The sequence below is a fragment of the Eretmochelys imbricata genome, chromosome 8, assembly GCF_965152235.1.
Source record: "Eretmochelys imbricata isolate rEreImb1 chromosome 8, rEreImb1.hap1, whole genome shotgun sequence".
Taxonomy (NCBI): domain Eukaryota; kingdom Metazoa; phylum Chordata; order Testudines; family Cheloniidae; genus Eretmochelys; species Eretmochelys imbricata.
The window spans coordinates 37,895,011-37,964,059 of NC_135579.1; the positions used below are offsets into that span (position 1 = coordinate 37,895,011).

At 43.2% G+C, this 69,049-nt stretch overlaps 6 pseudogenes; 5 read left to right on the top strand and 1 right to left on the bottom strand.

The window, feature by feature from the left end:
• The first annotated feature begins 8,699 nt into the window (after positions 1 to 8,699).
• Positions 8,700 to 11,111, top strand: LOC144269234 (protocadherin alpha-8 pseudogene; annotated as a pseudogene).
• Positions 11,112 to 20,155: 9,044 nt separating this feature from the next.
• On the top strand, positions 20,156 to 22,711 carry LOC144269235 (protocadherin alpha-13 pseudogene; annotated as a pseudogene).
• Positions 22,712 to 29,100: 6,389 nt separating this feature from the next.
• Positions 29,101 to 31,527, top strand: LOC144269236 (protocadherin alpha-8 pseudogene; annotated as a pseudogene).
• A 10,781-nt stretch (positions 31,528 to 42,308) lies between these two features.
• On the top strand, positions 42,309 to 46,927 carry LOC144269238 (protocadherin alpha-8 pseudogene; annotated as a pseudogene).
• A 1,391-nt stretch (positions 46,928 to 48,318) lies between these two features.
• Positions 48,319 to 50,911, bottom strand: LOC144269074 (uncharacterized; annotated as a pseudogene).
• Positions 50,912 to 55,031: 4,120 nt separating this feature from the next.
• Positions 55,032 to 59,776, top strand: LOC144269242 (protocadherin alpha-8 pseudogene; annotated as a pseudogene).
• The last annotated feature ends 9,273 nt before the right edge of the window (positions 59,777 to 69,049 follow it).

Sequence of the window (69,049 nt, forward strand, 5' to 3'; positions counted from 1 at the left end):
CAGCTGGGACGATGGTCGGTCTGCTCAGTATCATAGACCGGGGCTCCGAAGACAACGGGAAGCTCAGCGGCCACATTCTGCAGAACGTACCGTTTCAGCTGCTGTCCCTGCGGAAAACACATTCTCCTTGGTGACCAGCGGCGTCTTGGGCAGAGCTGTGGCCGCCGCCTACGAGGTCACTATAGTCGCCCGGGATTGCCGCTCCCCTCCTCTGCCTCGCAGGGAATCCCTCCGAGTGAGAATTTCCTATGTAAATGACAAGGCCCCCTGCTTCGAATCGGCCTCTTCCACTGTCTGTGTGCCAGCGAATCACTCTGAGTCTGGCCGCCTCCGTTTTCTCGGTGGCCGGCGTGTGGACCCTGGTGGCTGAAAATGGCCGATTGTCCTATGCCATCTTGAGCGGCGAGGCGCTGGGGGACCGCTGGTTTCCATCAGCTCCCGGGGCGGGGATATTTACGCGCTGGGCACCTGGGCCTGCGGGCGAACGAAGAACTTCAGTGTCCATGTCCCGGCTTCGGACCCTGGGGTCCCCTCCCTGAGCGGCACAGCCTCTGTGCACATCTTCATTCTCGACGAGGATAACAACGTTTGTTGCCTGCTGCCAGCTGGGGAGCGGCGGGTGTTGCGGGAAAGTGCCCCGCGCTGCGAGCTGCGGGCACTTGCCTCACAGGCTGCGGGTTTCTGACGGCGATCTGGGCTGTCACACGTGGCTCTCCTTCCAGCGGGCCGCTGACTGCAGCCTGTTCCGGGTGGGGCTGCACATGGGGAATCAGAACGCTGCGGCTGGGGAGCGAGGCCGGTGACTGTGGTGAAAGATCAGGGAGACCCAGTGCTTTCTACAGCCATAACCGTCACCCTGAACTGATCGAGCAGCTCACCGAGGGTTTGTCTTATATGACAGTGTGACTGATAGTCACCCTGGGGTGCAGTTCCTTTATTTTCTTATTCAAATGTATAGTCCTGATTTCCAGCCACTGCCGGAGTACAGGGGACTAGCCCGGGATCCCTTTGCTCCTGCGAGGGCTCCGGGAAAAGGGATGAGAATGGCTCCTTCTGTGGCACTTCTAAGTGTCAGGCGGCTTATCTCGGGTGCTGTCCAAGAGTGACCTGATTTTGGTGAAACCCTTGAATCCCATCAGGATTTCTAACGGGTGGAAATTCTCATGCAAAAACCTTAGAGGGGATGGACCTAGCGAGATGGTAAAGCAACTTTTCCTTGGGGTGAGTCATTGCAGGCTCGTTACTTCTCTTCATATGTTCTTGGAGGATCATATCATAGTCTGAATGTTGGCTTTGTGCAGAGTTGTTTTCATTTATGCTTCCTGCTTTTCCTCTGGGTCCATTTTCTCTCGGGTATGTGGTTCATCTTAGTCTGAATATCTGATGACTATTATAGGGGAAAAAAGAAACGGTTATATATTTGGAACGAACAACTTTCACGAACAACTTTCTGCTGACTGATGCTTTCGCTGGTGCTACGCGGTATCTTTACCTTCCCATTGACTTTCAGTTGTGGCAGACAGCATAGTTCCATGTTGGCACTCAGTATATGTAAGAAGAAAAGGAGTACTTGTGGCACCTTAGAGACTAACCAATTTATTTGAGCATGAGCTTTCGTGAGCTACAGCTCACTTCATCAGATGTCTCTTGTCTGCATAGTAAACGCTGGAATTTTTATCTGTTTGAATAATCAAAGTGGTGCTTTCTGTGCCTTCTTGGTTGCAAAGATCTGAACTGCTTCCTGAAGGTCCACAGTCTTGGCCAGCTCATGCTCTATTGAGATGGTTGCAAGGCCGACCAGCCTCTCCTGTGTCATTGTGGAGAGTAGATGTGTTTTTATTAACTTCAGCTTGGAGAAGCTGCCTTCTCCACTGGCAACTGTTACAGGAAGTGTTAGAAGTATGCACAGAGCAACAAAAGCATTTGGAAAGAGGGTGGTCATCTTATTTGTGCGCATATATTCCAGAACAGCCCTTGGAGTTGATTCTGCTGAAATGTACCCTGAAAGGGCTTTCAGTTCATTACCTAAATCACTCGCATCAATATCATGCATGTCATCATGTGTCAGCACTGTCTCTAGTGCCCTGCATTGCTGCTGTAGGTCTTCTTCAGGTACAGTGAGGAGTTTTGGAATATCATACAACAGCCAGAATATACTGCTGTGTTCCTTGAGCTGCATGAAATGTTCAACTGACTGTATTGCACAATCTAGCACCTGGTTAAAGAATTCAACTTTGAATTGTTGTTTGAGGTCTCTTATGGGATTATCCCATGTCTCGTAATCAAAATGTCTTCTTTGGTGCCTCTTGTATTCTTGAATGGGTGGGGAAATAGCTTCAGTGTCAAGTTCCTCTGCCAACTTCTGTGCACTCTTCACAACATTTTGAAATCCCTCCTCTGACCAGTAAGACTGCAGGTATGACTTTGCTTTGTCCAGTTGTTCCATTGCTCCAGCTATGTCAAGGTCAACACCTTGGAGTCTCTTGCTTACAACATTTATTGCAAACGTTATGTCATGCCACAACACTAAACCATACAGAAATTTGAAGTTACGTATGTTTCTGGTGATTCCATTTCCCTCAGCCACTGTTCGCCCACGAACTTTTCCTGTCATAGCATTAGCCTCCATAATGGCAACTGTGGCATCATCTGTCTTCCCAATTTGGTGTTTGATAGGCTTTGTCGCCTCCACCCGACTTTCCCATCAGGTGGCACTCAGTGGTTTCAGTGTCAGAGAGGATGTTCCCAGATGTTGCTTCAAAATTTGCCATCAATGAGTTGATGAGGAGAAAAATAAATAGATGCTTTCAATTATATTAAAAAATTCAGCAGCCTCACTAGAAGCTTTGATGCTGCATCACTGGCCACCAAGTTAAATGAATGAGAGATGCATGGGACAAAAAAAGTTAGACGGTTTAGCTCTCGGATCTGTATCTGCACTCCTCTGTTCTTTCCTCGCATGTTGGCACCATTATCGTAGCCCTGACCTCCCATGTCAGCTATCGCAATTCCTGTCTCTTCCATCTTTGTAAGAAGCACATTTGTCATACCAGCTCCTGTAGTATCATCAATGTCAATAAATTCTACAAAATGCTCTGACAGTCACCATTGCAGAGACATTTTCACTAGGTTCTGTTCTTGTTACAAAACACACCATTAAAGTCATTTATTCTGTATGGCTGATGTCAGGTGTGCAGTCCAGAATAACACAGTGATATTTTGCTGACTTCAGATCTGCCACAATCTTCTGTTTGACTTTTGTTGCCAGTAACTGTATGATCTCATTTTGAATTGTTTTTCCAAGGGTAGTGGTGTGTGTACATTTCTTGGGTGGTGACTCTTCCTAGATGCTCCTGGAGTACAGCATCAAAGTCAGCCGTCAGCTCCACAATTTTAAGGAAGTTTCCACTGTTTGGCACAGTCAGCTGATCTGAAGTGCCACGCAGTGCTAGGTTTTGGGTAGCAAGCATTCTCACAATGGCAATGTACAGAACATCTGGCCAGTAAAGAGACTCTGATGCAATCTTCTCTTGATGCTGATCCACTACGGTGGCCTTTAACCTCAGTATCACCTCAAGCTCTTTCCACCTATGGAATGCTCTCTGGTGATTTGCTGCCTTCTCATGGCATGCCAGATTTCTAGCCAGATTTTTCCAGTCCTTTGTTCCTGGAGAACCCAATGTGGCTGGAACATTAGACTGGAGGAGTTTCCAACAAAAACAGTATGCAGCACTCTGGGTTTTTGAGTACATAAAGCCATGGCCTCTCTACTTTGTCACCATTGGGGATTTCACACCAGTAATGTGTTGGATGGAACCTTCTATTTTCATTGTCTTTGGGGAGCATGAAGTTTTTCGCTTGTTGTGGCCTATGCAGCACAAGAAAGTCCCTCAGGCTACTGCTCAAGTGGGTCCATAGTCCTGGATCATCTAGACTTAAGGAAGTAAACTCAGCAGCAGCTGTTTCTTGCGCCTCCACCACACTTTTCTCTGATCTACACTTTTCTTCAGGAATGTGCATGGTTACATCCATTTGAGATGGAGATATGGATGCAGCGGTAGCTGCCAGGTCACCTGCACTCTGACTAACTGGTATTTGTTCAGTCAGCTGTTTTGAGTAAAAAGCTTTGCTTTCTTCTTTTCGTTTGTAAGATATGTTAGTTTCTTAACAAAGATGGAATGAAGTTTAACCTTTTGTAGATAACTAGGTACTTTCAGTGGAGGCAAACATTTAATAAACTTATGATACTGCTTTTATACTATTTTTCTAATTCATCCGCATACGATGATGACTAATGTGTAAGGAGACAAACTCCCAATATTGACGACTAACAATTACATCCTAATTATTTATGTCTAGCTTTAAATATTTCATTCATCGGCCTATTTGCCAAAGTATATGAGATGCGTCATTAGCAATCGATACGGAGCCTAAGGGTATGTATTAAAAGAAAATGGACTCTGTAGTAAGAGGACATATTATAACTGGGTCAAGACCTATATTTGTCGTTGGTTTTTAAATTACAGAACCCGATACTATAACAGCCTACACGTGCAAAAGAATCAGTAGAAAATACGTGTTTGTAGCTTTTATGACATTCCCACATCTATCTTTCCTCTTCACATTTTATGAAGCATTTTCTTGATAGAGGTTTTGATGTTGCGATTCATTTAGAGCAATTTTTGGTTTAGACTCAAGATGTCGCTGTTGTCTACAGTTACGGACAAGGATCGCGGATGATTTTTCCCTTTCACAGTGCAGTCAGCAAAGCAAGTCACTAAAGACAACGGTCACCACACGAGTAAACAGGCAAAGGTAAAAGAAAGGTATTGTCAAAGGAGTGTATCTGTATATTTTAATTATTTCTTTATTTTGTTGCACAACATAGTGAACCATAGCGAGGCGGAGACAAGAAATGATCTTCTTGCCAAGCCTTTATGAAGCGGTTACTATGAAGAACAGAAGCAAACGAAGATGTCGGACTCAGGGCTGGTACTTAAAAGACCTATTTACTGCATGCTGGTTCTGTGCGTCTGTCTCTGAAGAGGCTCGTTACTCAGTGTCTGAAGCGCTAGCCTGGTGCTTTTATGGGGAATACGGCCGAGGATCTAGAACTGGATAATATCAGAAACCTGCCGGCTGGCAGGCTGCGGACTGTGTCAGGAAAAGAGAATTTGTGGCGCTGAAAATGCAGAATGGAGCCCTGATCGTCACTGTGAAAATGGACAGAGCAGAGCTGCGTGGGCAGACAGTAAGTTGTGCACTGAAATTTAAGATTGTGGTTGAAAATCTTGCAATGTAGTAGGTGGAACTAGAAATCCTGGATGATTTCCCCACGTGGCTGAATCTGTTTTAGTGGGCAGTGTACTTCCTATAGTAGGGCTCAAGATCCTCTTTGGTCACATATGAGATTTGGGCAAATGCACACTTTGCTTTGAAAGTAGAGACTCGTGGCGGACATAATAAAGCGCCAATTTTAATACTGGAAGAGTCATTGGACAGAGAAAAAGGATCGACTCAGAATCGAATAACAGCAGCTAAACACAAAGGGGCTCCCCAAAGATCTGGCACCCTCCATATGAGTATCACTGTGCTGGAGTCTAACAATAACGCCCCTGCATTTGATGGAAACATCTACACTATCTGCCTAGTGGAGAATGTGGACAAAGGCATCCTGGTTATTGGCTGAATGGCACCGATTTAAATGAAGGAGGAAATGGAAGGATAGAGGAAATTGTTGGCAGCAACACGACAATCAATGTTCCGAAAATGTTTTCTATCGATCCTGATAACGGGGAGTTAGGGGTGGAAGGTGAAGTGAATTGTGGAGAATATAATGTGGGAGTGCAGGCGCGGGAGGGAAGTCAGTTAGCGTTGCACAGTTCTTGTAAATGTTGTGAATGGCAATTACAATGTCCCAGCAGTGACGGTAAATTCCCTTTCTAATCCTATCGGGGAAGACACTGCAGCTGGGACGATGGTCGGTCTGCTCAGCGTCATAGACCAGGGCTTCGAAGACAACGGGAAGATCAGCGGCCACATTCTGCAGAACGTACCGTTTCAGCTGCTGTCCCTGCGGAAAATACACTCTCCTTGGTGACCAGCGGCGTCTTGGGCAGAGGGGCGGCCACCTACAACATCACTATAGTTGCCTGTGATTGCGGCTCCCCTCCCCCTATGCTCCAGAGGTAATCCTGGCAATTACAGACATGTAAGACTAACTTCAGTGCCATGAAAATTGGTTGAAACTATAGTAAAGAACAGAATTCACAGGCACATAGATGAACCCGGTTTGTTGGGGGAAGAATCAACATGGCTCTTGTGAAAGGAAAATCTTACCTTATCAATCTATTAGAATGCGTCTTTTGGTGCGGCGAGGAATCAACAAACGTGGGCACGGGTGATCCAGTGGAAATAGTATATTTGGACTGTCAGAAAGCCTTTGACAAGATCCCTCCCCAAAGGCTCTTAAGCAAAGTAAACAGACTGTGGAATAAGAGGCAAGGACCTCTCATGGATCAATAACAGGTTAAAAGACAGGAAACAAGGGGTCAGAATAAATGGTCAGTTCTCAGAATGGAGAGAGGTAAATAGTGGTGTCCCCCAGGGGTCTGCACTCGGACATGATGTTCAACTATTCACAAATAATCTGGAAAAGGAAATGAACAGTGAGGTGGCAAAATTTGCAGGTGATATAAAATTACTCAAGATATTTAAATGCAAAGTAGAATGCAAATAATTAGAAAAGGACCTCAGGAAACTGGGTGATGGAATTTCATCTGCCATTTTCTTGCCCAATATCGATAAGTGCAAGTAATGCATATTGGAAAACATAATTCCAACTATACATACAAGATGATGTGATCTAAAGTAGCTGTTACAACTCCAAGATCTCTTTCTTGAGTCATTGTGGATAGTTCTCTGAACACATCCACTCAATGTGCAGTGGCAGTCTAAAAAGTTAACAGAATCCTAGGAACCATTAGGAAAGGGATAGATAATAAGACCGAAACCATCATAGTGGCACTGTATACATCTATGGTACACCCACACCTTGAATGTTGCATTCAGTTCTAGTCACCCCATCTCAAGAAAGATTTAGTACAATTGGAAAAGATACAGCAAAGGGCAACAAAAATGATTAAGTATATGGAACAGCTTCCATATGAGGAGAGATTAAAAAGACTGGTCAGCTTGGAAAAGAGGAGACTGAGAGGGGGAATATAACAGAGGGCTATGAAATTGTGGATGACATGGAGAGAGTGAAAATAAGTGTTATTTACTCCTTCACAGAACACAAGAACCAGAGGTCACCTAATGAAATTACGAGGCAGCAGATTTAAAACAAACAAAAGGAAGTCCTTCTGAACAGGAGGCACCGTAAACCTGTGGAATTCGTTTCCAGGGGATGTTGTGAAGGCCAAAACTATAACAGGGTTCCTAAAAGAATTAGATAAGTTTATGGAGGACAGGTCCACCAATGACTATTAGCCAAGATGTTGTAAGGACCTAACCCCATGCTCTGGGTGTCCCAAGCTTCTGACTGCCGGAAGTAGGTGGGTCAATAATACATCTTAAATTTATTATTTGTTACCATAGCTTAATGTAGCATGATATGGCAGTATGTAGAACGATGTGTGTGTATCCGTGTAAGTTTTTATGAATGTTGTTTTACATGAATTTCACAGCAACTGGTCTTTATTTTATGTATATTATCACTTATAAGAAAATGAGGCTAGCTACAGTCAAGTGCTATGTACTGAACTGGCAGGACAACCTTCAGCATTAGGTACGTACTTTGAATTAGTTAAACGCCTCAGCTGTCTCGTCCGGTGTGGGAACAGGAACAAGTCTGATATAATATAGACAAACAGTGAAACAGTCAAGACATTCTATCACAGATCGGACCCAGAGTCTAGGTATATGCAGTTGTTATAATTACGAGATGGTGACAATAGAATGGAGATGAAACTATAAGTGAGCCTCAAACGTATGGCCTGATTGAAAGCAGCCAAAGGTGAACTTTAAAGAGTAAAATTTAGGTTGGGATTTTCATAAGAGAGTTAGCTCCCTAAGTCCCATTGCAAGGCAATGAAAGATAGGCACCAAACTCTCACCAAAATCCCAGCTTCCATCTTCAAGAGGCTCATTTGTCACATCAGCTTTTGCTCTCCCTGCCCAATGAAGTGGTAGGTGTTTTGGTTACAAACAGCAGTTTAACGATTTGATTAATGTTCAAAGGCTTACATTGATATTGTGTCGGGTAACTTCTACTACTAAATATAACTTGCCTTCCCGAGTAGAAGTTTTGTTGTTGTTAGTGACTAAGACAATGCATTTCACTTTAATCTTCAGAGCCTAAAATGTATCTTTCAATTATTCACCTTTTAATTCCAACCACAAAAAAAGGCATAAAAGGAAATAAATGGAAGAACGCAATACCACTGGCAATTGTGAAGCAATTTTCTGTATGAGGAAAATATGTAATGCGCACAATCAGCCACATGATGTCGCTCTCCACCTAAAAAGAAATGGTAAGGCAAAAAATCAAAACCTCTCCTCTTTTGCCTGTATACGCAGACAATCAGGGGTTCAGGAGAACGTCAAATACCGTGGCATAGGAATTAAACTACCAATTTCCAGAGGCTTACACATTTTTGTATGATTTGGGTGTATATTCGAAGAAATCGGCGTCCGCGATGGCTGTTCTCCGGCGAGACTCCCTGGTAACCGGGCAGCTGCTGCGGCTGGTTCTGCTACACACGGCCTGGGAGGTGGGCAGCGGCCAGGTCCGTTATTCCCTGCCGGAGGAATCCAAACACGGCACCTTTGTGGGCCGCCTGGCCCAGGACCTGGGGCTGGAGGTGTCGGAGCTGGTGCCTCGGATGTTCCGGATGATCTCCAAAGGCAGGGGAGACTATTTTGAGGTAAATTTGCAGAGCGGCGTTTTGTTTGTTAATTCGCCAGTAGACAGGGAAGAGGTGTGCGGCAAAAGCCCCCTGTGCGCCATTGACCTGGAGGTGATAGTGGACAAACCCCTGAGGATATTTCACGTAGAAGTGGAGATACAGGATATAAATGACAATGCTCCTGTGTTCCCAGTAACTGAATTAAATCTCTTTATATCAGAATCAACACTGTTGGGCTCGCGTTTCCCACTAGAGGGCGCGTTTGACACAGATATTGGTACAAACTCTCTGCTAACCTATAAACTGAGCTCTAATGAATATTTTACTTTAGATGTACAAGTGAGAAATGACCATAATAACTTAGCAGAGCTTGTGTTAAAGAAAGCTCTGGACAGAGAGGAAACCCCTGAGCATCGTTTATTGTTCACCGCCACTGACAGGGGCAAACCGGAGCTGACGGGCACGGTTCAGCTGGTGATCACTGTGCTGGATGCCAATGATAACGCGCCTGTATTTAATCAGTCTGTTTATGAGGTAACTGTGTTGGAAAATACAGCTAATGGGACATTAGTAATCAAACTTAACGCCACAGATTTGGATGAAGGAACTAACAAGAACATTTCATATGCGTTTGGTAATTTTGTGCCTCCCATTGTAAGAGCGGCGTTTAACCTAAATTCCCATACCGGTGAAATCAGGGTGAAAGGAGACCTCGATTACGAGCACGTTCAGTTATATGAAATTCGCTTTGAAGCTCAAGATAAAGGTCACCAGCCAATGACAGGACAGTGCAGTGTTTTACTTCATGTTTTAGACGTGAACGATAACGCCCCTGAGCTGGCTGTGACTTCCCTTTTCCTGCCGGTGCCGGAGGACGCTCCTCCGGGGACAGTGGTGGCTCTTATTAGCGTCTCCGACCGGGACTCGGGAGACAACGGCAAAGTCACCTGCTCCATCCCCCCGGACCTGCCCTTTCAGCTCGTCTCCACCTTTAAGAATTATCACTCGCTGGTGCTGGCGGAGGCCGTGGATCGGGAGCGAGTGTCTGAATATAAGATCCTGGTGACAGCCAGAGACGAAGGGGCCCCGTCTCTCTCGGCCAGCAGCAGCATTTTGGTGCCGATCGCGGATGTGAACGATAACGCCCCTGCTTTCCCTCAGCCCGTGTACACGGTGTTTGTGAAGGAAAACAACCGTCCCGGGGCCCATCTCTTGAGCGTGTCGGCGTCGGACCCGGACCTGCGGGAAAACGCCTTTGTGAGCTACTCGGTGGTGGAGCGCAGTGTGGGAGAGCAGCAGCCCGTGTCCAGCTACATCTCGGTGCACTCGGAGAGCGGGCACATCTATGGGCTGCAGCCCTTTGACTACGAGGAGCTGCAAGTGCTGCAGTTCCAGGTGAGCGCGAGGGACGCCGGGTTCCCCTCCTTGTGCGGGAACGTGACCGTGCAGCTCTTCGTCCTGGATGAAAATGACAACGCGCCGGCAGTGTCCCCGCCTGGCTCCGGCCGCGGCTCGCCAGGGCCCGAGCTGGTTCCGCTGTCGGCCGGCGCAGGGCACGTGGTGGGCAAGGTCCGAGCGGTGGATGCGGATTCCGGCTACAACGCGTGGCTTCGCTACGAAGTGCAGGAGGCCGGGGCTGCGGAGCCTTTCCGGGTGGGTGTGTACAGCGGGGAGATCAGCACCACGCGGGCCTTGGAGGAGGCGGACGGCCCCAGCCGGAGACTCGTGATCCTGGTGAAGGACCATGGGGAGCCGGCGCTGTCAGCGACAGCCACGGTCAGCCTGTCCCTGGTGGAGAGTCCGCAGGCTGTGAAATGGGACTCGAGGCAAAGGGTCGGGAGTGAAGGGCCCTTGGTCGACATGAACGTGTCTTTAATGATCGCCATTTGCTCGTTGTCCGGGCTGTTTGTGTTGGTGATTGTCGTGTACGTTGGCCTGAGATGCCACCCGGGTCCGGAAGTGATGTGCGGTCCTGGGAAAGCCACCGTGGTGTGCTCGAGCGAGGTGGGGAGTTGGTCCTATTCGCAGCGCCAGAGCCGGAACCTGTGTGTCTGGGAAGGCACCGCCAAGAATGACTTGATGGTTTTCAGCCCCAACTTTCCTCACTCCTCGGAAAATGGAGAGGCAGGGAAGGGGCAGATTCTCACACCAAATGTGTCTGGCCAGGTGAGTTTCATGAATTTGTTCTATATTTGTTTGTGAATTTTTAAAAAATGTTAATTCCTTAATTTGAAGAAATTAAACTAAGACGTATTGCTTTATAAGCCACCTTTTCGCTCCATTAGATTTAGGAAGACAGTTTCAACATTATTAATTAAAGTGATAATTATTTTTGACTATGAAATAATAGTAAAAATATATATAGCGGATGAGAGCAGTTGTTCTCTCCTCCGAAGGTGACCAGTTAAAGATACTTCTGAAGAAGGTTCAGGGATCTCCATAATGGGCAATTATGGGAAAACTTGGCCTATAGGTGAACCCCTGGCACATAGATGTTGGTTTATGTTATGAAACATTAGGTTTTTATAGCTTTTAGTGGTATTTTATTCTTTCTAAACTAATTGTAATTTTAAATTATCTAAACACACCTTTCATCTTTGATTGTTTCTCAATAAACTGTTGGTCTATTCAGTGTCTGGAGGCAGAGAGTTCCACAAGTCGACAATGTACGGCGTAAAATGTGTTTTATTTTATCAATTTTAAATTGGTTCCTCCTCAGTTTCATTTCTCTTGTTCTTGTATTATGATAAGCGATAAACCAGAATTTTTCACTGATATTTGTCTGTATAATTCATTATATTGTATGGCTCTTTCAAGTCCCCTATCACTCATCTCCTCTCTCAACAGTTTTAATCCTTTCAGTATCACTTATTTTTCATTCCAGCTCGCTCGATTACTTTATTTAATTGAATAGTTTCAGTGGAAATTTTAATGGAGGAAAGGTAAATCGCTAAAATATTTTGGTGAGAACAATGCCCTAAGTTATTTTTCTGATGAATTATTATGTATACTTTAGCTTTAAACATGAGTAGATGTTGTAACAGTTATTGTTAGTCACAATTGATAGGAAATTTAAATGTTGACACAGTTACTGAAAAATCATATGGAGCTATAGAGATTTGTGGTTGACAATTGCATCTTCGAAGAAGCAGTAATAGTAATAATAATAATAAGAAGAAAAACACTATTGTTCTAAAGTTGTCATCTGTTGCACAATATAAGCAGAGCAATAATTTTCTGCTTCTGCATTAACTTCAGACTATGCAACATGTTTAGAGTGCTAGACAATTTCAGCAGAGAAATGCAAAGGGAAGAAACAGCTTGAAATTACACTTTCTTTTCTTGTTTGGAGCTGGTAATAGGAGATGCAAAGAGAGTGAATGTAAACCAAGCATTGGCTGACTTTCACACAAATATTGACTTTTAAAATATGTTGCTATAAAAGTAAGTAATTATTTCTTGTGGTGTAATTTATTTCAGAAAGAAGATTAAATATTGTGACTTATTTGAAGGAATTCAAATGTTTTCAGATATTAGGATTATGCTCCCAATATCACGCCACTTGTTTCCCTTCGTAATTGGTATATACTGGTCATAATAATAGTCCTGATTGTCTTCTCATTTATTCCTGAGATCAATAGAGTTATGAAGTGAAAAAACATGGAATGTGAGAGAAAAATTTGGCTGAATATTAATTTGCTGAGAGGTTGCAAGTGTCTGTAATATGAAGATCATGAAGATGTAATTATATTTATAAGTATAGAATGTCATTTTAAAACTTTATGGGATTTTGGTGCTGAAAAGAGACAATAGAAAGTTTTAGAAACGAAAACTGTGATTTTTTAAATTAAAGGGAAATTGTACCTTTCTCTTATTCCTTCCATTCAGGGTAGGTACTAGAAACTGACTCCAGACGACAGAACATTCAGATTTAAGTATATATACGTAACCCTTCTGCCTGAAAGAGTTGGTAGCAACAAGGGCCAGGTTCAATATCTAGGGGATCCATTCCAATAACACAATGCAAACCAGCTCGAGCCCCCACCCAGTGACCTGGGACAAATATATACCACCCCTGCTGGGCACCTCCAAGAGGCAATACTTCCCCTCTGGCAAGCACCTAGTCTGAGTGTAGCAGAAAGCCTTTTAATAACAGAGAGAAACAATGTGGCATTATGTTGGGGAAACACCACGAACAGGATTCATAACACAACCCATGAGCAAAAAACCCACCCCAAGCAAATTGGGGCATGCCCTTTCCCTTTGGTTCTTGAGTCCAGCAACCCGAAATCACCCAAAGTCCCAAAAGTCCAATGACCCAAAAGTCTCTGTCCCTGGTCAGGGCAGCCCCAGAGTTCGAAAGTTTATCTGCAGAGCTTTACCTCCCAACCTGAGTGGAGATGGGGGTGGGGGTAACAGGCACCTTACATCATCTGAAGCTGACCGCCCCACACCTCCATAGGCCTTCACTCCACTCCACCAGCCACCCCACTAACTGCTTTGCCCAGTGCCGTAGCCCACAAGCAGCTCCCACTGTCCCACGAACTGCTCTGCATCCCACCAGCAGCTACCACTGTCCTATGAACTGCTCCACCAGCCTGTCCACAAGGTACTCCAGCCGTCCTGCAAACTTTTCCACAATATATCTTCAGGCTCCCCCACTACTTAACACAACACTCAGTGATTTCAGCTCTTAGTCAGTTCAGCTCTTTGGTGAATTCAGCTTGTAGCAGGGGAGCCTCAGTGCTGGTGCACCATTAGCCCAAAGTGAGCTCAGCAGTCTGTAACTAGACTCCTAATGAAATCAAAATTAGCTCTGATATCCCACAGTGGAGAGAGGAGGAAGTGCAATTAGCATGTAAGGCCCTCACCAAGGGGCCCATATCACCAAGTATAAATACTTGTCCCCAACCTCTCTCAATTCATAGAGTTTTGGAACCCATGACCCTTGCCTAGCAAGTGCTACTTAGTTGATGGTGAGTCCGTCCATCATAACAAAAGGCCAAGTACAGTTCCAAGCACAGTTCCCATAATCAGGGTAATAACAATTTATTCTTCCTGCCCCAATAACAGAGACACTGGGGATCCCACAGCAGCCAAAGTGACCATTTGGGCAGCTATGGCCTCATTCTAGGCGGGGTGGGTGTGCCTATGCAAATGATATCAGCCCTTGAAGTTCTTTTCCACAACTTGCCACACCTCACCACCAGATGTCAGGATGGAGCTCATCCTGACACTGCTTACATATAGATGAACATATTTATATTAAAAGTTCAAACTGAGGAGTTCAGGCCAGGAGGGAACACTGCTACATTTTGGGTGAGGCATGCTTTTTAAAAAATGCTCCTAAATGAAAAGGGATTTTTTTCTTTTAAATCAATAGAAAACAAACACTTTTGGAAGGGTCTTTCTTCAGTCACTGTGTACTGACTGTAACTCTGGTTTGAAGAATTTGCTAAATTTAAAAGTACCCCAAATTCTTCTCCTTCCCTTTCAGACAGTGTCTGAATTGCTGAACTGCTGTACTTTCGTTAAGAAAACTCCCGTTTCTGAATAATTTCTGAAAATTATGTTGTGACAAATGGAATTTTCTGTAATATTTTCATGTGCCTAAGTTTCCTTCTGTAGTTACTCAGTGGATGCAAAAGGGACTTGGAACAGAGTAGGAAACATGAGTTGTGTGTCTCCTAGCTGTATGGGGTGGAATGAATGGGTCATTAAAGAACTGGTTGAAACTGACCCAGATAAACAGAGGCTCCAGAAAGACAATAAGACCACACGCACGCAAGCATGCACGCACGCAAGGACTGAAAAATTGACATCTAACAGCAGGAAACCCTGTTAGGCAGAACATGTGAACTCGTCTGGAGAAGAAAGGAGAAAGGTATCAAGTGACTGGAATAAGGGCTGTGCTTTGGAGAGACATACAGCTCTTATCTGGGACTGAGGACCAGGAAGAAAGCCAGAGCCAGCTTGTACTGGCTGGACCAGGATGGACTATGTCTTAATCTTTGCCTCTCTTTGCAACCTAAGGACTTCCATATACTGTATGCCAAGTGACTAATACATTATTACCTTGTTTTGAAATGGCTGCCTGCTGTTGCTGAAAATATTCACTGAAAGCCTTTTGCATGAAAGAGGGACAGTGCAAGCCTTCCATCAGAGTCTGTCTTGCCTGGATTTGCTACAGAGAGTCATGGTCAGATACAGTGATCACTAGTGCCTGAAAGCTCAGTTTTTGGAATTTCGGAGACCATGGGCCTGCTCCTCAGGAACTGTGTGAACCCTTGGGGTTTGGCATATTAAAAGGGTCACTGTCAAGGGACTGGTTATTGCTGGGGCATAAACCAGACTCTGTGGATCCATGACAGATGTCACTGTCCTTTTAGGTGTACAATCTTCTCTTCAGCCTCCGGAATGACATTGCAGCCATTATTTTAAATGGCTGCCTAACAATATCTTTTCAAATTGGATAATCCTGTTAACATTCTTCAGAAAGAAATTGCAATCATTTAATAATTTCTCTGGAGGTATTTAAAAGTCCATAAAAATAATAACTCTATTTGGTCAAAATTCAGAAAGAAGGTATTAGATATTTTTACAGACAGTAAGTATAATTAACAAAATTGCTGGGTAAATGATTCATATGGACAGCAGTTCTCTGCCCTAATCAACAGATATATAATTTATTCCAGATTATTTCTTCACCATGAAGGAGTTTAATAATAGTTTTAAAATTAGTCTTGCATAATCCTTCAATATTATCTGTAACTGGTGTCCCTGGGTATTTAATTTCCTCCCAAAGCCTCAAAGATTGTAAATGTAAATATCCTACATTTGGAGAGTCCAATCAGCAGTATTTCTGTTTTGTGTAGTTTTAATTTTGTTTCCTAAAGTATAGAACATTAATCCAGAATGCAGGCATCCTCAATGATAGATTATAGGGCCTGGGGTGTAAGTGTGCATGTCTAATGGTTAGAGTCAGGCACATGGAACCAGAACTGGGGTCAGAGTCAGGTGTCAAGCCAAAGGTCAGAGCTGGAGTCATGTGTAGTGCATAGAAGCAGGGATCTGGAATGAGCCAGGAAAGGAGGAACAGAGAGGGATCTTGAATAAGGATGACAGGAACCAGGAACAGGCAGAAAGGCAGGGCTCAGGCAGTAGCAGCAAGTTAGGAATTAATCTAGTTGCTCAGATAACATCTGTGCCTCTTTCTGGTTTAGGTAGAGCATCCCAGCTAGTTGGTCTGCTGGATATCTCCCCCAGCCAGGAGCTTTGTGGGTGGGGCCTTTGCAAGATAGAGCTTCACTGGCTCCCTTCTCAACTGGGTCAGGTGGGTTGCTGGGTGGTGGCCTTGGTGTGAGGACTGTGTAGGGACACCTGGGCAGAAGTTCAAGGACTGTGATCCATCACATAGATTTACATGATCGTGTTAAAGCATAATAGCATCAGCTTAGATCAACACTTTTTGATGTATCCTGTTATAAAAGCAAATAGTAGAGGAAACGTGGGTATGCTTGATACAGTCTTCTTTCCAACTTTATAACATTGGCCATGGACCACTCTGTAGATCAGAAATATACCAATGAAAATTAAGGCTGGATATAAATATTGTTATGCATTGAACTAAGAAAAGCCACACAACCCGGTCAAAAGCCTTCTGAGCATTAGAGAGAATGAAATCATTGCTTGACATTTTGCTGTCCAATGGTGATTAGAAAAGCTGCTTCCAGTTATATGTACAGATTTATATGGATGTATTTATTTTCATATTACCTTTTAAATTCTAATAGCATATGTCAAACTGTTCTATAGTGGCTCAAGAGAGTGGCTACTAACTTCAGTGGTATGTTAGAAAACAGGCCACAAACCCCAAACTGGCTGTGAGTTCTCTGGTTAGATTTAAACAACCAGTTATCAAGTGTAAACTCCTCAGGCACTATAACAAGCTTAACATGGAGTCAGAAACAGTCTGATCTGTCTTTCCATCCAGGGGAGCTTGCCTGTGGGATAGATGATTCTCAGGTTACTCCCACTCCCAAAGGACCAGTCACTTACCTCAGGTCAATTGCACCTTAGATCGCAAACCAAAGACAATACTTGTAGCCAATCCTATAATAAACTATCTAAAGATTTATTATGTAAAAAAAGGAGACAAGAGAGTTGTTTACAAGATTAAAGCAGGTAAATATATATACATACAAATAAGTTCCAATCTTAAATTAAAAACAAACAAACAAACCAGAAGCTTTTATAATAAGCAAGCTCTGTATGTCCTGTAGGGCTAACTCAGGCTAAGCACTGGGGATCTTTTGGTCATCCTTTCCACCTCACAGTCCAAGCAGCATAAAGATACACTTCCTTCTTGTGAGGGGTTTTTACCCCTTCCCTCCTTCTGCTTCAAGTGAAAACTTAGCTGGTTGGAGGAATTCACTTGAACCTTTCCTCTTCATTGGCAGGTGGGGGAAGGGAAGGAGAAGGGGGCATGGAAAGGCAGGGTAGAGCAGAACAATCAACAAAAGGTTTTATTCTCTGATGTTCCATAATAGTTCATCTGGTGTCAATGGGCCTTTTTGTCAGGTGGGACATAACACCTTCTATTGGATACTAGTACTTCACATTAGTTAATACTTCTCTCCTGTCTCCTGACTTATATAGTTACAGGGGCTCACAATGCAAATGCTCATATATTACCTTACAGCATGGGATATGGATGTTTTAAGTGAGATTAATTCATGCAGCAACTTACAAGCATTCAATAAAGTCTAAACACTAAGCACATTATTATAATTCTAATACCTATTTTAAGAATACTAATACAGAGATGAACCAGACTGATTTCAGCTATTTGTTTGTCAGTATTCAAGTAAGGCTTGGGGAGCTTGGCATAAGCTGGCACCTGCTTTGCCAGCATCACAGCATAGACAGAGCCATTATGTTAGTGACATTATTCATGAAAGAAGTTGGGAGATATGAATATTAGATACGGATTTCCCTTTTGCAGCAGCAAGACCACTGTAGCATTTATTAGTCTCATTTTATTTCTGTAATTTTCAGTGGTAGGCATGGACCCAGTTTGCCAAATTGGGGCTTCTGTTATCACCCACAACTTATTTTAATTTACATTTATATATACATTTTAAATCCCAGTTGTTCCCCCTTGTCTTATTTCTTTCTTGTCTTTCTTTTGAATATACTTGTGTGTTAAGTTTAACCAATGCTAATTCATTATACTGTTTATTTTTATTCTATTTTAACTCATTATTTCAGGTTATTGATTTTATTAAAAGACAAACTGGCTTATTTCCAAAGGTTTTAATTATCCTTCTATATCTGTGACCTGCTGGCTTCTTGAGATCCTGGAGATTTTCCTCTGGTTATGTCAATAATTCCAGGAAATGTGTGGCATCTCCTGATTTTTGAAATAAGGAAACACTGAAAAGTATCCAAAGCATTTCAGGATATGAGAAAGCTTGTGTGTGGAGCACTGTGCAAACAGTTCATTAATGATAGTCCTTGGCTCAGACAGCTTCCAATATAAAATGGAGTTTACTAGTCTGAAAGACTTAGGTCTCTAAGAGCTAGAAATATTAATGCTTTTTTCCCTTTGTGATTTTAAAACAAGATAAAATACCATACTTTTACATTTGGTGTGTGCACTGACTTAGAGTGTATGTGGTAGACTCCAGTCTTCTGGCAAGATAAAGAACCTTTTCCCTATCCTGAAAATTTAAACAAGTTTCCTGTAATAGTTTTGGGCTGGTTGATTCTCTGGACCCTTTCAGATCAATGACAGCTGACATGACCTTAATAAAGATTTCTTTAAAAAGGAGCCCATAAACTGGAGCATGTTATTGGCTCGTTCCATTTCTGCTAAATTAATTAAATGCGGAGTACAGTTTCTGGCTATGTTCCCTAGGCCACCTGTTTGATAGATACTTTTAAATAATTACTCTGAATCTTGCTGATCTTTATTTCCACTCTGTGGCTTTTCTGTTTTCGAGCCTTCCACCTCTTAATACGAAGTGAGCTTCCACTAGCCTTTCCTGAGAGGCCTCTGTGCCGTTTCATATATTTCAGGATAGCCGGAAGAGCACCAACCTGTTCTGAAAGTTTCATGTTTCCATTGTGCAATGCATTAAGAATTTCCATTACTTTCATTAAATTAATTCAGTGGCTTCTTGAGCTATTCCACTGCAATGTGTCTTTGTCGTGGACTGCTCAGGTGAGGAGTTGTAAGAGGACGCCCGCAGTCAGGTGGATTCTGACTGGAGAAGATCCGAATTGCCAAGCCACCATGTTTTTGTCGGCTGGTTTTAAGTTCAGCCATCTTCTAATCTAGAGAGAAAGTTCCTTAGGGCTTTTGAGTTGCTTTCTAGAGGCGAGGCATTGCTGGGGGAGCAGAGCTCTGGCTGTAGCGATCTGTCACAATATAGGGTCACTTGATGTCTACCCGATAATTTATATTTAGAAACACAGGTAGAGATTTTGCAAAATGTCTATTATTCACCAGGCATGAAGTAATGGTGTGGGGATATTTATTCAGAAATACGTCATATTACAAAATAAAACGAGCACCCAGCCTGGGCAAAAGGGAAAATGTTCCTTGAGTTTTCACATTCACTTCACTAACAATTACTGTCACAACACCTAACTTACATGCAGTTGTAGTTAGCAGGCCTATTATAGTTCATTGTGACTTGTTAGTTCCATTCTGTGTACAGTCATTAACTGTAAAGGGACTCACCAATGCATTTCGTAAAATAAGGTGGAAAGTTTTCAAATGAAAGTGTACTTTAAAACCCGAACAAGAATGATGTTTTACTTTTTCTTTTACTGAACACCTGAAAGATGGAAAGCCTTTAACTTTCTGCATTCAGATAAGTATAAAAACCATATTATATATTTCCAGTTAGCTGATGCATATTTCCTCTTTGCAAAAGACAAAACAAGCATGAGAGGAATATTATATTAAATATAAGGAAAAGAAAGAGCTAGCAACAGACTTTATATGTACACCACAAGGTGTCGCTGTTGACTGAATGTACATTTTCATTGAAAGGAAAAAAGACAGCTCCTCCCACCGTATTCATAACAACATCTGCAGCAAATCAGAGACTGATCGGCATTGCAAAGGTTCAGTTCGAGTAGTGGAAGGCAAAGACGTGGCAGGATATATTAAAGCATATTTATTTTCAGGCAAAAACTTGGATTTTATTTGTTAGCCGGCTCTCTCCGCATTCGCAATGAATCTTCTCCGGGGAGACTCCCTGGTAACCGGGCAGCTGCTGCGGCTGGTTCTGCTACACACGGCCTGGGAGGTGGGCAGCGGCCAGGTCCGTTATTCCCTGCCGGAGGAATCCAAACACGGCACCATTGTGGCCCGCCTGGCCCAGGACCTGGGGCTGGAAGTGTCGGAGCTGTTGCCTCGGATGTTCCGGATGGTGTCCAAAGGCAGAGGAGACTATTTTGAGGTAAATTTGCAGAGCGGCGTTTTGTTTGTTAAGTCGCCAGTAGACAGGGAAGAGGTGTGCGGCCAGAGCCCCCTGTGCGCCATTGACCTGGAGGTGATAGTGGACAAACCCCTGAGGATATTTCACGTGGAAGTGGAGATACAGGATATAAATGACAATGCTCCTGTGTTCCCTGTAAGTAAAGAAAATCTGTTTATTTTAGAATCGAGATTTTCCGACTCACGCTTCCCACTAGAGGGCGCGTCTGACGCAGATATTGGCACAAACTCTCTGCTGACCTATACACTCAGTCCAAGTGAACATTTTACTGTAGACATGCGAACGAATGATGAAAAAAGTAAATCGTTAGTACTTGTATTAAGTAAACCACTGGACAGAGAGGAAACCCCGGAGCATAGTTTATTACTCACTGCCACAGACAGGGGCAAACCGGAGCTGACAGGTACAGTTCAGCTGGTGATCACTGTGCTGGATGTGAATGACAACGCGCCTGTATTTAATCAGTCACTTTATAAGGTCCAGTTACTAGAAAATGCACCAAACAGATCACTAGTAATTAAACTCAACGCCACAGATTTGGATGAGGGAATCAATAAGGATATTATATATTCAGTTCGCAGTGTCACTCCGCTCAGTGAAAGCTCCATGTTTAGCATAGATTCAAACAGTGGTGAGCTGAGCCTGAATGGAAAATTGGACTTCGAAGACACAAGTTTACACGACATTCAAATCGAGGCTACGGATAAAAATCCGCATCCCTTGGCTGGGCACTGCAATGTTTTGGTGGAAGTGTTAGACGTGAACGACAACGCCCCTGAGCTGGCCGTGACTTCCCTTTCCCTGCCGGTGCCGGAGGACGCTCCCCCGGGGACAGTGGTGGCTCTTATTAGCGTCTCCGACCGGGACTCGGGAGACAACGGCAAAGTCACCTGCTCCATCCCCCCGGACCTGCCCTTTCAGCTCGTCTCCACCTTTAAGAATTATCACTCGCTGGTGCTGGCGGAGGCCGTGGATCGGGAGCGAGTGTCTGAATATAAGATCCTGGTGACAGCCAGAGACGAAGGGGCCCCGTCTCTCTCGGCCAGCAGCAGCATTTTGGTGCCGATCGCGGATGTGAACGATAACGCCCCTGCTTTCCCTCAGCCCGTGTACACGGTGTTTGTGAAGGAAAACAACCGTCCCGGGGCCCATCTCTTGAGCGTGTCGGCGTCGGACCCGGACCTGCGGGAAAACGCCTTTGTGAGCTACTCGGTGGTGGAGCGCAGTGTGGGAGAGCAGCAGCCCGTGTCCAGCTACATCTCGGTGCACTCGGAGAGCGGGCACATCTATGGGCTGCAGCCCTTTGACTACGAGGAGCTGCAAGTGCTGCAGTTCCAGGTGAGCGCGAGGGACGCCGGGTTCCCCTCCTTGTGCGGGAACGTGACCGTGCAGCTCTTCGTCCTGGATGAAAATGACAACGCGCCGGCAGTGTCCCCGCCTGGCTCCGGCCGCGGCTCGCCAGGGCCCGAGCTGGTTCCGCTGTCGGCCGGCGCAGGGCACGTGGTGGGCAAGGTCCGAGCGGTGGATGCGGATTCCGGCTACAACGCATGGCTTCGCTACGAAGTGCAGGAGGCCGGGGCTGCGGGGCCTTTTCGGGTGGGTGTGTACAGCGGGGAGATCAGCACCACGCGGGCCTTGGAGGAGGCGGACGGCCCCAGCCAGAGACTCGTGATCCTGGTGAAGGACCATGGGGAGCCGGCGCTGTCAGCGACAGCCACGGTCAGCCTGTCCCTGGTGGAGAGTCCGCAGGCTGTGAAATGGGACTCGAGGCAAAGGGTCGGGAGCGAAGGGCCCTTGGTCGACATGAACGTGTCTTTAACGATCGCCATTTGCTCGGTGTCCGGGCTGTTTGTGTTGGTGATTGTCGTGTACGTTGGCCTGAGATGCCACCCGGGTCCGGAAGTGATGTGCGGTCCTGGGAAAGCCACCGTGGTGTGCTCGAGCGAGGTGGGGAGTTGGTCCTATTCGCAGCGCCAGAGCCGGAACCTCTGTGTCGGGGAAGTCACCGCCAAGAATGACCTGATGGTTTTCAGCCCCAACTTCCCTCCCTCATCGAAGATTGAGGGGAACTGGAAACAGGAGCAGCTAATCTGTGATGGACAGGTTAGTCATGTAACTGATTTCACGAGAAATATCCCTCTGAGATATAAGAGTTTTTTTTACAGGATTTTTATATTGGCTACAGTATTAGGATTTCATAATGTGGTCTCGGTGAAAACCATAATTTACGTAGAAATCGTGTTTATCAAAATTTCCAAAACGGGCTATTGGAAAGCAGGTGAGCGGTAATTTGTTATGGGAACGTCTTTTTTATTAATAGTATGAGTCGATGTAAACTCCTTTGCAGTTGCAAATTTAAGGGTAAAGTTGTTTATTTTTTAAATCATACTACTATTTTAAGATAAATGGTGAACGTCTTTTCCATTGGTGGAAATAGATATGATCATATTAGCATAGGTTGCCTGACACATTGTATTTAGGTTTCTCTCTTTCACTATTTTCTATTTCTTCAGACCTATATATTTTAAAGAAATCTACACTAAATTTGCTCTATGAATATAAATAAAAATTTATAAATTTGCTCTATGACTTTCAGCCTTTGTGTGGTTGATAAGAAAGTCTAGTTGCTTAAGTGTGTTTCTTTTCTCAGTGATCGTCTACCTCGCAGAAAGGTATTTTACAATGTAGGTCTGCATGGTGTTCGTGAAAACATCATCAGAGGTGCAGTCCTTTGTGTGAATTTGATTTTATTCTTAAGAACTCTAAAATTACTTGCATTTGAGCAAAATCTCATCCAGAAATTTTTCGTTGTTGATAATCTCAATGTCATTCAGGCTTCAGAAAAGAATCATTAGTTCACAAAAAAATCCCTTTGGAAAGGTGACTCTTTACTTGGTATTTTTTAAATCTGAGTTTGAGACATTGTCTGTAACATGTCCTCATCTGTTGGACATTTTAAATATCCCTAGTTCAGTAAGAAAAAATTAAGTTGAGATTTTAAAAGTTCTTATTTAGTTCATATAGTACCGATAGGAAGTGAAGAGAAACAGTCAAATGAAAAATGAGGCATCACATGAAGGCAGATAACTAAAAAGTGACAAATTTTGTAAGTGTTAGTATGAAAATTCTAGAAGTATAAATAGTAAGATGGGTGAATCTGATACCTTGAACTTGGTATTAAATGAGAATATTAGTATAATAGAAATCACAGAAATTAGGTGGATTGATGACAATCATTGTAAACAGTAGTACTTGGATGCAAAATATATTGTAATGACAGAGTAGGTCATGCTTGTGGGGGAGGGGCAGTATATGTGAAAGAAAGCACAGAGTCAAATATAGTGAGTACCTTAAATAAATCAAACTGGTCAATAGAATCTCTATGGCTAGAAATCCCATGCTTAAATTAGAAGAATATAGTAGTAGGAATATACTATCAACCACCTGACCAGGAGGGTAACAATGACTGTGAAGTGCTCAGGGAGATTAGAGAGGCTATAAAAATAGAAAACTCAGTAATAAGGGGGTATTTCAACTATCTCCATATTGACTGGGTATGTGTCACCGCAAGCCAGGATGCGGAGATAAAGTTTCTAGATACCATTAATAAGTGCTTCTTTAAGCTGCTAGTCCTGGAACCCACAAGGGGAGAGAGAATTCTTGACAGTCCTAAGTGAAGCACAGGAGATGGTCCCACAGGTGCATATAGCTGAACCACTGGATAATAGCCATCATAATAAAATTAATTTTAACATCCTTGTGTAAGGGGGGAAATACCAAAGAAACCCACCACATTAGCATTTAACTTCAAAATGGGGAACTAAACAAAAATAAGGAGGCTAGTTAAACAGAAATTAAAAGGAACAGCCACAAGAGTGAAATACCCAAAACCTCCGTGGAAACTTTTAAAAAACACCATAGTAGAGGCTCAGATTAAATGAATACTCCAAATTAAAAACCATAGTAGGAGGACCAAAAAATGCCACTATGGCTAAACAACAGAGTAAAAGAGTCCATTTAGATACAAAAAGCTATCCTGTAAAAATTGGAAGTTAAATCCTACTACAGAAAATGGAAAAGAGCATACACTCTGCAAGTCAAGTGTTAAAGCATAATCAGGTGGGGGAAAAAATAATTTGAAAAACAACTAGGAAAAGACATAAAAACCAAAAGCAAAATTATTTCTAAATACATCAGAAGTAGGAAGCTACCAAGCAACCAGTGGGGTCACTGGGCAATCGAGGTGCTAAAGGAGCACTCAACAAAGAGGAGGCCATTGCAGAGAAGCTAAATGAATTCTTTGTATTGGTTTCCTCTGCAGAGAGTGTGAGGGAGATTCCCACACTGAGCCACTCTCTTTACATGACATATCTGAGGAACTGTCCCAGATTGAGGTGTCTATAGAGGAGGTTTTGGAACAAATTGATACATTAAACAGTAATAAGTCACCAGGGCCAGATGGTTCATTATTCGCCCAAAAGTTCTGAAGAAACTCAGATATGAAATTGCAGAACTTCTAAGTATGGTAAGTAACCTATCACTTAAATAAGCTTCTGTGCCAGATGATTGGAGGATAGCTAAGGTGACACCAATTATTTAGAAAGGTTCCAGAGGTGATCCTGGAAATTACAGGCTGGTAAGCCTGGCTTCAGTCCAGGAAAATTGGTTGAAATTGTCATAAAGATCAGTATTATCAGGTAGATTAACATTATATATTGGGGAAGAGTCAACATGGCTTTTGTAAAGGGAAATCATACCTCACCCTACTAAAATTCTTTGAGGTGGTTAGTAGATACAGTGTACTTGGACTTAGAGAAAGCCTTTGACAAGGGGGGGAGGGATAGCTCAGTGGTTTGAGCATTGGCCTGCTAAACCCAGGGTTGTGAGTTCACTTCTTGAGGGGGCCATTTAGGGATGGGGCGGGAATTGGCCCTATTTTGAGCAGGGGGTTGGACTAGATGACCTCTGAGGACACTTCCAACCCTGATATTCTATGATTCTAAGGTCCCTCACCAAAGGCTCTTAAGCAAAATAAGTAGTCATAGGATAAGAGGAAAGGTCCTCTCATGGGTCAGTTGCTGGTTAAAAGAAGGGAAATAAGGGGTAGGAATAAATAGTCAGTTTCCAGAATGGAGAGAGATGTTTCCCAGGGATCCATAGCAGTTATTTTCAACATATTCATAAATTATCTGGAAAAAAAGGGGTAAACAGTGAGGTGGCAAAGTTTGCAGAAAATACAAAATTACTCAAGATAGTGAAGTCCAGAGCAGATTGTGAAGAGTTAAAAGGGATCTCCCAAAACTGGGTGACTGGGCAACAAAACCGCAGATGAAATTCAATGCTGATAAATGCAAAGTAAATTATCGTAAATTGTTTTATAAGGATTAGGCATTAAACAATCTCATACTTTCTAAATAATCCTATATTCTTCCCTTTTACTGACTGATTTCACATTTTACTTAATTATTCCAAATGATTAATCTGATTAACATAATTTAAGAGAGGTAATAACCTTATGTGGGGAGCAGAGCACATACGAGCACCACTGATCTTCATTTTCAGTATTTGGTTTTGTTTTTGAGCATTCCTTTTGCCCCCCTCTACTGGAATTTCTTTGAACGTATCTGAGATGTGTCATGTCTGGAAAAACAAGAACCCGTGGCTAGGCAGACGTTTTTTCTGTCGTGGAAACATAGACCGGGAAGTTGGTGGCCTCTCTCCCTCCATGTGCGTGTGAGCAGCCGAGCAATAGCGTATGAAGAGCTCTGCTCTGCTTCTAAATTTGTCTCTTATTCACAGTTAGCTAATTTGCAGACATCTAGTTAAATAAAGGGCAAAGTCGAAGCTACAGATGAGAGATGTGTGGAGAAATTTCGAAGCACTGCGAAGAAGAAAGCTTCCAGAATCTACAGCCTCACACTGTGCTTATACTGTTACTGGCCCGATAAGGGACAAGATGTTGCTTTCCAAAATGAATGACATGAAGAAGACGCCTAGGAGACACTTGAGACTTGTTGATGTTCTAGGTGGGTTAGAGTCTACTAATCTTTCTTCCCTTTTTAGAAAATTAAACTGAATGATTACAGTTGTCTGACACTAGGGACTCCCATGTCCCATCCAGTGCTCTTGGCTAGAAGACTTTCTAAAGGTGGGGAAGAAACCCTCATCTAAATCTGTGCGATGTGCCGCACTAATAACTTGAAGCTCTGTGTCGTTTCATATCGCAGTTCTTGAAGATGCTAGTGCACCGGTTGCTTTTCAAGATAACTGAAGTAGGTGTTTACCTACATGACATGACAATTTTAGGTAAATTATGCAAAGACATTATTTATCGAAAATTTGGGGAAAGGGGAGACAGAGATGTTGTTTATACCCCGATCAGGTATATGCCGAAGTGGAAGACAATTTCTAAATATTCAAGCTGTGGAAGAGACAGACGATATTGCTACAGCTGAAGAGGTGAAGAAGGGCCTCGGCACCGATTAATTTTCACCTGAAGAGTCAGATATGAAGTCGGAGTCTATGCAAATTAATATTTTAAATACAAGATGTAAAAATAATTGATTGTACACGAGAACCTATACTGTGTTTTGCATTATTGTGCTTTATTTGTATGAATGCATCTACATCAAATGGTCTCAGAGGGGAGATCTTTATCTTCCATGGATTTCTTCAGAGATGTACTGGTATAAATTGACAGAAGAATTTCGCTCCAGCTTGGGAAATTACATTCTGACCATCCATTCTCCATGGCATTTATAATTAGATATAGCGTTGTGCACTTGTTTTTCTAAAAGCGGTTGTGTGTATTGATAATGCAAACTGGTTGACGTGAAAAATTTACATATTGCTACATCCCAGCCCAGCAGGTGAGTGACCCTTATGTAGAATCTGAAAGACATTTTGGATCCTAGAGAATGAGTGTTGCTAAAAGAATGAAAATTCTTCTTCTTCTTCTTCTTCTTCTTCTTCTTCTTCTTCTTCTTCTTCTTCTTCTTCTTCTCCTCCTCCTCCTCATCATCATCATCATCATCAGCAGTAGCAGCAGGAGGAACAAAAATTATAATTAATAAACTATTTAGATGCAGGAAAATATTTTTAAAATATCAAGCATGTATTGGAAAAACCTAAGAAGTTCTGAAAAACGAATTTCCTCAAATGTTGTGCCCCGGGTATTGACGCCAGTCAGACATAAGACTTTTCATGATTCCCTCATGTATTTAAATAATAAAAATACAGGATAAATGGTGACTACTGAAGAAGAATTAGGAGATACTAATTCAATTACAACCCATTATTTTTTGCCTCTTCTGCTTACTCTTAAACGCCGCACTTAAAATTATTATTCTTTATAGAGGAGAAATTAGGGGGGCATTTTCCTGTGTTAAGACAAGTGGCAAGAAAACAGAGTTCAGCAGTGTGTGATCATAGAGATCGATGGATACTAGGAAATTGCACAGCGTTCAATAGTTAAATAGTTAAGGGCACTTCATCGTATTAGCTTCTAAACGCGTCCCTGCAATCTCTTATTCACATTACTTACTGATCCCAGTAACGCCACTGAAGCTCAGTAGGTACGAATCAACTCCTAAGAATTAAAGATACAGGACTGCGTACTTAGAGTCTAAGATCTTCAAGACAGGGAATAGGAGTTCGGTATCTATATGGTAGAATGTAAATGTGCAGCGTATATACATGATAAGAAAGATAAAATAATAACAGAAAGACAGACAGGTTATAAGCTGGTAAACCAAGTGATGTATTTAATAAACCCTCCAGTTGTTTTGAAGATCGCAGTTTTTAAGGGGCTCATGTTCTGAAATCATCACAACAGAAAATAAACACTGGACATGATAAAGTCTCCTACAATGAAAAGGGGTGTTATCGGCACAAAGGCGCTGCTAATGTTACCACTGAATATATAATGAAAACAATGTACTTCAGTATACCCTAAGTTATCACAAATTAAAATACACATATTTCTATAAAATTTAAAAATGAGTTGTAAAAAAAATTCTGAAAAAGGGACAAGAATAAGAACAATAAGAAGACAAAACACAATCATATGACATAAAAATAATCATAACAATTATAGGTTTCAGAGTAACAGCCGTGTTAGTCTGTCTTTGCAAAAAGAAAAGGAGTACTTGTGGCACCTTAGAGACTAACCAATTTATGTGAGCATGAGCTTTCGTGAGCTACAGCTCACTTCATCGGATGCATACCGTGGAAACTGCAGTAGACATTATATACACAGCAGGACATTGGGGTGGGAGGGGGTATTGTTTCATGGTCTCTGTGTGTATATAATGTCTACTGCAGTTTCCACGGTATGCATCCGATGAAGTGAGCTGTAGCTCACGAAAGCTCATGCTCAAATAAATTGGTTAGTACTCTAAGGTGCCACAAGTACTCCTTTTCTTCATAACAATTATGTTGCATTTCTACATTTAGTCACAAGGTGTCGCTGTAGACCAAAAAAAGGACTTCGGTGAGAAAGGAAAACAGAAGCCCCTCCCAGGTTTGTACTATGAATCACGTCAATATCAAAGGGCGGATCAAACCGGGCACAGAGTCACTAGACTGAGCAATTTGCAAAGATAAGGCTAAAATATATTTTAATTTTTTTTGTATTAGCCACGTCTTAACTGGCGAATTTTGAAAGGAGAGTTTCCGCGATGGCTCTTCTCCGGCGAGAGACACTAGTAACCGGGCAGCTGCTGCTGCTGGTTCTGCTACACAAGGCCTGGGAGGTGGGCAGCGGCCAGGTCCGTTATTCCCTGCCGGAGGAATCGAAGCACGGCACCTTTGTGGGCCGCCTGGCCCAGGACCTGGGGCTGGAGGTGTCGGAGCTGGTGTCTCGGATGTTCCAGATGGTCTCCAAAGGCAGGGGAGACTATTTTGAGGTAAATTTGCAGAGCGGTGTTTTGTTTGTTAAGTCGCCAGTAGACAGGGAAGAGGTGTGCGGCCAGAGCCCCCTGTGCGTTATTGACTTGGAGGTGATAGTGGACAAACCCCTGAGGGTATTTCACGTGGAAGTGGAGATACAGGATATAAATGACAATGCTCCTGTGTTCCCCGTAAATGAATTAAATCTGTTTATATCAGAATCAACACTGCCGGGCTCGCGTTTCCCACTAGAGGGCGCGTTTGACGCAGATATTGGTACAAACTCTCTGCTAACCTATAAACTCAGCTCGAATGAATTTTTCACTCTAGATGTACAAAAGAAAAACGACAAAAGCAAATCTGCTCAGCTCGTGTTAAGGAAGGCTCTCAATAGAGAGGTAATCCCTCTTCATAATTTATTACTCACTGCTACTGATAGGGGCAAACCGGAGCTGACGGGCACAGTTCAGCTGGTGATCACTGTGCTGGATGTCAATGATAACGCGCCTGTCTTTGGTCAATCCGTGTATGAGGTCAGTGTAACGGAAAATACAACTGTTGGGGAGTTAGTCGTCAAACTCAACGCCACCGATTTGGATGAGGGGATTAATAAAGATATCGCGTATTCTTTTAATATTCTTACTGGTCCCGAAGTAAAAGACATGTTCAGTATAGATTCTCATACCGGAGAAATTAGAATCAAAGGAGAATTGGATTTTGAAGGTACTAAATTGTATGAAATTCAAGTCCAAGCTACAGATGAAGGTCACGCTCCAATGGTCGGACACTGCAAAATTTTGGTGGAAGTTTTAGACGTGAACGACAACGCCCCTGAGCTGGCCGTGACTTCCCTTTCCCTGCCGGTGCCGGAGGACGCTCCCCCGGGGACAGTGGTGGCTCTTATTAGCGTCTCCGACCGGGACTCGGGAGACAACGGCAAAGTCACCTGCTCCATCCCCCCGGACCTGCCCTTTCAGCTCGTCTCCACCTTTAAGAATTATCACTCGCTGGTGCTGGCGGAGGCCGTGGATCGGGAGCGAGTGTCTGAATATAAGATCCTGGTGACAGCCAGAGACGAAGGGGCCCCGTCTCTCTCGGCCAGCAGCAGCATTTTGGTGCCGATCGCGGATGTGAACGATAACGCCCCTGCTTTCCCTCAGCCCGTGTACACGGTGTTTGTGAAGGAAAACAACCGTCCCGGGGCCCATCTCTTGAGCGTGTCGGCGTCGGACCCGGACCTGCGGGAAAACGCCTTTGTGAGCTACTCGGTGGTGGAGCGCAGTGTGGGAGAGCAGCAGCCCGTGTCCAGCTACATCTCGGTGCACTCGGAGAGCGGGCACATCTATGGGCTGCAGCCCTTTGACTACGAGGAGCTGCAAGTGCTGCAGTTCCAGGTGAGCGCGAGGGACGCCGGGTTCCCCTCCTTGTGCGGGAACGTGACCGTGCAGCTCTTCGTCCTGGATGAAAATGACAACGCGCCGGCAGTGTCCCCGCCTGGCTCCGGCCGCGGCTCGCCAGGGCCCGAGCTGGTTCCGCTGTCGGCCGGCGCAGGGCACGTGGTGGGCAAGGTCCGAGCGGTGGATGCGGATTCCGGCTACAACGCGTGGCTTCGCTACGAAGTGCAGGAGGCCGGGGCTGCGGGGCCTTTCCGGGTGGGTGTGTACAGCGGGGAGATCAGCACCACGCGGGCCTTGGAGGAGGCGGACGGCCCCAGCCAGAGACTCGTGATCCTGGTGAAGGACCATGGGGAGCCGGCGCTGTCAGCGACAGCCACGGTCAGCCTGTCCCTGGTGGAGAGTCCGCAGGCTGTGAAATGGGACTCGAGGCAAAGGGTCGGGAGCGAAGGGCCCTTGGTCCACATGAACGTGTCTTTAACGATCGCCATTTGCTCGGTGTCCGGGCTGTTTGTGTTGGTGATTGTCGTGTACGTTGGCCTGAGATGCCACCCGGGTCCGGAAGTGATGTGCGGTCCTGGGAAAGCCACCGTGGTGTGCTCGAGCGAGGTGGGGAGTTGGTCCTATTCGCAGCGCCAGAGCCGGAACCTGTGTGTCGGGGAAGTCACCACCAAGAATGACCTGATGGTTTTTAGCCCCAACGTCCCTCATTCCTCGGGGAATGTGGGCATAGAGAAACCTCAACAGGAACTGACACTGAAGTCTTCTGCGGTGGTGAGTCAGATGACTGAATCCTTATTTGGAAATATTTGTATGTTGTAGGTCTTTATGTGTTCTTAGGCGTGTTGTCTGTGAAACGAATGAAAAAGCAACTTTAAAAAAAATTGGATATTCCTTATAGGAACTGCGATAGTAGTAGCTGGAGAAAGGGTTTTTTTGAGAGATAATTAACTGTTATCAATAACTTCTATAATTCTGCTTATGTGTAGGTACTTTGGTAGTCATAGACAGGAATGTGGGCTTTAATAATGAGAATTAATTGTAAGAAAAGTATTTGGATGTTTATGCCACTATTTCTGTTTATGTCATATTTATACTAAAGAAAATCTTGTCGTGAATGTTAATTAGAGAAATACAAAAGTCCTTGCAGTTTCACATTAGGGTGAGTTTGTTTATATTGTTTGGTATTTATATTATTGCTATTATTAGTGCCTATATTTTACATAGTGGAAATTTTTTTTATTAAGAAGTATCAATAAACGTACAAGTTTTGTCCTACGATTTTACAACACATGAAGCAGTGCTCTGTCTTTTTGATGCATTGCTATGTCTCAGCGTTAGCAATATTAAGAAACACATTAATTTTGCCACTGTCTTCTGACCCCCAAACTCTGGTATTTTATTCTTATGGTAGAAATGATTGTAACTGAAGGAAAATTACTCACATTCTTCATTTTTGTCAAATATTTTACCTGTATTTTTAAAATAAGTTTATTACATTATTTCCTGAAACCCTTCAAAGTAAGGATTTAAATGACCCCAATAGTAAAGTTTAATCACCCTGTAAATAATCTATTTTACTGCAGTGTGGATGGATTACTTCACTATTGTGTCATTTATGCCCTTGTATAAATTGTAACACACACATACACACACGATTGCAGAGATACACAGTTCACCCCGCCCCCTCTCTCAACTAACTAAATTAGCGCTTTTCAAACTATTTAGGCTGCCTTCCCTTTTCCAAATAATGCAGTCTACTGCATACCCTCGTAGGAGATAGGCAGCCACAACACGTTTGGGTCAGGTGCTCCCAGATTTCTCCCTTTCATTTAGCAACACCTTCTAGAAGTTTTGAAACTGTGGGGCATGCTCCCCAGAGGGGGCCACAGATGAATGTTTGGAGGGGCAAGTGGGGACACCAGGCAGCTCGTACCAGCCCCTCCTGGCAGGGCTTGGGGAGGGAATGCCACCGTCACCCCGACTCACCTCAGGGGGCCACACAGCCTGTCTGTGTGTGTGTGTGTGTGGGTGGGGGTGCAACCAAAAACTGTAAGTCAAAGGTAGGGGGCTCAGCTGCTGCCCGTTGAGGAGAGTCAGGGTGTGGAGATGGTTTGCAGCTGGCCTGAGCCACCTGGCATAGCTGCTTGCCCCTCGGATGTTCCTACACCTTAAGGGAGTGCACCCCACATTTTGAAAACCTCTGTACTAAATAAAATGCATTGTCGTCCATTACAGGATTTTTCTTGCATACCTCCTGACGAGAGCTTGTGTACTCCTAGGGGTATCGGTACTCCAGTTTGAAAACCACTGCTGTAAACTGTGGTATACTGCCACCTATCACTATAGTACTGAAGAACTTCCACATACAATCGGTAATAATAGTGAAATCCCTAGTGGACTTCATGAAGGCTCTAGCACTTCTTCCGTTTCAGGGTCATAATTCTGATTAGGGTAGCCCTTTTTTCTTGTCAATTTTATTATTCTCCTCCTTTTTTGTTTAGTTGTCCAAAGTGAGGAAGAGTCAGTACTGTGAGGTCATTCTTATGGTGGAAAAGCTTTTTTAAAAGGAAGGTCTTACAGTGTTTTCTAAAGATGGTCAGATTCTGGATTTGCCTCCTCCCGTCTGGAAATTTGTTCTCTAGTCCGATTCCCCTCAGCTGAGAATGCTTTGAGCCCAGCTGTGAGGTGCTTTGTCTTTCTTGGGCTTTGTCATCTGAATTGTCCCAGGGAAACACAGCTGTCATAGTGGTTCACAGATTGAAATTCAGTCTTTGATATAGCCAGGGCTTGATCCATTAATTGCTTTGAAACTTACGTTCAAAGCCTTAAACTAGCATGGGAAACTGACTGGCATCCAGTGGAGGGATTTGAGCATGACTTGATGTGCTCCGGATGGTCTGAGCTATGGAGAACGGTGGCAGCTGCATTCTGTACCAGCTGGAGCCAGTTCATTGTCTTCATTTTCACATTCAGTGAATTACAGTAATCCAATTTAGATATGCATATACATGGATCACCGTGGCTAGGTCCTTGCTTAGGAGGAAGGAAGTTTCCTAGCAAGCCGGAAGTGAAGTAAAGTATTTCTAGATACACTTCCTGATCATCCATGCTCTGCTAAGAGCGGAATAGGACCTCCTACTTATCATGGACAGCTCCACAGTTTCCCACATCACATGGGCTTGGTATCATCTCTGTATCTTTTGCCTCCTTTTCCCTTTCATCCTTGTTGCTTTTAATTCCAGTTGCTTTCTGTGTAATGTCACCTCATTTAATACTTTCCTCCCTACCTCGCTGTTAACACCATCCTTTGCTCAGCACCTCTCTTTGCTATTTTATTTTTACTTCTGCACTTGCTGAACTGCACCCCCATTATTATTAATATTACTCTGTATTACATCCTTGGGATTATTTTAAACAAAAAGCCTTCACACTATACAAGATCTTTAAAAATAAGAAGGGGAAAGCAACTGTCTAAATTTTATCCCCATGAGTCACCAATAAATCTTGACCATGAACTGCCTCTGTAGGTTTGAGTAGTCAGGAGCATTGTTAAACCCTTTGACACTTTCCTGATAACAGGAGAGGCACATAGGTCCTGCCTCCCCTGTTTACATGTTAGAAGGAGTCTGAGCAGAGATATTGAGACTCAAAGAATGATGAAATGCAGTCCATTAGCCATTGATAGGTAAAGATTGCATGAAGCATTACATAAATCTGGAAATTGAGGGATAGCAGTTTTAAATGTTGGTCACTGGCTGGGCTCTCATCAATACAGCTGCTCAAAGAATTTCTTGAGAGGGACATAACAAAGAAATTGCAACTCTCCATCCCATCAAAAATACTTTTGAACTTCAGAAAGGGGATGATCAGTGCATCTTTCCTCCCACTGAAGTGAAGTGAAATAATCTAAGTAAAATTCTCCCTACCACCCCCAAACTCCTCTCCCCTGCTTGCTTGGTTACATGCAAGTTCTGTTATCAGGAAACTGTCAAGTAAAATAGAAAGGCCTTTTCAAACTTCTAAAATATATCTTCCAACAAAAAAGTCAACAAAGATTCTTAAAGTTGTGTGGAGTTGTCTTCCTTGTGCCCTGATTCCTAATTATTGCCTGAAGTTAACTGCATTGGTTTCACTAGTTGCTGCAAAATGGGAAGTTGGTGTGGAATTGCAAGTGAAATAAGACTGTAATGTTGGCATTTATGTATGTTTGATTACAGTAGTCTCAAAGTACTGGGTCAGACTAATTGTCATTCTAGCCCAGTATTCTGTCTTCTGACAGTGGCCAGTGTCAGATGATTCAGAGGGAATGAATAGAACTGGGCAATTTTGAGTGATCCATCCCCTGTCATGCCATCCTGCCCCAGCTTCTGGCAGTTGGAGGTTTAGGTACACTCAGAACATAAGGTTTCATCCCTGACCATCTTGGATAATAGTTATTGATGACCCTATCTTCCATGAATCTAAATAATTCTTTTTTGAACCAGTTATACTTTTGACCTTCACAATTGTGATGCTAGTATACCAGGTGACAGCTTATGCCAAGGTCCCAAAGTCTCAGCTGGACATTGACAAATACATAGCTGGAATCAGTCTGGCTCACCTCTGTGTTAGTATTGTAAAAATAGGAGTTATGGGACATAAGAGAGAGACACTAATTGGTGTGATCTGCAACAGAAAGAGTTATGTCTTTCCCAACAGGAAAGGTCCATTGACACTAGATGGTCTATTGTGGGATGTTAAAGAGGACAAAAGACTTTGTTGTTCTGCTTCCCCCTCCCACCATGAAACTGAATCATGAAGGTGGAGTCCTCCCATCAGCTGAATTTGCAGCTCAGAATGCATGACAGGAGGGGGTAAAACCCCAAACAAAAAGAACTAGGTATCAGTATTCTGCTTGGACTCTGGGAAGCAAGTTTTCTAGATATAAGCAACAGATCCCCAGTTGCTTAGCCTGGGTTAGCCCTAAAGCACAAGTAGAACTTGCTTATTATAGATGCTGCTATTAGCTTTTGAAATTTAAGATTGTAACCCATTTGTGTAATTATATTTTCCTGCTTTAACCTTGTAAGTAATTCTCTAGTTTCCCTTTCCTATTTAATAAATCTTTATATAGTTTATTATAGGATTGGCTACAAGTGTTGCCTTCAGTGTGAGATCTGAGGTGAAATTGACTTGCTGTTTGACTGGTCCTTTAGGACTGGGAGTAACCTGAATATTTTTGTGATTGTTGGTGTCAGGGACCATCTATTAAAAAATGTGTGCTTACCAGGGTCGTGAGATAGATTGGAGTTCCCAAAGGACTATCTGTGATTTCATGTTAAGGCTGTTACGGTGCCTGAGGAGTTCACATTGAATAATTGATTGGTGAAATCTAAGTATAGAATTCACAACCAATTTGGGGTTTGCGCCCTGCTTCCTAGCAGTCTGCCCTGAGGTTGGTAATCACACTCTTGAGTCAGTGCAAAAAGCATTATATTAACATCCTATGGCAATGAGTTCCACAGATTGATTATGCGTTGTGTGAGGTATTTCCTTTCGTTTGTTTCAAATTTTCTGCCTATTAATTTCATCAGGTGACCCCTACTTCTTGTGTTATGTGAAGAGGTATTATGATATTTACTGTCTTATTATCTATTATTGTCTTATTCTCTATCCCTTTCCTAATGGTTCCTAACATTCTTTTAGATCTTTTTGACTGCTGCTGCATACTGAGTGGATGTTTTCAGAGAGCTATCCTCAATAACTCCAAGATCTCTTTCTTGAGTGGTAACAGTTAATCTAGTGTATGTATAGTTGGGACTATTTTTCCCAATGTGCATTACTTTGCATTTATCAACACTGAATTTCACCTGCCATTTTGTTACGCAGTCACCCAGTTTAATGAGAACCCTTTCTAACTCTTTGCAATCAGCTTTGGACTTACCTATCTTGAGTAATTTTACAACATGCCAATTTTTCCACCTCAGTGTTCAGCTCCTTTTAAAAATCAATTATGAATATGTTGAACATCAGAGGTCCTGGTAAAGATACTCCCCCCACCCCTGCTATTTACCTCTCTTCATTGTGAAAACTGACCATTTATTCCTATCCTTTGTTTTCTATCTTTTAACTAGCTACTGATCCATGAGAGGGCCTTCCCTCTTATTCCACGTCTGCTTATTTTGCTTAAGAGCCTTTGGTGAGGCACTTTGTCAAAGACTTTCTGAAAATCCAAGTACACTGTTCAGCTATGTGTCTGATAACTTTGTTCTTTACTATAGTTTCATCCAATTTGCCTGGTAAGGATGGTATTCTAGCAGAACTGTACAAAGTAGCAGGCCCAAAGGCTATTGAGGTGTTTCACAACATCTTGGGTAGCATTTGGGAAGAAGAAGACATGCAACAAGACTTCAAAGATGCTATTAATATAGGTGCTGACTCCATGGGTGCTCTGAGTCTGGAGCACCCATGGAAAAAAAATAGTGGGTGCTCAGCACCCTCTGGCAGCACCACAGATCAGCACCTCCCCCTGCCCCCGATTGCCTCCCACCCGCTGGTGGCCCTGCCTATCAGCTCCTCCCACCTGCCAGCAATCAGCTGTTCAGTGACAGTTCAGGAGGCATTGTGGGGTGGGGGAGGACGTGGGGCAGGAATAGGTGGGGGGGAGGAGGTGGGAAGAGGCAAGATGGGGGCAGGGTGGGGGCAGGAAGAGGTGGGGCAGGGGTCAAGGCTTGGGGGCAGGGGTGGACTGGGGGTGGGAAGAGGTGAGGAGGGTTTGGAGGAAGGGGTGGAGTTGTGGCAGAGTCTGTGGCAGAGCAGGGGTCAAGCACCCTCCAGGAACTGAGGAAGTCAGTGCCTATGGCTATTTTTGTGTCACCATTCAAAAACAAAGGCAGGAAAGCTGACTGCAGAAACTAGAGAAGCATTTCTCTCCTCTGTACAGCAGCGAAAGTACTAGCTTGTATTCTACTGCACAGATTCATTGCTAACATATCTGAGGAGAATTTTCCAGAAGTGCAGTTTCAGACCAGGTTGTAGTACCTTGGACATGATTTTTGTTATAAGGCAGATCTAGGAAAAATGTTTAGAGCAGAACATGGATCTGTATGCAGTTTTCATCAACTTGACCAAAGCTTTTGATATGGTAAACAGAGAGGGTCTATAGGTTATTCTACATGAACTGGACTTCCCAAGAAGGTCCATACAAATCGTCCATCTGTTCCATAACCACACAGCAGAGCAAGTGCTCTCCATTGGTGATTCTTCTGATGCATTTGAAATCTTGAATGGAGTGAAGCAAGGCTGTGTACTTACTCCAGTGCTCTTCAATTTGTTCTTTGTTTGTGTCCTCAGCCATGCCACAAGGGACTTGGATCAGGGGATATACATCTGCTGCCAACTTGATGGCTCCCTCTTTGATCTTCGATGACTCAGTGCTAAGACCAAGATGCTGGAGAGACTTCTTGTTGAGGCACATTTTGCAGATGACTGTGCCTTGATGGCTCATAGACATGATGATCTTCATGTCATCATTGATGGTTTTCAGAAGCATCCCAGCTATATGGCCTCACCATCAGTCTCAGTAAGACAGAGGTCTTGTTCCAGACAGAATCTCATTCCAATGCCTTAGTGCCAGCCATCTTCATCCAAAGCATACAGCTGAAAAATGGGGATCAGTTTAAGTATTTGGGCAGCATCATCTCAAGTGATGGTTCCCTTGATAAAGAAATTGCCCCCAGCATCAGTAAAGCCAGCCAGGCCCTCTGCCGACTCCAAACAAAAGTCTTTCACCAACACAACATTTGTCTCTCCACCAAATTGAAACTCTACAGTGCAATGGCTCCAACATATCTCCTGTAAGGATCTGAGACATGGACTCTTTCTAGATGGCACAGTAAACAGCTTGAGCAATTTCATATGAGCTCCATCCACTCAATAATGAGCATTTGCTGGCAGGACAGAGAGACGAATATTAAGATCCTTGAGAGAGCAAACACAACCAGCATTCAGGAAATACGATTCAGAGCAGAACTTAGGTGGACTGGAAATGTCATCAGAATGGAAGACCACTGTCTCCCAAAACAGATCTTGTATGGAGAGCTGAGTCAAGGCAAAAGAAAGAAGGTTGTCCATATAAGTGCTTCAAAGATAACCTGAGGAGGAATCTCCAGTGGGCTGGCATCAATCTCAAAGAACTCAAGGAAATGGCTCAGAACAGGTGGCTCAGAACAGGCTTGCTGGTGGTCTCTAACAAGATCAGCATGTAACAGGTTCAAGTGGGATTGACGAAATCGTCTCCAGGCTGCATGTGCAAAGTGCCACAAAGCTGCATCATCAAACCTCAGAGATTTGACTTCCCATGCCCTCAGTGTGTCTGACTCTGTGCATCAAGGTTTGGACTTAAGAGAAAATTGTGACAATATCATCATCATCATCATTGTCAGTGATGGACTACCAACAATCTCTTCGAGCATTTCATAGTGACTGTCACCATTTTGATCAGGTGGCCGGTAGTGTAGTCCTCCTGATAGTCTTATTGTTCAAGCATGGAATTTCTATCAATAGAGATTCTATGATATAGTTTGATTCATTTGTGGTTTTTATTTTATTTGACTCCATGCATTTTTCACATATAGTGCCACTCCCCCACGCGTGTAACCTACTCTGCTATTCCTGTGTATTTGGCACCTGGTATTACCATGTCCCACTGATTATCCTCATTCCACCAAGTTTCCCCAATGGCTATTGTATCAGTATCCTTATATAATGTCAGATACTCGAGTACCTGACAACCACCCATCTTAGTATTTATACTTCAGTCATTTGTATATAAAGCATTTGTACATTTTGTCAATATTCAGTGGCTTACCTTCATATGTTACATTTAAATAAGACGGTCTTACATTTAACTGTTCCTCACTAGCTCCTACCTTCCCTTTACCAACTTCTTTCCTATCCTCTTTACTAGGATGTAGAGTCCCCTCTTTAATATATTTATCCCCAAAGGATAGCTCCACATGTGTTCCTCTGCACCTGTTGTTTCCTCCCCAGGCCTTAGGTTTAAAAAATCCTCTGCAACCTTTTTGTTAATATGCCAGCAATCTAGTTCCATTTTCCTTTAGGTGGAGCCTATCCTTCCTGTACAGGCTCCTCTGTTCCCGAATGCTTTCCCAGGTCCTAATAAACCTAAAACATTTCTCCCTACACCATCCTCTCATCCAGGCATGGAGACTCTTATCCTACAATTCTGCCTAACTGGCCCTGCAAATGCTAACTGAATCCTTTCATTTGATAAAACCTCCCATTACTCATCTCCACCATGATATTGTGCCCGCTAAACCTGATATTATAACTATTTCCTGTGTTTCATATTTACTTTCTGAAATGGACTGTAAACTCCTTGGCACATCGCCGGTGCATTTAAATTGCTTGCAAAGCGCTATGCGCATGTATTGCACTCCACCGCTCGCACCAGTGCCATCCTCTTGCTAATCATTACTACCAGCGCAGCTTCTACTGCTGCTCGTCCTCTTCATTATGAGGCAAAATATATCAGCCCGGCTGATGAAAAACAACTGCCAGTTGGATCGTAGCTCTGCATTGGCAGCGCACTGGACATTATTAGATCAAGTTTTTAAGTCCTGTGGCGCGATCCATCTAGTCGGGTGGGTGGATGGAGTTCCCCTTTACTGCGCTTCCATAGGAGATACGCTTGTGCAACTGACAGAATAACTAGGCTTCTGATTTTGTTCTTCAAAGCTCTCAGTGAGCTGGGATCTGAAAGGTCGCTTCTCCCTCTGTGACCATAACCTCCCGAGATGGCTGCGATCCTCTAGGATGCTGAAATGCCTGATGTAAAGAGTAAGAACAGTGAGAATGGGAAACAGAACCTTTGCTGGCTCATGAGCAGGGAACTCCCTTCCTGAAGAGCTGAGGATTGCAAGGGTCCTGATCATATTCAGGACAAAATACAAGACCCAACTCTTTGATATAACCTTCCCATCACATACTCGCTGATTCATACCAACGCACACACTTGCACTTGCAAGAGCATGCACAAACACAAAAGCGAAACAACTCAACGCTACTATTCTGTCTTCTCTTAGAAAGAGGAATAGAAATACAAGGAACGACAAGAATACAAAGAAAAGAAGAGAAAAGTGCATTTGATCCTTTATATCCCTGGACAAGGAAGAGAAACAAAATATCAGGGCTGCCTGTAATCCACGCACATATATCAGTTTTGTAAGGCGCTTAGATACCATGGCGTTGGGAATAGTATAAAATATAAATAAATATATTTCATCTTCTTTGATTAAACTGATCTGTTGTTGGTACCAGTTGAACTTCTATTTAAAAGTTAATTGTTATTAGTAGGAAATACAAATTGATCTTTTTAAAGCGGAAATCTTAGTTGTTTCACAGTTTAGCTGTTGGTAACAAATTTAACTCTCAATTAAAATTCTTGTTCCTTCTACTAAATGACAAATGCTGGACACTCGCTCAATAAATGATAAACAGTAACCCAGGAAACAATAAAAGAACATTTTATTTTCCACTGCATTTATCTTCGTGTGCCCCAAAGCATTTTACAGGGTTACGGTAAATTATACCACTACGGAGTTAAATAATAAATAATAGAAAAAAGAAAGATAAATTAAAAAGTAAAGAGAAAAATGTTATAGATGAGATTTTAGAGATGGAGAGTCACTGGGGCAGACATATACAAAGACTTCCTAGAGGATAGAGCTGGGGAGGTAAGATTGCGGACGGAATGTGAGGAAATCGGGAATGAACCAAAGCTTATTAAAATTAGTGAAAGAATCTTATTAACGTCAATGGTGTTTCATTAAGGTTTGAATGAAGGAGTGGGGAGGAGAGAAGCCGAGAGTTTCAGAGTACCCATGAGGTCGGATAGAGCAAATCAGGGAGGGCTTCAAAAACGAAACAAAATGTAGAGAACAGAACTCCTGTTTTCAAACGTCAGAGCTCAAATCTCTTTGTAAAGAAAAGGCCAGAATCATTAGCAAAGTAATTTTTAAAAAGTTAAATGAGATGCTTGTGGCATTTCCCATTTCCATCAATAAAAAGTGGACACTCTGAGTACTGGAGAGCGAGGAAAATATAAAATAGATATTATCGTTTTACATTTATATCTGCTTTACGGTTAAATATTTCAATATTTGTTTTACTGGGGGAAAGAAAGTTCCTTTAGTCTACCCCCGGTTATTACAACATCATTCACTCAGATTTTTCTATGCACACACATAACATGAGAATGATCAGAAATCAGATTAAGTATAAATAACATGAAAATATTTATTCTCAAAGATGGATTAAATATAAATACGAAAAAAATAATTTGTTGCTGTGACTCACATTTACCACATTGTGGCGCTGTCTACTAAAAGACCGCGTTATCCCAGGAAAATAGAAACATAGCTCCGCCCTGGGAGAAAGAAAGCATTGCCTGCCCCAATCTCAGAATAACGGATCATACTGGATGCGACAAGAGGGGACGGAATGCATTGTGACCGTCCTCCAGGGTCGCTCAAAAATATTATATAGAACGGCTAGTTCTTAGCTAATCAGATTTGAATCGGAAACATTCTGCGCCCGCGATGGCTCTTCTCCGGCGAGACTCCCTGGGAACCGGGCAGCTGCTGCGGCTGGTTCTGCTACACACGGCCTGGGAGGTGGGCAGCGGCCAGGTCCGTTATTCCCTGCCGGAGGAATCCAAACAAGGCGCCTTTGTGGGCCGCCTGGCCCAGGACCTGGGGCTGGAGGTGTCGGAGCTGGTGCCTCGGATGTTCCGGATGGTGTCCAAAGGCAGAGGAGACTATTTTGAGGTAAATTTGCAGAGCGGCGTTTTGTTTGTTAAGTCGCCAGTAGACAGGGAAGAGGTGTGCGGCCAGAGCCCCCTGTGCGCCATTGACCTGGAGGTGATAGTGGACAAACCCCTGAGGATATTTCACGTGGAAGTGGAGATACAGGATATAAATGACAATGCTCCTGTTTTCCCTGTGAATGGCTTAAATATATTTATTGCAGAATCGAGATTGCCGGGCTCTCGATTCCCACTAGAGGGCGCGTCTGACGCAGATATTGGTACAAACTCTCTGCTAATTTATACACTCAGCCGAAATGAACATTTCACTCTAGACTTGCAAACGAAAAATGATCAAACCACATCTGCAGATATGGTTTTAAAGAAACCACTGGATAGAGAGGAAACCTCTGTGCATAATTTATTACTCACCGCCACTGATGGGGGCAAACCGGAGCTCACTGGCTCAGTTCAACTCCTCATCACTGTCCTGGATGCCAATGATAATGCGCCTGAATTTAATAAGCCAGTCTACGAAATAAAATTATTGGAAAATACAGCTAATGGTGAATTAGTGATGACCCTCAACGCCACAGATTTGGATGAGGGAACTAATAAGGATATTTCCTATTATTTCATTAGTCATCTTCCCCCTGATGGAAGAGACTTGTTCAGTATAATTTCAAATACTGGTGAGATCAGAGTAAAAGGAGAAATTGATTTTGAAGTGTACAATGTATATGAAATTCGCGTTGAGGCGAAAGATAAAGGGAATCCCCCACTGGCTGGACACTGCAAAATTTTGATAGATGTTTTAGACGTGAACGACAACGTCCCTGAGCTGGCCGTGACTTCCCTTTCCCTGCCGGTGCCGGAGGACGCTCCCCCGGGGACAGTGGTGGCTCTTATTAGCGTCTCCGACCGGGACTCGGGAGACAACGGTAAAGTCACCTGCTCCATCCCCCCGGACCTGCCCTTTCAGCTCGTCTCCACCTTTAAGAATTATCACTCGCTGGTGCTGGCGGAAGCCGTGGATCGGGAGCGAATGTCTGAATATAAGATCCTGGTGACAGCCAGAGACGAAGGGGCCCCGTCTCTCTCGGCCAGCAGCAGCATTTTGGTGCCGATCGCGGATGTGAACGATAACGCCCCTGCTTTCCCTCAGCCCGTGTACACGGTGTTTGTGAAGGAAAACAACCGTCCCGGGGCCCATCTCTTGAGCGTGTCGGCGTCGGACCCGGACCTGCGGGAAAACGCCTTTGTGAGCTACTCGGTGGTGGAGCGCAGTGTGGGAGAGCAGCAGCCCGTGTCCAGCTACATCTCGGTGCACTCGGAGAGCGGGCACATCTATGGGCTGCAGCCCTTTGACTACGAGGAGCTGCAAGTGCTGCAGTTCCAGGTGAGCGCGAGGGACTCCGGGTTCCCCTCCTTGTGCGGGAACGTGACCGTGCAGCTCTTCGTCCTGGATGAAAATGACAACGCGCCGGCAGTGTCCCCGCCTGGCTCCGGCCGCGGCTCTCCAGGGCCGGAGCTGGTTCCGCTGTCGGCCGGCGCAGGGCACGTGGTGGGCAAGGTCCGAGCGGTGGATGCGGATTCCGGCTACAACGCGTGGCTTCGCTACGAAATGCAGGAGGCCGGGGCTGCGGGGCCTTTCCGGGTGGGTGTGTACAGCGGGGAGATCAGCACCACGCGGGCCTTGGAGGAGGCGGACGGCCCCAGCCAGAGACTCGTGATCCTGGTGAAGGACCATGGGGAGCCGGCGCAGTCAGCGACAGCCACGGTCAGCCTGTCCCTGGTGGAGAGTCCGCAGGCTGTGAAATGGGACTCGAGGCAAAGGGTCGGGAGTGAAGGGCCCTTGGTTGACATGAACGTGTCTTTAACGATCGCCATTTGCTCGGTGTCCGGGCTGTTTGTGTTGGTGATTGTCGTGTACGTTGGCCTGAGATGCCACCCGGGTCCGGAAGTGATGTGCGGTCCTGGGAAAGCCACCGTGGTGTGCTCGAGCGAGGTGGGGAGTTGGTCCTATTCGCAGCGCCAGAGCCGGAACCTGTGTGTCGGGGAAGTCACCACCAAGAATGACTTGATGGTTTTCAGCCCCAACGTCCCTCACTCTTCGGAAAATTGGGAGGAGAAACAGCAGGAGCTCACACCAAATGCAGCAGGACAGGTAAGTCTCTGGAAGTAATGTCACGAGTAGTCTCTCAGAGAAGACTGTGATAGTATCTCCTGCTTTTTGTGTAAATAGTTATTTGAGATGGCTTTTAAAATAAAGACATTTGAAAGTAATCGCTGTTTTTTTAAGGACATATCTAATGGTTTCACAAGAAATGAATGATGCTCAATCGTGATTTTTGTATTTCTGATGAGTGATCTGAAGCTTTGGTGAAATTTAAGGGGAGGGTTCAGTCCTGAGGCTTGGGTAGATTGTTTTTAATAATGAAAATTAATATTTTAAATACATTTTCTCTTTTTAGTGTTACCTTTTACTTTTAATCAGTATGTAACCCGGAAGTGTTTTTCGTTAAAGTCTGCAGGAAAATCACGCTTTTTATTTCGCACTAATTTCGAGCTGAAATAGATTTCAGCCTCTGTGTGGTTTGATTCTTAGGAACTCAAACCGTGCAATAGCAGGATATATTTAAAGTTCTGAAAAATTAGCTCTGATTGTGAGTTGTCAGATCCGCTAGATTTTATTTATTTATTGTTTGAACAGACTGTCACTTTCAAGGAGTGTTCCAGTTCGATTTTAGTAATCTGAAAATAGACGCTTGATTTCCTTTTCCATCTCTTAATGAAAACATTGCTGTTTTTCCTTCAGTCCCTGACTGAATTTCAGTCTTAGTTAAAATGAAGAAATGGAGAGACTGTAGCTCATAAGAAAGATGAAGGCTCCTGTTAGGAATACAAACATTCACATTTTTTCAGTGTCCTACAGTCAATTGGAGGAAAAATAATATGTTGCCATCTCCTATTTTCGCAATTTTGTAGCAAAATTCTCACAACGAGGCAAGTATTCCTGTCAGTGATGAGAGTTTGGACTCTATGGTGGACGGTATTTCTTTATCTCAACACTGTGGCACTAGTGTAGTGGCAAACACAATTGTATAATATTGTATGGTGAAAAATAGTTTTAAGTGTTAGAGTGAAGCATTGAATTTCAGCTGTCCTCCTGAATAAAAATGCTAAATATATATTAATTGGAGATGGTAAGATCTGGCAAATGTATATTAGGAACGTCTATAAGTTTATGGGTTTAGATTTCAGAAATTTCAGCTACTGATGTAGTGGGAAGAAGTACTAGTGAAAAGAAAGAGAGGACCGTATCTTGATTACACTTGTGTAAATCCAAAGTAATTAGGTATTCCAATGGCATTCCATCCTCTACCTGTAGGAAACAACGAACTCCTATTGGCTTGAGTAGGAATAACTCATATCCTGGGAAGCACAGTTTCTAAGTATTGATTCATAAATATCATATGATGATGATTTTTCACCTTATTCTTTTGAAGCATAGGAACTGCCTTATCGGATCACACCAATGACTGTCACAGTAGCATACTAGTAGATGTCTTGAGGAAGGTGTAAAATTCCAGTGACAAACGCTAGCATGCCTCTGGGAAGCTTCTTCTTAATCCAGGGCAGTTGTTGGTTGCTTCAGTCTTGAAGTAAGAGGCCTTTTTATTATGTATAGTGCACGAGAAGATATTTCAGAAATGCGGAGTCCTGGTGATGAAGATAATAGTAATGGTTATTTGTAGCATAATCATATAAATGTAGGGCTGGAACTGGAGGGACCTCCAGAAGTCATTAAGTCCAGCCCCTGGGTTGTGGTGAACCAAGTGAACACATCTCTAACAGATGTTTGTCCAACTTGTTTTTAAAAACGTCCAATCATGGGGATTTCACAACCTCCCTTGGAAGCCTGTTCCTGACCTTAATTACAAAATTACTCAGATTTTACAGAAGTCGATTTTTGGGAACAGATTGTATAAAGTCGAGTGCATGCATCCACACTAAGCACATTAATTCGGCGGTGTGCATCCACAGTACCATGGCAAGCATCGACATTCCGAGCTGTGCACTGTGGGTAGCTATCCCACAGTTCCCACAGTCCCCACTGCCCATTGGAATTCTGGGCTGAGCTCCTAATGCCTGATGGTGCCAAAAATTCGTTGGGGGTGGTGATGGGTAAATGTCATCAGTCAACCCTCCCTCCGTGAAAGCAATGGCAGACAATCATTTCGCGCCCTTTTCCCTGGATTGCCCAAGCAGACGCCATAGGACGGCAAGCATGGAGCCGGATCAGCTCACCGCAGCAGTTATGACCATTGTAAACACCTCACGCATTATCGTGCAGTTTATGCAGAACCAGAATCTGCAAAACCAGGTGACAAGGCGACGGCAGCATGGTGACGAGAGGGATGAGGACATGGACACAGATTTCTCTAAAACCGTGATCCCCGGCAATTTGGAGATCATGGTGTTAATGGGGCAGGCTCATGCTGTGGAACGCTGATTCTGGGCCCGGGAAACAAGCACAGACTGGTGGGACCGCATAGTGTTTCAAGTTTGGGATGATTCCCAGTGGCTCCTAAACTTTCGCATGTGTAAGGGCGCTTTCATGGAACTTTGTGACTTGCTTTCCCCTGCCCTGAAGCACAAGAATACCGAGATGAGAGCAGTCCTCGCAGTTGAGAAGTGAGTGGCCATAGCCCTGTGGAAGTGTGCAACACCAGACAGCTACCGGTCAGTTGGTAATCAATTTGGAGTGGGCAAATCTACCGTGGGGGTTGCTGTGATGGAAGTAGCCAACACAATCATTGAGCTGCTGCTATCAAAGGTAGTAACTCTGGGAAATGTGCAGGTCATAGTAGATGGCTTTGCTGCAATGGGATTCCCTAACTGTGGTGGGGCTATAGACGGAAAGCATATCCCTATCTTGGGACTGGACCACCAGGGCAGCCAGTTGATAAACCGCAAGGGGTGCTTTTCAATGTGCTGCAAGCACTGGGGGTGGATCACAAGGGACATTTCACCAACATTAACGTGGGATGGCCGGGAAAGGTTCATGATGCTCACATCTTCAGGAACTCTGGTCTGTTTAAACGGCTGCAGGAAAGGATTTACTTCCCAGACCAGAAAATAACTGTTGGGGATGTTGAAAAGCCTATAGTTACCCTTGGGGACCCAGCCTACCCCTTAATGCCATGGCTCATGAAGCCATACATAGGTATCCTGGACAGTAGTAAGGAGCTATTCAACTATAGGCTGAGCAAGTGCAGAATGGTGGTAGAGTGTGCCTTTGGACGTTTAAAGGGTCACTGGCGCAGTTTAATGACTCGCTCAGACCTCAGCGAAACCAATATTCCCATTGTTATTGCTGCTTGCTGTGTGCTCCACAATCTCTGTGAGAGTAAGGGGGAGACGTTTATGGTGGGGTGGGAGGTTGAGGCAAATCGCCTGACCTTTGAATACACGCAGCCAGACACCAAGGCTATTAGAAGAGTACAGCAGGAAGCGCTGCGCATCAGAGAAGCTTTGAAAACCAGTTTCATGACTGGCCAGGGTACCGTGTGACACTTCTGTTTGTTTCTCCTTGATGAAAACCCACTCCCTTGGTTGCCTCTAATTCCCTGTAAGACACCCACCCTCCCCTCTTTGATCACAGCTTGCTTGCAAAGGAAATAAAGTCACTATAATTTAAAAACCATTCTTTATTAATTGATTATAAAAATAGAGAGAGAACTCACAAGGTAGCCTGGGTGGGGTGTGGGAGGAGGGTAGAAAGGAAGGAAAAGGCCACTTCAAAATTTGTTGAATGACAGCCTTCTGTTGCTTGGGCTGTCCACTGGGGTGGAGTGGTTGGGTGCCCAGAGCCTCCCCCCGCCGCGTTCTTGGGCAACTGGGTGAGGAGGCTATGGAATTTGTGGAGGTGAGAGGGCAGTTAAACAGGGGCTGCAGCGGCACCCTGTGATCCTTCTGCCCTTCCTGAACCTCCATCACATGCCGGAGCATGTCCATTTGATCCCGCAGTAACCCCAGCATCGCATCCTGCCTCCTCTGATCTTCCTGGCGCCACCTCTCCTCACGTTCATTGGCCGCTTTCCTGTACTGTGCTACTGTGTCCCTCCACACATTCTGCTGAGCTCTGTCAGTGCCGGACGACTGCATGAGCTCAGAGAACATTTCATGGCACTTGTGGTTTTTTTTGCTGCCCTATCTGAGATAGCCTTTGGGACGGAGGAGGGAGGCTTGAAACATTTGCAGCTGCTGGAGGAAAAAAAGGGAGTGAAGTATTTAAAAAGATACATTTTACAGAACAATGGCTATACGCTTTCACGGTGAACAACACTATTCACATTACATAGCACATGTGATTTTTGTACAAGGTCGCATTTTGCATCTTATATTGAGTGCCTGCGGCTTTGGTGTTAGAGATCACATATGCAGGGCCAGGCAACAGAATTAGGCTTGCAGGCGGCCATGGTAAGCAATAGTCTTTCGGATTCTGCAACCTTCATAACAGCAGCGCTCTCCTTTCCCATACCAAGCAAAGCCCATTGAGTTGGCCATTTAGTGCTGCGGTTTTCATGTTAATGTGCAGCATAGTCTTTTGGCTTCTGCAACCTTCATAACAGCAGCGCCCTCCTTTCCCATACCAAGCAAAGCCCGTTGAGTTGGCCCTTTAGTGTTGCGGTTTCTGTGTTAACATGCAGCTGCAGAAACCAAACTAAACCCCCCACCATCCAATTCTCTGGGATGATCGCTTTACCCCTCCCCGCACCGCATGGCTGGTATCAGGGAAGACCCCTGGTAGCCAAATGTGAACAGCTCAGCGCCAATGCCCCTCTCCCCCACCGTGTGGATAACTGTGGGGAGGATTTCTTTTCAGCCACAGACAAACAGCCCAGTAGAACGGGCACCTCTGAATGTCCCCTTAGTTAAATTCCCCTATTTCAACCAGGTTACCATGAATGATAACACTCTCCTGAGGATAACACAGAGAGAGAAAGAACGGATGTTGCTTGAATGCCAGCAAACGCCAGGACCATATGCTGCCAGGCTTTGTCATGCAATGATACCAGATTACTTGCTACTAGTATGGCCTGGTAAAGTGTCCTACCATGGAGGACGGAATAAGGCTGCTCTCCCCAGAAACCTTCTGCAAAGGCTTTTAGAGTACCTCCAGGAGAGCTTCATGGAGATGTCCCTGGAGGATTTCCGCTCCATCCCCAGACACGTTAACAGACTTTTCCAGTAGCGGTACTGGCCACTAAATGCATCCCAAGTCGTCAGGGCTGATTAATAATTAAAAAATGCTTGCTTTTAAAACATGTATTATATTTAAAAAGGTACACTCACCAGAGGTCCCTTCCCCAGCTTGGTTGGGTTGGGAGGGTATTTCATAGAATCATAGAATATCAGGGTTGGAAGGGACCTCAGGAGGTCATCTAGTCCAACCCCCTGCTCAAAGCAGGACCAATCCCCGACTAAATCATGCCAGCCAGGGCTTTGTCAAGCTTGACCTTAAAAACTTCTAGGGAAGGAGATTCCACCACCTCCCTAGGTAACTCATTCCAGTGTTTCACCATCCTCGTCGTGAAAAAGTTTTTCCTAATATCCAACCTAAATCTCCCCCACTGCAACTTGAGACCATTACTCCTTGTCCTGTCATCTGCTATCACTGAGAACAGTCTAGATCCATCCTCTTTGGAACCCCCTTTCAGGTAGCTGAAAGCAGCTATCAAATCCCACCTCATTCTTCTCTTCTGAAGACTAAACATCCCCAGTTCTTTCAGCCTCTCCTCATAAGTCATGTGTTCCAGTCCCCTGTTTCAGTCAGGGTGATAAAAAGATCCTGGCTGTCAGGGAGAACGATGTGCTGTGTGCTCTCCTCAAGCTCGTCCTCTTCCTCCTCATCTTCCCCATCCGCAAAATCCTCAGGCATGGCGGAGAGTATCCCATCCTCGGAGTCCATGGACAGGGGTGGGGTAGTGGTGGCGGCCCCCCCTAGAATTGCATGCAGCTCAGCATAGAAGCAGCATGTCTGGGGCTCTGTCCCGGAGCGTCCGTTTGATTCTTTGGTTTTCTGGTACACTTGTCTGAGCTCCTTAAGTTTCACACAGCACTGTGTTGCATCCCTGGTATAGCCTCTGTCCCTCATGGCCTTGGAGATTTTTGAAATGTTTTGGCATTTAGTCTTTTGGAAAGTAGTTCTGATAGCAGGGGTTCCTCTCCGATGAAGTGAGCTGTAGCTCACGAAAGCTTATGCTCAAATAAATTGGTTAGTCTCTAAGGTGCCACAAGTACTCCTTTTCTTTCTCCCCATACAGTAATCAGATCTGGTACCTCCCGTTCTGTCCATGCTGGAGCTCTTTTTCGATTCTGGGACTGCATGGTCACCTGTACTGATGACCTCGCCAGGCCAAACAGGAAATGAGATTCAAAAGTCCCCGGGGCTTTTCCTGTACACCTGGCCAGTGCATCCGAGTTCAGAGTGCTGTCCAGAGCGGTCACAGTGATGCACTGTGGGATAGCTCCCAGAGGCCAATGCCTTCGAATTGCGTCTACACTAACCCTAATTTGAAACGGCAATGTTCATTTCGGCGCTAATCCCCTCATCAGGGAGGAGTACAGAAATTGGTTTTAAGAGCCCTTTATGTAGAAAAAAATGGCTTCGTTGTATGGACGGGCGCAGGGTTAATTTGATTTAACGCTGCTAAATTTGACATAAACTCGTAGTGTAGACCAGTTAGAAAGTTTTTCCTAATATGTAACTTGCTTCTTCCTCCCTATGCACTAGGCCAGTAAACCCCTAAAGAAGGCAATTAGATTAGTTTGGCATGATTTGTTCTTTACAAATCCATGCTGGCCATTTCATCCTCCAGGTGCTTACAAATTCACTGTTTAATAGTTTGTTCCAGTATCTTTCCAGGTATTGCAGTTAGGCAGACTCATCTGAAACTCCCTGGTCCTCTTTGTTCCCCACTTTAAAGATAGGTACTATGTTTGCCCTCCTTCAGTCTTCCGGGAACTCACCAGTCCTCTACTTCTCAATGATAATTGCTTATGGTTCCAAGATTGCTAAAGCTGGTTCCTTAAGTACCCTAGGATGAATTTCATCAGGCTCTGCCAACTTGAATTACCTAAGGTATATACATATTCTTTAACCTTTTATTTCCCCTATTTTGGCTTTCATTTCTCAAATTATTTTTTTGCTGGTCAGTCTCATTTTAAACACTGAATTTTAGGGATTGATTTTTGAACGTAAGTCATTGATCTCATACTTGCCACCCAAGAAGGAAATTGCAAGTAAGTGAGATTTAATTTTAACAATAGAGTCCATGGATTACAGAAATGATCACCCTTTTTTCTACTTGATAGTAAACAAGAAGTAAAATCGGATTATGGGAATGGATAGATATTAATCTGAATGTTCTCTTTCCCTTTTTATTTTACCTTGGGTTATTCAGCAGGTTTTCCCTCACTATAACATTTAGGTTATTTACAAAATATGCAGTAATTACTGAGAACCAGAATAATGTAAGCAGAACAATCAGTGTAAGCAGAACAATCTGATATTGAAGGAAACAAAATAAATATCGTCAGTGCAGACGCATCTACCAGAGAATCTATGACTTTTAAATTGCATCGTTTATTTCGCTGCAATGGTCTCGGAAAGCTCCATATAGAAATTCTGTTTTACAGAAATAAATAAAGGCTAATAGAAATTGGCTCTAAATTAAATTGTGGGGTTGTAAATGCATTGTAACATAGCAGTCACAACTTCTAAGAGGAACTTGACTGAGAGCATCCAAGCTACTAATGGAAGGAACACACCTAGTTCTAGACTAATGCTTGTTTCTGGGTTTTATTCACAACAGAAAATAATATCTGGGTTAAGCTGTGATTTACTTTTAGAATATGTACTAACTCAAAGCTAAACCAGCCAATAACGACTTCCCACCCCTACCCCCCAGAATGGAGTCTTCTATACATGACAACTTCTTCGACATAGTAGAATTCCTTGCATACTATGGAAGACACTTTCCCTCTCATCTTGACACGCACAATCAGCTGTCAGTTGAAAAATAGTTTGCGCAAATCCTTGCCAGAGCGTAACGTATTCATGACACTCCCCATACCAGAAATATTTTAGAGAAAATATAATTTTAATGGTCGTGGGAATAGGAAGATAACCAACGCACGAGACTGAATGAGGATTTTCTCAAAGTTACCTCCTCCGAAGCTGTGTCCTGCACAGTGGCGCTGATACAGAAGTAGTACTGAGGAAATGGAAATCAGATCAGATCTCCAATTGTGAGAGAAACTGGGATTCCCACAGCTAAGGACTCCCGTGGTCCTCTGAACGGAGGGAGCAATTCCCAAAGAATAAAAGGGATGAGAGAAAGCGGTTCTTGTGAAGAAAAGAGTTGTGTGTGCCAGAAAATGGCCAGAGGGACTTGGAAGGGATTCTCATTGGAGCCTCTACTGCTTTCAAGAACCACGAAGAAGCATTGCAGGAAATAGTTAACTGTAAAAGTAACCACTGGTGCTTTCTGATTTGGGGACGTGGGGAGAAGGAGATTCCGATCTTTCCAGACTCTAGGACTAGGACACAAACAGGAAGGAATTAAGACAGATTTTTTAAAAAAGAAAAACGGTTTCCTGTTTCCACACTACGAGTCATCAGAGAGAGGAAAAACAAAATGAAACATTTTTTGGACTTCATTCCATTAACATATGTTTGGAAATGGTAAAAAAAAAGTTAATTAAGTTAATGGCCGCAGAACTTTGGAGTCTGAATTCAGGTAATATATTTAAATAGGAACACACAAGCCACAGATATTATGGTGATATATATACGATAAAATGCAGAACTATGTGATAAATAAATTTCTCTGTGACCACTTCAGTTTTCTGCGCACTCAGTCACAGCTGATGAAATTATTCTGCAACTGGGGAGTCATGAGATCATCTCAAATTGTTGATGATAAAAATCCCTTTACTACATCACACCATCACATACACATATGTCATTTGTTGAGGGAGATGACTGACTCAATACAGATTCAGAATCTAGGTATCCGAATGTGAAAATAACCTCCCTTAATTGTACTATGTGTGTGATGAGTGTGTGTGGTTTTCTATATAACTAATTTTAAGTTTGCATGCACTTCAATATCTGTTGATGCGATCACTTACAGAAAGTTAGAAATGGAAATGTTGCGTAAACATTTTGCAGAGCAACTTTTAAAAGCACAAAGTAACGGAAAACAGATAAACCAGCCAGAGGAGACAACAGAAGAAAAGCAATATATGAGATATTAAAGCAGGTAACTACACTTCAAACTACTTCTTTCTCCTCTCCTAAGGCCTCCTGCTGTTCATCTCACATGATTTATGTTGTGACTTTTGTTCTTTGTACAACAAAACTAGTAAGAACAAACCACAAGGGCACAGTTAAAGCTCAAATAAAAGTATGTACTAAATACATAAACATGTAACTCCTAACGACATACATACTGCTTCTCTGGCTGTTTTCTAGCAGTTTCTCAAAATATAAAACACAGTAAGCACCTCTAGAGGGTTCAAAAACTATTTTAAGGGATACTACCCTATTCATATAGATTATAATTTGTAACTGAAGAGATATCCTATCATTCAGAGCCGCAGTGAAACACTTGACCTGGCTACAGAGCTCCATATTATTGCCGTCCTTAGAGAAACTCTGAGGCCATTTTTCCTGTCCCTTTCGTTGACCCCATTGCTAAAAAATTCTCTTCTACCTTTACATAAATTAGATGATTACACCTAGTTATGTATTATCTTTACATATGTCTAGTGAGCTCACTATAACTTGATAACGAGAAGATTGTATTTTCTACGTTTTCTGAAAGTTAGAGTTTTATAAGATAGAAAACATATTCAAATAAAAATTTATTAATTTCCTAGGTGCATTTATTAAGAAATGGAAACTTTTAACTCGCACATCATATGTTCTCACATTATCACCTAAAATATCAAGTCAGTCAGTCAATCAAACAAACCCCAGCTGTTTCTAGACCCCCTTGTTTTAAAAAGCTATTTAATGTCTTCATATATACATATTTTACTTGAATACAATTTTCCATAATATCAGATAAGATCACTTTATGCAAGAACTGCGTTTGAAGACTGAGACACAAGGGTAACCAGTGCCCATGTGGACAGAGAATAAAAATATTGACGAACAACTATGAAGAAAAATAGTATGGTATTGCATTTATAACTTCAGTCACAAGGTGTCGCTGTCTACCTAAAAAGGAATTTCCTTCAATAGGGAAAAACACAGCGCCAGCCTGATTTAGAGCAGTTTGAATAAAGCTCAAGAAGATGGCGGAATAATACTGGAGGAAAAGGGACTGGATTTAAAGCATTAAATTATGATATTTTGGCACATATTTAAAATAATTTTCTACATTTGCGAGACATAAAGCAGTAACATTTTACAAAGAAGAAGCATCCTACGTCCGCGATGGCGGTTCTCCAGCGAGACTCCCTGGGAACCGGGCAGCTGCTGCGGCTGGTTCTGCTACACACGGCCTGGGAGGTGGGCAGCGGCCAGGTCCGTTATTCCCTGCCGGAGGAATCCAAACACGGCACCTTTGTGGGCCGCCTGGCCCAGGACCTGGGGCTGGAGGTGTCGGAGCTGGTGTCTCGGATGTTCCGGATGGTCTCCAAAGGCAGGGGAGACTATTTTGAGGTAAATTTGCAGAGCGGCGTTTTGTTTGTTAAGTCGCCAGTAGACAGGGAAGAGGTGTGCGGCCAGAGCCCCCTGTGCGCCATTGACCTGGAGGTGATAGTGGACAAACCCCTGAGGATATTTCACGTGGAAGTGGAGATACAGGATATAAATGACAATGCTCCTGTTTTTTCGGTAAATGAAGATAATTTCATTATTGCAGAATCCAGACTCCCAGACTCGAGTTTCCCACTAGAGGGCGCGTCTGACGCAGATATTGGAACAAACTCGCTGCTAACCTATGAACTCAGGCCAAGTGAACATTTCATTCTAGATGTGCAAAGAAAAAATGATCAAAGTAAATCTTTAGTGCTTGTTTTAAAGAAAGCTCTGGACAGAGAGGAAACCCCTGAGCATCGTTTATTACTCACAGCCACTGACGCGGGCAAACCGCAGCTGACAGGTTCAGTTCAGCTGGTGGTCACTGTGCTGGATGCCAATGACAACGCGCCTGTGTTTAATCAGTCTGTTTATGAGGTGAGTTTATATGAAAATGCTGCCAATGGGACGTTAGTTATCAAACTCAACGCCACAGATTTGGATGAGGGAATCAATAAAGACGTTTTCTATTCATTTAATAACCGCATGTCTATCAAAATAAAAGACATTTTTAGCCTAGATATTAGCACTGGCGAAATAAGAGTGAAAGGAAATATGGATTTTGAAACTCAGAACACCTATGAAATTCAAGTGGAAGCTATTGATAAAGGACACGCACCATTGGTGGGACACAGCAAAGTTTTGGTGGAAGTGTTAGACGTGAACGACAACACCCCTGAGCTGGCCGTGACTTCCCTTTCCCTGCCGGTGCCGGAGGACGCTCCCCCGGGGACAGTGGTGGCTCTTATTAGCGTCTCCGACCGGGACTCAGGAGACAACGGCAAAGTCACCTGCTCCATCCCCCCGGACCTGCCCTTTCAGCTCGTCTCCACCTTTAAGAATTATCACTCGCTGGTGCTGGCGGAGGCCGTGGATCGGGAGCGAGTGTCTGAATATAAGATCCTGGTGACAGCCAGAGACGAAGGGGCCCCGTCTCTCTCGGCCAGCAGCAGCATTTTGGTGCCGATCGCGGATGTGAACGATAACGCCCCTGCTTTCCCTCAGCCCGTGTACACGGTGTTTGTGAAGGAAAACAACCGTCCCGGGGCCCATCTCTTGAGCGTGTCGGCGTCGGACCCGGACCTGCGGGAAAACGCCTTTGTGAGCTACTCGGTGGTGGAGCGCAGTGTGGGAGAGCAGCAGCCCGTGTCCAGCTACATCTCGGTGCACTCGGAGAGCGGGCACATCTATGGGCTGCAGCCCTTTGACTACGAGGAGCTGCAAGTGCTGCAGTTCCAGGTGAGCGCGAAGGACGCCGGGTTCCCCTCCTTGTGCGGGAACGTGACCGTGCAGCTCTTCGTCCTGGATGAAAATGACAACGCGCCGGCAGTGTCCCCGCCTGGCTCCGGCCGCGGCTCTCCAGGGCCCGAGCTGGTTCCGCTGTCGGCCGGCGCAGGGCACGTGGTGGGCAAGGTCCGAGCGGTGGATGCGGATTCCGGCTACAACGCGTGGCTTCGCTACGAAGTGCAGGAGGCCGGGGCTGCGGGGCCTTTCCGGGTGGGTGTGTACAGCGGGGAGATCAGCACCACGCGGGCCTTGGAGGAGGCGGACGGCCCCAGCCAGAGGCTCGTGATCCTGGTGAAGGACCATGGGGAGCCGGCGCTGTCAGCGACAGCCACGGTCAGCCTGTCCCTGGTGGAGAGTCCGCAGGCTCTGAAATGGGACTCGAGGCAAAGGGTCGGGAGCGAAGGGCCCTTGGTCCACATGAACGTGTCTTTAACGATCGCCATTTGCTCGGTGTCCGGGCTGTTTGTGTTGGTGATTGTCGTGTACGTTGGCCTGAGATGCCACCCGGGTCCGGAAGTGATGTGCGGTCCTGGGAAAGCCACCGTGGTGTGCTCGAGCGAGGTGGGGAGTTGGTCCTATTCGCAGCGCCAGAGCCGGAACCTGTGTGTCGGGGAAGTCACCGCCAAGAATGACCTGATGGTTTTCAGCCCCAACGTCCCTCACTTTGCCGAGAACTGGGAGAAGAAGATAGAATCCGAGTTCACACCTAATGAGAATGAAATGGTGAGTTTCTATTGTGTGATATATATGCCTTGTTTATATTTTTCTGTGATTATGTCCTATTATTTTCCCTTGGTATTCCCCTGCAAACTATGTTCATTTACATAAAGTTTTTTTGAAATTTTTAATCAGTGGCTTTAATTGTCTTCAAAATAATCCTGGAAATAAATCCAGGGCATTATAACTCGCCAAATCTCTGTTTTAATGTTCAATATTATAACTTTGGACATTCTTGTTCTTCACATAATAGTGTAATCCTTCTCTGAAGGCAAGTGAAACTAGTTATTTTTGTTTAGTGTGTTATAGGTGATACATGTAGTAGTCATGCCTATAGTTAAGGTTGCCTGGCATATTTCTTTTCATTCACTTAATATTTTCCTACATTTAAATAGTTCAGAGTGAAATTTATCATGGTGAATATCTGCATCACACATTTTTTTCTTTTTTAAAAATATTTCAGCCAAAAGTTTTGATCTATTTCTGACAATGAGGTATATTTTGTCTATGTTAAAAAAAGTTCATACATGTGTTTTTTCAAGCAGCTCTTACACTTCTATTCTTTGATGCAGGGACTTGAAATTTGTATCTGGGATTTCCCTTTGGCTAGCTCCATGAAAATTCACCATAATTTAGTGAAGTTTTAATTTCTTGAACAATCTCAAGTAGCACATGCTCAATAGAGACTTGTTGGAATTTGGCAGCTAAATTCTCTGAAGAGTCCATATGCACTGAGCATGCTTTATGCCCTTTCAGATTTTACATGCCAACTGGAGTACACATGTGCTTCCCCACAGAGTAATTACCCATGCTCCATCCCAGGCATGCAGGGACTGAGCAGGCCTTTTCTAATAATTCCTCCTGTTGATGGCTGTGGGACACTGTGGTGGTGGTCACAGGAACTGAGATCAGGGAGACAGTGTATCCTGTGCTTTCAGGCAGAATGGAGGAGAAGGATGAAACACCCTGATTAAAATGCAAAGGGGTGAAGAGGAGGAGGGGAGGAAGGAATGCAGGAGTGTGTTTGAGTGGAGGTTAAGGGCCTCTGGGAGGAATGGGAGTTAGGACAGTTGCTGGGGATAGGAGCAGGGGGTGGGGGCAGAAGGCTGAGAGGGAGGAACAAAGGGGGGGGGGCAGGAGCTAGGGGTAAGGTTGCAACCTGCCCAGGGTTTACCAGAATTCCCCCCCTCCTTTTTGAGGTAGCTTTCCCAAGAAATCTGTAAGGGTGCTTAGTCCACACTGCCAGCTGTCCAGTTTTTTGGACTGAGCATCATCCTAGATGTCCCATTTTTCTGTACCTCAGAGGTAGCAACCTTAGCTAGGAGGGAGTGTGATAGGAGCAGGGAGGAGGGGAAAAGCAGGATCCCTGTAGGTGATAGAAGATGAGCAAGGAGGGGGAACACAGGCAGGAGCCAGGGGAAGAAAGGGAGGGAGGGGCAAGATAGGGACAAATGGGCAGGAGTTGGGCAGAAGATGGATGATCAGGAGACAGGGATATCAATAGACAGGGTATATGAGTAGGAGTTGAGGAGGGGACAGAAGAGGACAGAGAGAGGCTTGAGTGGAGACAAAGGCAGAAGGGTCTAAGTACTAGAACACACTCCCCTTCAGAACCTGGACTTGAACCCAGCATTTCTTGGTTATCTAGTAAGCAGCTGTGAAATCTACTCAGCCTACTGCACCAGTTACTCTGTTGGTTCACATGGTAGAGGCCTGTGTTGTGAATATAAAGAGCCTAACCCTGTGGGTGACCCATGTTAGGGGTCAATATGATTTTATATGATGAAACATTTGTATTTAAATTTTTAATTTTTTAAAAACCTTAAATTACATTTAAAGGACCTATGTTAAAATAAAATTCAGGTTGAAACGTCAGTTATTCAAAGTTATGAAATGCCAGAATTAAGGTTGCCCAAAGAATCTTAACTCGGCCCCATCATGGGTATGCATTATGATATAGTATATAATTACATGAACTGTATACACACACTGTTTTCCACAGGACCCCTATGTTGTTCAATGCATAGGACAGACTGTTCTCTGGGAATTAATCAAGGTTGTGTAGTGAATGAGTATATTTTCTGTAGGAACCCAGCCTCATTTGTTGCAGAAGCTGGAAGGTATATGGTGAATGAGGCAGAGAACTGCAGAAAGAGAAAGGATGGTTTTGTAGTTAAGGCAGTTGAATGCCACCCTAAAGAACTGGATTCTGTCCATGTCTCTGCCACAGAGTTCCTATGTGATGCTGGGCAAGCTACATAAATCTAAATCTCATTTTCTGGATATCCAACTAGATACATCTGGGCTCTGATTTGCAGAAGTACCGAGCACTAACTATATCTGAAGTCAGTGGAAGCTTTGTTCCAAACATATAAAGTGCTGTAAAAATGATTATGTTCTCTGAAGTTATGGCCCTAGGCTTCTCAGATGGGCACCAAAATTAGTTGATCCTTTCAACAGTTTTGGCTTTCATCACTGAGCCTCATTTCCTCATGTGTGAATTGGGATAATAGTACCACCTTGCCTCACAGGGGTGTTGTAAAATTAAATTCAGTAGTGTTTGTAAAGAATTAATATTCTACTATCAGAACAGGAAATTAATAATTCTGTATTCAGTGTGGGGTTTGGATGGTGTGTATCACATAATGCGTGGCACCACACATTGAATGATGATGATAAAAGTAATATTGAATAGCTACCCATTCAGCATGCACTGAGTGAGGGCTCCTGAGGAAAAATAGTTTATGCACAAGGGGGCTGAATTAAGTTTGCACGAGAAAACCTATTTGTCAATAACCCTACCGTCATTGCAAATATCTTTATTTTGCCTACTATAATCCTTGTCCCTGGTAGCCTCTTGGGTCTAGATTCATTAAAGGACTTAGATGTTGTGATGCTGAGTGTCATGGTACCTAGAAAATTGCTGGGATGCACAAAGCCAGATTTAGGCATGGGGACTCCCTATACAATGAATGGGAATGGATAGGTGCCTCAGAATGGGAGTGGGGAGCACTGAGAAGGGAGCTGCCTAACATAGCCAATAGGAGCTATCAAGGTGAGAGGTGTCTCCTAAGCCCTGCCTCTCTCAGGGAGTTAAGTGCCTAAATCCAGACTGGAAGGAGATGCCTATCTCTGCTTGGGATTGTCAGCTGTGAACCCTCACCTGCACTCAGGCACTTCTTGCAAGAAGCTGGTGGTGGGAGGGCAGAAGAGGGAAGAGGAGGAGGAAAAGAAGAAAGAAGAGGGGACGGATTAGATGCTGGGTCTTGCAACCTCCCAGGTGATACTCCACCCACCGGGTACAGAGACATTCTTATGTGATTTCTGACCTAATTACCATTTATTTATTTACCTAATCCAAAATGGACTAGATTCAACAAGAGATACTCAGGGAGTCCCACATCAGACTAGGACATGGGCCAGTGGTTAGGACTCTCACCTGGGAGGTGACAAATAAATATTCAAATCCCTTCACCCCCTTAGGCAGAGTGGAGGGACTTGAACGTGTGGTCTCCTACATCCTGGGTGAGTATCTTAATCACTGAGCTAAAAGTTATGAGGGAGTGTCTTCTTCTCCCCTCCTGCATTTTTTGTGGAGGTAGATGGCCTCTGAGCATGCCAGATTGAGCCCACATGCCAGTTAGGCAGAGGAACACCTTTCTTCTCCCTGTTTGTGAATTGCTCTAGGATTTAGGTGGCTGGCCACCTAGAGAGAGACTAAAGCACATATGCCCAGAGGCAGAAATATAGACATCTAGGGAATTTTTACTGCAAAAATGCAGGTGCTGAGGGAGTTTAGGCACCTAGAGAGTTAGGCAGCTGCTGAGCAAGGGTTTTGTGAATACGAGTGGCATCTCAATCTGGGATTTAGGTAGATGAAGTTAGGCACCTTTGTGAATCTAGCCTTTGTATTTAGAATTTTTAAATTGTGTACCAGCAGCATTAATGGTCACACCATCCTCTTCCTAATTCCAATTGGGTAGGAGAACTGAAACAGACAAACTCAAAATTTTACTCAAATAGAAAATTACCCAAAAGCAAAAAATTGAGTGAAAACTAGCAAACACTCAGTTGTTTGGTAAAAGACATTAACGCCTTTAACAATGACCCTCTTGCCTGTCCCTTCTCAGTCATATTCATCCTCCTCACTTAGAAAGTCTTCATATTGTTATAGATGAAAATGGCTATTTTGCCAAAAACAATATATTGAACTTTAACATGCAATGAATATTAATTTGGGAGTGCTCTTAGAGCCCTAATTCAGGGGGACAGTATCGCAGTCTCTCAGTCCAGCCACTTCCTCAGTGGCAAGTCGGGGTGGGAGAGACCTGGGCCCACTCATTACTCTGGGTCCCGGCCCAGGCACCCTGTAGATGGCTGCCACTTGCATCCCCTCTGACTCCTCAGTTAATTTCCCTGGGCCACTTCCCTGCAGCGTAAAGCACCCTTCTTTGTCCTTACCTCAGGGCTTCAGTCCTCCAGTCTTAGCAGCTAGCCAGGAGCTGTCTCTAGCTTCCCTGGTCCCTTCTGGCAGCACTGCTCTGTCCAGGGTGCTGGCACTCCTTCCTCCTGCTAGGAACCTGATCTTCTGTGCTCAAGCTCCAGGCAGCTGCTGAAGCTGCTCTGCTCTGCAACCCTCCTTATATGGGAGAGCCCAGCCCTGATTGGCTGCTCCTTGCAGCCCCTCTCTAATTATCTGCCCCCTAAGCAGCCTCCTTAGGACTCTATTAACTCCTTATGGGCCAGTGTGGAGCAGATTTCCCATCACAGTGAACCAACAATAGTTTTAAAATGAAATGCCCAGTAACAGATTTTTAAACATATAGAAGATGTTTGTAAAGCCATGTGTTCCTTGTCCTTTTTAAAATAATTTTCCACTTTTGCCCTATTTTCTTTATTGTCTATATTAAATTCATTAGTATGCTTTACATCCTTGCCTTATTCCTCTTTGAAAAGAGAAGGTATTAGAGCTACATCATTTTATAAGAACTATTGGCTGGGGTGATATAATGCTTCTCTTTGTGTCATAAATTCAGAGCCATATCCTGGGGCATAGTGTTGTATTTAAATAATTCAATTCAACCCCATCAAAGGCTTTTTCTCACATCTAATGATAGGAGAATCTGAGTGTTCTTTTGGATCTGGACTGAATATAGTATTTTTAGTTCCCATCTTGTATTTGTTAGGTATATCTACATTTCATAAATCCTGTTTGGTCTTTATTAATATAGCTTGGTGATACCTGAAGTGGTGTACTCTACAGTGCCTTAGCCAGAATCCTTACACGTGAACTTAGTAAATAAATTGATTTGTATCGTTAAAATCCAATTCAGGTTTGGGAATGACTTCTGCACAGAGGTTTATATTTCTTTCTCTCTGAATATTGTGTAACACGCATCTGTGAGTGGCCTATCCAATTTTCTTTTAGAGCTTTATAATATTTTATAATTAACCTATCTTGAGTCAGTGCGTTACCATTTTCATACCATCAATGGCTATTAAGATGTCTTCTTCTGTGATAGATTGTTCAAGCATATCTATATCTAAAACCTGAAATATGGAGTATCATTTTGTTTATCTAAAGTGCATTTTCTCTTAATAATGGATAATCTATTATGTGCATTTTTACGATAAGTTGAAAAGGCATCATGTAGTTCTTTGGGGTGGGTAACCATTTCTCCATGGCATTTCTAACTGTTGGGATGACATAATTAGTTGACATTACTTTTAATTTTCAGACCAATAGTTTGCTTTCCCTTTGCTTATTTGTTTTTGTTTTTTGTTATTGTTGATTTTGATTTTTTTTGTACTGGAGGTCTATTTCTCTGGTTTCAATTATAGTCTAGGTTAGTCTATTTATTTTTAATTTAAGAGGGTCCTATTAATACATCAACCTCTCACTAATGTTTTAAATAGGTCCCAGATATCTTACATTTACCGTTATGTGTATGTATGATATCTTCATCCACATTTTCTAAATATTGAATAATATGATTTTAAAATTATTTACTTGGTCTGGATCTTGTCATGGGAGACAACTCAAACTCCAGGTTTTCTTAGAGAGCTTTTTGTCCCTCAAGTTAAATGTCAATTCAACCGGAGTATGGTTTGACCATGTAATATTATGTATGTCTGCATGCATAGTCTGCAGGAAGATGGTCTTCTGCAATTCTGGTCAGAATTTAACCAGAATCAAAATCTATCCTGAACAAAGGTTATATGGGTGAAAAAAGATTAGAAATCTTATTCATATGAGACTTCAAATATATTTCAATCCCATTGTCCCTATGCTTAAAAAGACAACGTCTTAGAAAGACAATGTATCTTTAAAAAGACAGTGTATCTTTCCATTGCTTCAATATATAGATATAATTTCCTCATAAAATTATTTCTCCTTCTTGGATAGAGTCTAAAATCCTACATTACTCATTAAAACACTGTTTTTTATTTGAGTTACGGGCATAAATTGATCTTATTGTAACTCTCCTGCCATTTAAATATCCTTTGAGGGTAATAAATCTACCATTAGTATCTATAATTTGGTCTATTATTTTAAATCTAGTGTGTTTGGATAAAGGAATAGCTGTTCTTTTTCAACTCTGGCAGAGGCATAATAGTTTTGTCCCAAATATATTCCCTTTAAGCCACTCTCCCATCTCTCATTAAAATGTGTTTCTTGTATACAGAAAATATTGGATAGAGTTTTCCTTAGTTCTTGTCATAAATATTAAGGGAAGAGTAAACCCCTTTAAAATCCCTCCTGGCCAGAGGAAAAATCCTCTCACCTGTAAAGGGTTAAGAAGCTAAAGGTAACCTCGCTGGCACCTGACCAAAATGACCAATGAGGAGACAAGATACTTTCAAAAGCTGGGAGGAGGGAGAGAAACAAAGGGTCTGTGTCTGTCTATATGCTGCTTTTGCCGGGGATAGAACAGGAATGGAGTCTTAGAACTTTTAGTAAGTAATCTAGCTAGGTATGTGTTAGATTATGATTTCTTTAAATGGCTGAGAAAAGAACTGTGCTGAATAGAATGACTATTTCTGTCTGTGTGTCTTTTTTGTAACTTAAGGTTTTGCCTAGAGGCATTCTCTATGTTTTGAATCTAATTACCCTGTAAGGTATGTACCATCCTGATTTTACAGAGGTGATTCCTTTACCTCTATTTACTTCTATTTCTATTAAAAGTCTTCTTGTAAGAAAACTGAATGCTTTTTCATTGTTCTCAGATCCAAGGGTTTGGGTCTGTGGTCACCTATGCAAATTGGTGAGGATTTTTACCAAACCTTTCCCAGGAAGTGGGGTACAAGGGTTGGGAGGACTTTGGGGGGAAAGACGTGTCCAAATTATGTTTCCCAGTGAACCCAGTTAGAGTTTGGTGGTGGCAGTGGATATTCCAAGGACAAAGGATAAAATTAATTTGTACCTTGGGGAAGTTTTAACCTAAGCTGGTAAAAGTAAGCTTAGGAGGTTTTCATGCAGGTCCCCACATCTGTACCCTAGAGTTCAGAGTGGGGGAGGAACCTTGACAGTTCTATACTGACCTTGTGTCCTTTAACCACATAATTTAGCCTATAACATATATTCAGGCAGGCTTAATAAGAGCTAATTATTACAATAAGATCTAAATGATTATAAGGTACACTGCTTTGAACATTATAATCATTTTTATATATTGTATTCTAATCCATCAGAAGTAGCTATACTTTCCTGAATTCTTTTGAGTAGATTTAAAACAAAACAATGTGCTTTCTTAAACAATCAAAACCACAGTATACTTATCAGATCATTTCTTAATGTAACCTTATACCCCACTTCTGTTAAACTGTCTTTGGGGTATATCATAAGAGTAAAAAGTTTGAGTGGTGAAATAAAATAAATATTCGTAATAAACAGTAATATTTTACCCATCATTCTCTATCTTATGCTTCCCTTCTATTGAACTACTTCTGTAGTGCATCTGTTTGTTGTTCAGATTTTGGTGTTGACCTTTACACACTTTTCTTTTAATGGAAGTTATTGGGGAATACATAGATTCATAGATTCATAGATATTTAGGTCAGAAGGGACCATTATGATCATCTATTCTGACCTCATGCACAACGCAGGCCACAGAATTTCACCCACCACTCTTGCAAAAAACCTCTCACCTATGTCTGTCTGTGCTTTTGAAGTCCTCAAATCGTGGTTTAAAGACTTCAAGGAGCAGAGAATCCTCCAGAAAGTGACCCGTGCCCCATGCTACAGAGGAAGGCGAAAAACCTCCAGGGCCTCTTCCAATCTGCCCTGGAGGAAAATTCCTTCCTGACCCCAAATATGGCGATCAGCTAAACCCTGAGCATATGGGCAAGATTCATCAGTCAGATACTACAGAAAATTCTTTCCTGGGTAACTCAGATCCCACACCATCTAATATCCCACCACAGGCCATTGGGCCTATTTACCATGAATATTTAATTACCAAAACCATGTTATCCCATCATACCATCTCCTCCATAAACTTATCAAGTTTAATCTTAAAGCCAGATAGATCTTTTGCCCCTACTGCTTCCCTTGGAAGGCTATTCCAAAACTTCACTCCTCTGATGCTTAGAAACCTTTGTCTAATTTCTAGTCTAAATTTCCTGGTGGCCAGTTTATATCCATTTGTTCTTGTGTCCACGTTGGTACTAAGCTTAAATAATTCCTCTCCCTCTCCGGTATTTATCCCTCTGATATATTTATAGAGAGCAATCATATCTCCCCTCAACCTTCTTTTAGTTAGGATAAACAAGCCAAGCTCCTTAAGTCTCCTTTCATAAGACAAGTTTTCCATTCCTCGGATCATCCTAGTAGCCCTTCTCTGTACCTGTTCCAGTTTGAATTCATCCTTCTTAAACATGGGAGACCAGAACTGCACACAGTATTCCAGGTGAGGTCTCACCAGTGCCTTGTATAACGGTACTAAAACCTCCTTATCCCTACTGGAAATACCTCTCCTGATGCATCCCAAGACCGCATTAGCTTTTTTCATGGCCATATCACAATGGCAGCTCATAGTCATCCTATGATCAACCAATACTCCAAGGTCCTTTTCCTCCTCCGTTACTTCTAATTGATGCGTCCCTAGCTTATAACTAAAATTATTGTTATTAATCCCTAAACGCATGACCTTACACTTCTCACTATTAAATTTCATCCTATTACTATTACTCCAGTTTACAAGGTCATCCAGATCCTCCTGTAGGATATCCCTGTCCTTCTCTAAATTGGCAATACCTCCCAGCTTTGTATCATCCTCAAACTTTATTAGCACACTCCCACTTTTTGTGCCGAGGTCAGTAATAAAAAGATTAAATAAGATTGGTCCCAAAACCAATCCTTGAGGAACTCCACTAGTAACCTCCCTCCAGCCTGACAGTTCACCTTTCAGTAGGACCCTTTGTAGTCTCCCCTTTAACCAATTCCTTATCCACCTTTCAATTTTCCTATTCTTATCCAATTTAACTAATAATTCCCCATGTGGCACGGTATCAAACACCTTACTGAAATCTAGGTAATTTAGATCCACTGCGTTTCCTTTGTCTAAAAAATCTGTTACTTTCTCAAAGAAGGAGATCAGGTTGGTTTGGTACGATCTACCTTTTGTAAAACCATGTTGTATACGAAGCTTTCCATATATCTTCTGGATCATCTAATTTAGCTTTATGTCACATCTGAATAATAATGACTTCTTTGCTTCAACAGTTATCAAAGAGAGGGCAATAAGGAAGACAAAGTATAAGATTTTATATGTATAGGAAAAACAGCTTTATATTTAATTAGCTGTTGATAAGAGCATGAAGAATTGAAGGAAAAAGTTACTAATATTAAAGCCACAGTGTGCAACTATGGACTTTGAGGTGGTGTTGATTTTCAATGTGAAAATAAAAGTGAGAGTGCATGGGATAAAAATAGGTTGTGATGATTCTGAGGAGATGAAAACTTTCCTCATCTGATATGAGCACCAATAGAGAAAAAATAATGATAAATGTTTGAATGATTCTGTCAACAACCCTACAGCTGACTTCCTCTCTGATTTTGACTAGGATACATTGCTTTGGTGTGCTATTTTTCCTGCTTTATAGTCATTATATATTTATTCTAACTTGCCTATAGTGCATTTTTATTTTTTTACTTTTTTATTATTGTCCTACATGGAATATTTCAGTGTGTATCTCATATACTAGGCAAAATTGAAAGCATCTGGAAGATTTTGGTTAGATAAAATATAATCTAACTGTATATTTCAAAAAAATCTTCTTTCTGTTTGACAATGTCATTAATAGTTTTATTATAATTTAATTTGAAAATTACAAATACTTTGAATTTTGAAATTTAAATTACATGAAATTTAAATTTTTTATATAAATTTTTAAAAAATTATAAATACTTTAAAATTTTACATAATATGAGAATTTCCATTATTTAGCCAAATCCTGAATGCCTTTCTCTGGAAAAAAAATCCAAAGAAGCCAAAAGAAGTAAAGTCAATGGAAGCTTTGTCTGAATAAGGAGTACATGATCTTCCCCATCTTCTTCAGTGAAAGTTCTCATCTGGGAAATGGATATATGGCCAAAGTTTTCTGACATGGCAGTCAAATCTTTGGGAAAGTCATAAATCAAGGGGAAAATAGATGCTGAGTGACACAGTCATATAGCATGACTTTCACCTCCTAATAATCCAGAAGGAAATCATATCCCACCATTCTAAATCCAGAATTCCCCAATTGCATGTTTATTATAGTCATAGTCATCTAAACGTTATAATTTCTGAAGACAGAAAACGAAATACAAATTTTTCTAAAATAAAACCTGATTTTACTAATTATTTTATGCTTAGGTATACTGTTCAAGAATCGGATTTGGTTGTCAAAACTTGCATCTTTTAAATATTTGGATGAATTTTTCAAACATGACGTGTTATTCCCCTCAAAATGTAGAGAATGATTTGTTTATTGAAAATAAAAATAAATTCTACATTAGTGGGTTTAGTTGCTATAACTTTTCATGCGGTCTTGTTGAATTTCCAATTAATAGCCACATGCCTGATGATGTGAGGGACCAATGCGCTGAGCTCCAATTCTACATCACTGGACAGAGCCCATAACTGAATAGACACAGAAAGTGAGGTTGTACGACAAGCAATGCTCCTTATGTTTATCAAATGAAATCTGCTATTCCAAGTTGGTTCTCTTTCTAATACATTAGTAAGTAGCACAGTAAATCTGTGCAGTGTTTTTTATTAACAGAGGTAGTAACCTGGAAGAACAGACTGTTTGGCAGCTGTCACTGGACTGTGTGATCTTAGGGACACAGGTTGTCTTTTTCTTCTGTGTTTGTACATCACCTAGCACAACGGGGTCTTGGTCAATCACTGGTGCTCCTAAGCACAACAACAACAACAAATGCAGACTACCCTGTATCAAATTGGATTATAATTCAACCCACTTTACCTTACTTTATCATATTTCTGTCTATGATTTATCTATTAGATATTAGATAATTACCCATGGAAAAGTTTGGTATGAATAAAATAACTAGAGTAGGTTACTTCAGAAATGCACAGTTCGGTTGTCATGGCAGAGCTGTTAAAAAGGACTCATAGGAAGGAGCAGGTTTAAGTACTAGG